General features: G+C 50.3%; 1 protein-coding gene, 1 long non-coding RNA gene and 1 other non-coding gene across 19 annotated transcripts; 2 read left to right on the forward strand and 1 right to left on the reverse strand.

The window, feature by feature from the left end:
* Window positions 1-3825: 3825 nt before the first annotated feature.
* Cbx7 (chromobox 7) lies at window positions 3826-21136 on the reverse strand. Of its 17 annotated transcripts, none has more exons than XR_015624247.1 (7): window positions 20852-21136; window positions 19065-19108; window positions 12021-12086; window positions 9435-9501; window positions 6713-6785; window positions 6251-6483; window positions 3826-6060 (listed from the first exon to the last, which is right to left on the reverse strand). XR_015624247.1 is itself a non-coding variant. In XM_087558234.1 (7 exons), exons 1-6 carry the CDS (start codon window positions 20918-20920, stop codon window positions 6329-6331), a joined length of 474 nt encoding a protein of 157 aa, XP_087414360.1. In that variant the 5' UTR covers window positions 20921-21136; the 3' UTR covers window positions 3826-6060; window positions 6288-6328.
* Window positions 6725-10862, forward strand: LOC120093692 (uncharacterized). Its single transcript, XR_015625773.1, has 3 exons — window positions 6725-6866; window positions 9506-9563; window positions 10659-10862. It is a non-coding gene; the product is annotated as an uncharacterized LOC120093692 (long non-coding RNA).
* Window positions 21137-70337: 49201 nt separating the features above from the next.
* LOC120094022 (small nucleolar RNA U109) lies at window positions 70338-70472 on the forward strand. Its single transcript, XR_015626199.1, has one exon. It is a non-coding gene; the product is annotated as a small nucleolar RNA U109 (small nucleolar RNA).
* Window positions 70473-71068: the final 596 nt, after the last annotated feature.

Here is a 71068-nt window from a genome sequence, read left to right on the forward strand (position 1 = left end):
AGAGGGAGGAGGAAGAACGAGTCTTGGTTTTTCTATCACTGTGATAAACAACGTGACGAAAAGCAATTTGGGAGGAAAGGGTTGATGTGGTTTATACATCCCAATCACAGTCCGTCAAAGAAGGGAAGGAAGTCAAGGCTGAAACTGAAAGCAGAGGCCTCGGAAGACTGCTTACTGGTTTGCTCCCCATGGCTTGCTCCGTCTGCTTTCTAATTCACTCCAGGAACACCTGCTCAGTGGAGGCACCGCCCACAGTGGGCGGAGCCCTCACATGTCAATCATTAACCAAGAAAACTCCTCATGGTCTGTAGGCATGCTCACAGGCCGTTCTGATGGGGGTGAGGGAGTATGTCCGCAGTTGAGGTCCCCTCCTTCTAGATAACCGAAGCTTGTGTCAAGTTGACAAAAACCAATCAGCACGTTGTATCACAGTCTTTACCAGTCATCTGACTACTCCCAGAAGGAGCAGCTGCGTCATGTTTAGTGACTAGAAGAATGTCTCCCAGGGATACATGCCCCACATGCTGACACTTCCTTTCCCCTTTGGCTATCAGCTCAGACTGCACTTGGAATAGACTCCCTCCCAAAGACGCAGTACCTGGAGTGTGCCAAAAGGACACAGACATGGGAACATGGCCTGCTGCCCACGGGATGACACAGGCAGGCCAGAGCATCCAGTACCAGTCCCAACACAGGGATGTGGAGGCTCTAGAAGCTTGTGTGTGAAGACAGCTTCCCCTTTCCCCTCCACTCGGTACCCGTGAGTGCTGATAGGAATATGGAAGTATGCCTTGTTTTTAGTAATATGGACGACTGAGTGTGGCCACCCAGCTGGAAAACACTCTTGGACCTGCTGTTTCTGCAGAGGGCTAATAGCCTGGGAGTCTCTATGGTAGTGGGAAACTTGAGTGGATTTAATGTGAAAGATGCCCTAACCCTCTAAATTTTATCTTCTTCAGTTTTCTCTTATTTTTCATTTTTTGATAAAAAGTCTCACATAACCCAGGCAATTCTCAAAGTCCCTACATAGCTTGGGCCAGGAAGTGGTGGCACACGCCTTTGATCCCAGCACTCGGGAGGCAGAGGCAGGCAGATCTCTGACATGGAGCCCACCCCAGGGTTCCAGGACAGGAGCCAGGGGTGACTTTGAGCTTCTTGATTCTTCTGCATCCAAGATTGCAGTTATAACAAGCATGGGTGGGCACCGCACTTGGCTTCTTGTTTGACCTTTGAGACAGGGTCTACATCGTCCCGACTGACTGCTATTCCCTATGTACATCAGGTTAGCATAAACTTATAGACAACTGCAGCCTCTACTTCCAGATTGCTGGAAAATACTCTATTTTTTTTTAAGATTTCTTTCTTTCATGTATGTTTATCCTTTTTTGGTAGAGAATAGAGTTTATTTAGGGCACTGGGAGGGGAGTTGAGGGGGTAGTAGAGACAGAGAAAGGCAGAGAGACAGGGTAGAAGCTGGCCATGAGCACTTGGAGAGAGAGAGGGAAGAGGGGAATGGCAGAGAGGGTAAGGAGCAGGAGCAAGAGGGAAAGAGCTCTTTATTTATTCTTAAAACAAACAGAGTCTCACTATATAGACCAGGTTGGTTTTCTTCACATAACATCTCGTCTTGGCTGCCTCTTGCTTCAGTCTCCCCAACACTGAGACCGCAGGTTTACATAAATTTCTCTTAAGGTTGTGATTTTTTTTTGAAGATTATTTATCTTATGTATGTGAATACACTGTCACTGTCTTCAGACACACCAGAAGAGGGCATCTGATCCCATTACAGATGGTTGTGAGCCACCATGTGGTTGCTGGGAATTGAACTCAGGACCTCTGGAAGAGCAGTCAGTGCTCTAACCACTGAGCCATCTCTCCAGCCCCTTAAATTTGTGCTCTTAAGGAGCAAGTACCACAGAGGACTCCCAGGAAACATGAGGGAGATGGGCTCATTGTCCCTCCATCTATTGACTGTGGGTGATGCCAGCCTCAGTCCTCACCAAAGCATCTGCCCAATGACACAGTCACTGGGGCAGGGCAGGAAGACAAGCAGGGGAGAGGCAATGCAAGAGCCCAGCATAGATATCCCCTCTCAAAGCTGCCTCGAAGCTACTTAGGGTGATGACTCTCATCTGTCAAAGGTGGGAACTGATGGTGAGCCCTGAGTGGTGCAGAGCCTTGTGGAGGTGGCTTGCTAATGTAGTAGCTGGTTGGTCACCTTGAGATTCCTGTTCCTTTAGAGCCATGGTTCTCAACCTGTGGGTCACAATCCCTTGATGAGTCAGTCAAAAATCAAATATTTGCATTACAATTCGCAACAGTAGCAAAATTACAGCTATGAGGTAGTGACAAAATAATTTTATGGTTGGGGGTCAGCACCACATGAGGAACTGTATTAAAGGGTTGCAGCATTAGGAAGGTTAAGAACAGTGATTTCATATATGTTTGTTCCAACACCTACTCAGACACTCAAGACTTGGGTGCACATCACCTAGGTCCTTGCTGCCATCTATAGGTGACAAGACACTAGATTTACCCCATAAGCATTTCCCTGCAGCAGCTTCCAGTCAGCAACAATCTCCTGGGGGGGGGGCGGGGAGGGGGGCGTGGTCCTAAGACCCAATGCCCCGCCCCATGCAATACTATTGGCTGGTGGGAACAATGTGTGGTGGTGTGTCTATGCAGCTGCCATCTCTGTAAGATCTAGTGCAGGTGCCCAGTGAATGCTGCCAGAGCCAGGAAACGGAAAGGGTTGGGGGCTACATAGGGCCTTCGTGCAGACTTACAGACTCTGCTCCTCCTGTGGAACAGACGCCTTTGTTGCCAGGGGAGCAATCCAGGGGAGCTCTCAGAATCTGCCGCTGAAACTGGGTACTTGTCTCCCACAGCCAGAGGACCAACAAGAGCCAGAGGAAGAAACAAGGCTAACATATTGTCTGCTCACCCCAAGGCTGCTGTCCTGAGGTTGACTGCCTCCTATCCCGAAGAGAGAGGAGCTTGTGGGAAGCTGGTGCTGTCCCTGGGTAATCTGACTGTTCCTGTTCCCAGTGGGGACTAAGACAGCATCAGAGGCATGGCCTGGCAAGGTGACGGAAGGTAGACAACAGGGCCCTGGACCCCTCAGATGAATGCTGGCCTGTGGAAATACCAGCCGAGCCGAGAGGACTGAGAGAGATGAATACTGTCCACTGCAAACTTGGGGCCAGTACCAGCTCCAAGGACCAGTGGCCATCCTACCAAGAAGCTCGAGTCTTCTGTTAGATTGTCATGGGCCACCTCTTTGGAAAGTCCTGGAGACTGAGGGCTCCCTGTGGGGTTGAGCTCAGTAGAGCAGTGGACACACCTTCAGTGGCTCTCTTGACATCACATCTCGTCTTGGCTGTAGATGGACAAATGGAAGGTTCCTTTGCAGGTATCAAGTCCTTCCTGTCCTGCTTCATCCCACGGGCCATGGAGGGAAGTAAGGACAGGTGTGCTCACACCAGTCCATGCTCTCTGCGTTGCCTGCCTGCGTTGGGGTTGTCAGGTGTGCCGTCTGTAGGCATGACTTAGCCTCATGATTGACCTGGATTCTCCAGCCTGAGACTGGAGAGATTCAAGCTGACACTCAGACTTCAAGGTCCACAGCAGGAGCCCCGCCCTGACACACTAGGCTCACTTCTGTCTTCAGTTGATTGTAACTGGGTTCAGCAGGCTGGATGACTTGTCCCAGACCACGGACTATAGTTGGGAGGCGTGGGGTCCTGGGCTACAGTTTGGGGTGTGTGTGTGTGTATGTGTGTAATCATATGGTTGTGATACCATCAAGAGAGACAACCAGACACATAAGTTTCTAAAGTCATTTTAATGTATTTTTTTGATAATTTTTTGCCTCACCTACCAGATAAATCACCTAAATAAATAGATGATATAGTCTCTCACCAATATCAGTACAAAAATAAAACTGCGGTCTACACCTGCTGACCCTTCCCAGCACATACCCCCCAGGGGAAGGTCTATGCCCGATTCCTCCCAATACATTCAGGTAGTCTGAACAAAGCTCGTAGCTCATTCTGTGCAAAGGAAGCGGTCTTGTGCTGAGACCTGGTGGCCAGGTCGGGCCCGCCGTTTATAAAGCAAAGTCGACCCCACCTCACCGACACTGAGCTCCTCCCTCAGTGGGCAGGAGGCGAGAGGAGCTTGGCAATAAGATCACCGTCTTAACAGACGAGAACCACATGGCCTGGATGGGCTCAACTGTGGCACTGCAAGAGTCCACACCAGAGGCTGAGGCGTGTCTTCACCCCAACCCAGTGAGGGAGAACAACCCAATCTCTACATTCAGATGAGTGGAGCCAGGGAAAACACAGGCTGGTGGCCACCACTCATTGCTCTGTACTGGCCCTGTAAGGGGTTAGTGTATGTGGGTGGAGGAGGTCACTGTCCACTTGGGTAGCTTTGGGCTGGGAGAAGCCTGTGTAGCCACTCGAAGCCTTCAGCCATTCTCCCTAGGTGGCCAGTTTCCAGCAGTCCAGAGTGACATGGTCACCCTGAGGGATACCCAGCTTAGGCCATACTCTCCAGGAACTGGTGGGTTGCACAAAGGGCCCCGTGAGAGAAAAGGACACTGCCTACTGCTAAAGACAGAAGACAGCTGCCTGGAAAGCCTCCTGGAGCTTCAGGATGGAACTGTACAGGTATTTAGTCTCATGCCCCTAGGGATGGGGAGCATGACATCAACAGGATGCTGTCCCCCAGTATTGTGGGCCATCAAATCCAACAGCAAAGAAAAGCTTCAGCCACCCACCCTCACCTTCTCTCCAGGAGCTCAAGAACACCCAGCTTCTCCCCACTCCCAGGCTCCTGGAGGCCACTGACTAAGGCTCCTCCTGTCCCAGGCCCACCCAGAAACCCTCCAGATTCAGGTCACCCACAGAAGACTGCCCTCAATGGAAGCACTGAGTTAGCCCTGGACAACTGAGAATTAAGGAGAGGGAGACCAGGGACTAGAGAAGGTAGAGGACAGAATCCCAGACAGACACAGGGTACAGGATCTTTGGTTTGGGAACGGGAGTGTCTAAAAGTAAGTCATCCTACCCTTGCTCATACAGACCCTGCTGGCGCCCTAAAGACACAGCAGAACTGGTAGCTGCTATGACCCCACCACATAGGTTCCTATGGTAGCAGGGCTGAGAGAGCAGTGTGCCCTCAACAAGGGAGGGGCCCTTCCCCTGGCAGGAAGGTGTCAGCCTATAGGGCACCTGTGCAAACTAGCAAACCGCCCCCCACCACCAGGACCACACACCTGACTCATATGACTCAATCCCCACGAGATGTGAGGGGTCGTCCTAAGCTGTGCCATTCAGGTTGGGTGGGGGTGGGGGTGACAGAGAAGATAAGGACTGCCCTGAGAAAGTGGTGGGACACCCCCTCCCTGACTGCCCACACACCAGGGGAGGGGAGAGGAAGGGGTGGGGCTGGAAAGTCACCTGAGTCAGAAAGAACGTGAACTCCTGTGGGAGGCAGGGTGGGCCAGGTGTCTGTGAGCCTGTGTGGAAGCTTCTGCACACCAAGCCCGGTCCTGACCGAGGCTCGGAGATTACATGCTGACAGCTGCAAACCAACAGAGACCGATCCTGTCATGTGACGTACATGCGAGGTGGAGCAAGGGTGCCACGGCAAGTTCGTTTGTGCTGTGAATGACGCCGTGTTCACCTGGTCAGTTTCTAAAGGTGTGCAAGGTCCACATGGACAGGTCTATAGACACAGGGCAGGTGTGAACACACACGCCGTGTGTGCACATTGGGGCGGCTGGATGTGCTCCAGCCATCTAGAGATTGTGCACAGGCCAATGTCGGGGAGACAGCACATTCAGAGGCTTGGTGAGCAGCCTCTTCCCTGGTCCGGCCCACTGTCCTGATCTTGTCCTTGGTAGCCAAGGCCAATCTCCATGTCCCACCACAAAGCTGGAGTGGAAAGTTCATAGTAAAGGAACAGGGAGGGACACCACCAGAAAGCTGGGGTGACTGCTTGAGGCAAGGTCTGGACCTCCTGGGCTCCTCCAACTCCAAGGATCAGCCTCTGAAAGATAACGACAGAGGAATACTGGGAAGGGTAGCCTGTCCCCATCTGCCCTGGAGATGAGACCCAAACAGCACTGGCCTTCCCACCCTGTCCCAGAGGCCTCTTTGTAAACAACCCTCATGAAGCAAGGGCAGGGTGGTGGGGTCTTCCCCATGTTTCTGCTTTTTTAAAAAAATAAAATATTTACCCTGCTCCCAGCCCCTCCTGTCTCTGGAATTCCTCACCCAAGCCCCAAGAAACACAGTTTAAGAGGGAAAGCTGCTGTTCACAGCTTCCCACTGCGGTCTCGGAAGAAGCCCTCGGCGGCTTGAGCCTCGCGGAAGGTGACTGTGACGGAGTTGGCGGTGATGTCAGTCACGGTAACTTCACTTGAGGGGAGCATGGGCGTCCAGGGAGGCGGCCCATTGGTCAGGTCTGCTTCTGCTGCGGCCATGGAACAAAGACACAGATGAGGCACAGGTTGGCACCAAATGGGCAGTCAGAAGTAAGTGGCAGCACGCAGCCCATCCCCCATCGCTTGAAGCTGGCTGCCTAGGAGGGCGCACATGCACCGGCCCAGCTAATAGTGGGATTTGGCAGGGGTCAGGACCAAATCAGTCCTGACTGCTCCACAGTTTCAGGCCTTGATATCCCAGGATGACTGCCTTACCCTCCTCTTCAGGGGGCTGCTCCACAGGCTCCCAGTCTCCAGCGGCCTGCAGGACATCTGGCGCTGCTGATTCCTGCAGGGAGAGCTCCCGTCGATGGCTGTGACTCTCCAGGTAGGACCCGCATGGCGGGAACTTCTTGTGTGAGAGCCGCAGGTACTTGTGGGCCTTGTGTGGCTTGCGGAGCGGGAAAGGCAGGGTGGGCCCCAAGGGGCCCTTCTCCACCAGCTCAGCTGCCCCTGCCTTGACCACCCCCTTGGGGCTCCCGTTGCCGAGTGGGCACGCCAGAGAGAAGCAGAGCTTCTCCTTGCCCTTGGCTTTGTGGGAGCTCCGCAGGTCCATGCTGTACAGTCGCTGCAGGGGCAAGCCAGGGCGTGGCGGATCAGCCCGCCCCCCACTGCAGCACCTTTGCTCAGGTATTCCCCAGTATACCCAGCTTCATTTACATCTCTTCCACCTGCCCCTCCCCTGTCCATGGGCCAGGGACCACATTAGGTATTGCCTACCCTCAAACCCGCTGAGGTCAGCCATCCCTCTTGGACTCAAACCTGGGCCTTGTCTCCCCAGGGCTGAGGGTCAAGGCTGGGGGGGCTTACTCTTCCTTTGATCCACAGCAGAACGGCACCAAGTATACATTGAAAATCAACGCAACAGGGTAGGGGCACAGCTCCGTGGCACAGCGTTTGCTTAGCAATTGCCTGGTCTTGGGTTCACTATCAAGTGCTATGCAAAACTAGATTTCTGAAGTAGACACATTATGGAGATTTTCTGCCTTTTAGGAGAGAATTTTGCTTCCCGGGGGGCCTTGAAAGCTCCTTGAAACAGTAGCTCTTTAAGGAGACTGTAGGCGTGAAGGGAGAGGCCCTGCTGGAGTCGGGGCAGCCCAGCCTGCACAAACAGCATCCCACCTGCTGCTTGCAGACAGGACATTCCTGGGCTCTGGAGCTACCCTCTGCTCACTCTAGGGGCCAGGTCTCTTCTGCCAGCTCAGCCCTGGTAAAGGAGAAGGAGAGGGCGCATTCACACACCTAAGGGCTGGAACTCTAGAATGGGGAGTCTGTCTTTCCAACTTTAGGTAAAAATTGTACAGATCCAAAAAAAACAAAACAAAACAAAAAAAAACCCTAGTGTCAGGAAGATCCCACATTACTCCAAATTTCCTGCCACATGCCACCAGAGGCCAAAGAGTTCCCAGGACAAGAGACCATCAAATGGGGCCACGAGATCACAAAGTGTCAAGGTGGCCCGAGGCAGTGGTGACACATGGCAGTCCCACACTCAATAATGCCTGTTGATCATCTGGCATGTAGCATGGGTCGCTGGCAGGAACAGAAAGCTGACACAGGGGACCTCAAGGCTCTCCCTGGGCCCAGCCCAGCCCTTACCCTACCCTGACAGCTCCAGATCACAGCTTGGTTCTACTTGCTGTAGGACCCCAGGTAAACCCCAAGCCTCAACGAGACCTAAGTACCTCATCAAAGGCTGTGTCCAGCAACACCACCTTCTAGACTTTTCTGTGGAGTGTGACTTCAGGCGAAGACATATGGACAGTGTGGTTCCTCCCTTACTCTTTGACCACCCACTTGACTCAGAAACTCATGGACACACTGTGGGTCACCTACAGGGCAGGAGCTGTCAATCTTCAGCACTGCTTCACTGACCATGAGGAGCAACCAGGCAGCTAAGTTTCCTGTCCTAGCCCCAAGATGCCGTGACTGGATCTGAGACCAAGATCACTCCACAAGCAGCTGAGGCAGCACCACCTTGTGGATCCACCGAGGCCATGGGACACAACAGCAGTTCCCATTTTCAAGCTGCTGCATTGGAAGAGTTTGTCCCACAGCAGCAGAAGGCCTGACACATCTGCCCTGTTCTGATAAACAGACGGAACGTGTCTGCTTGTGATGTCCACTGTGTTCGTGTCTAGCAAAGGTCGCTTCCTTCCTAGGGCCTGTTTATGACAAACCTCACAGGTCATCCTCAAGACCAGCCATTCTGTCCAATAAGGAGAGTCCAAGAAAATCCAGCACCAGGAGAGGTTAAACATATAAGAACCAAAGATGGTCAAAAGTACAGGCGGCCCTTACAGAATCAAGAACACATACTCGTGTCCACTCCCTCCTCCCCCAACACACACATAGGTGAGAAAACACTCAAGGCCTGCACACAATCACTGAATTGTGTGGTGGCTTCCATACTCTTTTGGCTTCTTTGCCAAGACTTACGGCATCATGGGAATGGACAGAAACATTTGCAAGGCCCATATGGAAAAACAGCCTTCACTGCAGGTTCCTCTCCAGAGAGAACATGGCTGCCGCCCCAAGGTCATGCTCAGGCTGCCAAGGGTCTCCAGTTCTTGGAGTTTGCAATCCTACTCTGCCATGTTTCCTTAATACTAAGATCCTCAGATATTTTGTGTCTATAGAGTTTTGGAGGATCAAAAGAGGCTTACTCAGACATTTTAAGCTCTCACAGATTGGCCATATGTCTACCCTCAGGCCCACCGGAGTCCCCTACCCAGGCTGACTACCTTGGCTTCAGCTCCACACGAGGCCTTTACAAACTCCCTTCTATGGAACTGTATCCACTGCGTGTCTCACTCTACTGTACCCAGGGGCGCTGGGTAGGGCAAGAGAGTGGGCCCAAGGGCAGTGCACATGCAGGTGGTGGGGGCAAGGCAGGGTTGGGCAGGGTGAGGGGAGAAGGCTCAGAGGCAGTGGTTACCTGCAGCAGAAGCCGCTTGGGTTTCGGACCTCTCTTCCTATACCCTGATGCTCGGTCTTTCTCCTCCCTAGGAGTGCGAGGAAGGTGGCAGAAGAGAAAGAGATACTGGTGACATCTAAGAGGAGCAAGGTGTCTGCTTCACCCCCTCCTCCATCATGCGTTTGGGTTGGGGACATCATAGGCCACCCCACACCCCTCCCCACTACTCTGGGGGACATAACAGTGGGGTTGACATCCAATGTCTAGGGTCTGGGTTTCACTTTGAAATCATACAGCTCCTTGCTACACTAGGGCCAGCCATACAGGGCTCTGCTGTTCATGCTCAACTAGAGCGGGGAAGCCTGGAGACCCAGTCTGCCCTGAGCATCTGGGGCACTAATGGGTAGGTCAAGCTCCTTGGTGAGGGGAGCTCCGCCCAGCCGCCCTACTTGGGACTTACTGGAATCTGCAGAGAAAGGAAGGAAACTGTGTCGTCTAAGTACATAGGGAAAAACGCACCCCTCACAAAGCCAACCTCAGCCTGTATGACACAACTCAAGATCGTACCTGGCAATGCCAAGGTCACAGGACACTAGGTACTCTTACTCTGCCTGTCACAGTCCACCCCACCCGTGCCTCCTTCCTGTAGCCCACAAAACCTCAGGACACCAGAAAGAAGGTAGGGGTTGGGAGCTCGCTCAGTTTCTATAAGGGTTTGAGTGACCTTAGGCCCCCTCCCCACCTGGGCTCTCTATAAACGAGTCCTCCTCAAATGTCTTAAAGTGGCAGGAGCCAAGCAAACATCTCCCGAGACAAGGAATGAACACCTGGCCTTGACACTTCCTGTGCTTTCTCTGTCACAGTCAAAAGACAGTCCACACACCCGTATGGCATACGCCTATAGTTCCAGCACAGGGGAGGTAGAGGCAAGAGGTTTGCCACATGTGTAAGGCCAGTTAGGACCGCATAGTGAGACCTTGTCTTGGAAAACCAAGACCGTCTGTGAGAATTCTCTCGGGCTGGAGAGATGGCTCAGCTGTTAAAGGCTAGGCTCACAACCAAAAATATAAGAGAATCCTCTCAGTGACACAGCCCTAGTGGCTCAGCCTTCCTAACCGTGACCCTTTAATACAGTTCCCCATGTCGCAGAGAGCTCCAACCATAAATGTATCTTAGTTGCTACTTCATAACTGTCATTTTGTACTGTTTATGAATTGTAATATAAATAAATATCTATGTTTTTAGGTGAGCCCTGTGAAAGGGTTGTTTGACCCCCAGGTTGAGAACCGTTGCTTGTAAGAACTGAGAGAGCAGAAAGAAACCGTGGGACAGGACCACCACCATGACCTGACACCCTCTTGTGGCCTCCAGAGGCATTGCATGCAGTAGTACATACACATGCACTCAGGCATTCACACATACGCATAAAATAAATACTAAAAAGAACAACAGCCCTAGTCGGTGGTGGCAGCGGCGGCGCATGCCTTTAATTCCAGCACTTGGAAGGCAGAAGCAGCATCTCTGTTAGTTCAAAGCTAGCCTGGTCTACACAGCGAGTTCCAGGACAGCCGGGGCTACACGGAGAGACTGTCTTGAAAAAAAAAAAAAAAAAACAAAACAAGGACAAAAAAGGACTAACGACGACACATCCTTTGATGTGCTTCCAGAAGTCTCTGGGGAGAAGCAGGTGTGTAGCAATGATGACCCACCCAGGTCACCTGACACAGGTGCTGTCTGCAAAGCTCTGGATAAGCCCCCAACTGCCCAGATGGGCTTCAGTCTCCTCATCTGTCCAAAGACACTTATTCCTGTGTCTGAAGATTCCCAGAAGGAGCCAAATAAAAACAGTTTGGAGAACTACACTTAGTAGCACACACCCTATGTCCAGCACGTAGGAGACATAGGAAAGTGTAGCAGTCACAATTCTGGGTGGGCCAGGGCTACAGGGCCATAGCAAGACTGTCTAAAAGCTGGCGTTAGGGGTGAGGGTGGGGAAACTGTTGAGATCGCTGCTCAGCTAGTAAAGGGGCTTCCTGACCCTGGGACCCACATGACAGAAGGAAGGAACCAATGCAAAGTGTCCTTTAACCCTCATGCGTGCACTGTGGTATGCCAACACACACATACACCCATGCACACAAAGAAATGGAATTTTAAAAATGGTGACATGTTGTGGCACACCTCATGGTCCTATGACCAAAGGGGCAGTGAGGCCTATGGGACGGTGGGGTCATGACTCTCATCAGGGGGCCGAGGAGGCCAGAAGTCAAGCCTTCCTCATATCCCTGGCCTGCCTGACAGCATCAGACTCCTTCTTTGACAGGGGAAGTCGTCAGATGCTGTCATTCCCACACGGGGCTCATCTGTTGGTGCTTCTGAATAAATCCTCAGCCTGGGACTAGGAGGCCATGGGAGGGCAGGCGCTGGCAGATAGGGAGACACCAAGCCCATAGGGACTGGTCCTAGGTGTCACTACCTTTCCTTGCCATGCACACCCCCAACCCACCCTGCCCTAAAGACTCTTGCCCGGGGCCAGGACCCTGGCAGGCTTCCTGAGAAGTCCTGGAGCTGGCCTCAGGCCAGGCCCAGAACAGGCAGGGCCCTTACTTCTCCTCGTAGGCCATGACAAGGCGAGGGTCCAGAATGTGCTCCTCTGGTTCCCATGTGCTGTATCTGCGGAAAAGAACAAAGGGTCAGAGCTGGGCCTGCCTAGCCCTTAGCCTAGGCCTCCGGGAGCTGCACAACATCACAACGCCTCATTCATGCCACACGCAATCACAACGGCTCTAGGAGACTCCCATTAGATCCCACATCCAACTGAGGCCTGAGGATGCCTCTCTTCCCCACCCAACAGCTCAGCAGAGGCTCTGGGGCTAGCTGATCTGGGTTCAAGTCCCAGTTCTGAGGGTAGCTGACTATGCAGTCCTGAGTTATGTGCCCAGCAGCTCTGGGTGTCCCTGCCCCTCTCTGTGAGGTGGGGACTAAAGGTCTCAGGGCTGCTCACAGTCGTGCCCGGCAGGGAGGAGGGCTTTTGCTGCTTGTGTTTTTATGGTGCTTAGCCTCAGCCCCCTCTCACCAGCATCTCCACCATCAAGCAAGGCCTGCAGCCCCTTCTCTCTGAGCCTGGCTCATGACAGGTGTCTGGCTGCCCTGGACCTCACTCTCTAGACCAGGCTGGCCTTCAATTCACAAGAGATCTGCCTGCCTCTGCCTGGAATGCTAGGATTAAAGGTGTGTGCCAACACTGCCCAGCTGTCGGGCACCTTAAAGAACAAAAATGGATACAAATTTAAAGCAATAGGAGGGAGAATTGTATCAATTACGGTTCCAAGTTTAAAATTGTAACTAAAAATGGGTGAATGGATGCCTGGGTCTGCTGCTCTAGACTTCCACGCAAACCAGAACTACACAGCGAGTCCCTGTCTCAACAACAACAACAACAACAACAAATAAATCACGGCCTCAACTGTACCACTCCCGGACATGTACTAAAAGACCACTCACTGAAGAGACCTTTGCACATCTGTGTCCTCTACTGCTCTATACATTGAGGCTGGGAACCGGAACCTGCCTAAATGTTCACAGGCAATGAGGAGACAATGAACTGTGGCACACAACACAGTGGAACGGACAGGAACAGACGGGAAGAAAAACAAGTGACAAAATTCACAGTAATATGGATGGGAGTGAACAATGTTGAACTAAATGAAGTGATCCAGGCTGGGAAAGACAGACAGACAGCACGTGCGTTCTCAGAGATGCAGCCTAGCTTCAGTTGCTTGGACCTGTGTTAATCTGCAGCATCTGTAGAGGTCAGGAAACTAACAGGTCCCATGAGACACAGGGGAAAAGACTCTGAAGGGGAGGGGAGGGGATGGCCAGGACACACGTGGCCTTAGAGTAGACCAGAATGCCAGGGGTGAAAGGCTTAAGTGGGGATGAGAGCAGGGAATGGGGTGAGGGGTCAGTCAAAACTATGAATGTATGAAAAGTCTTATGAAAAAAATCCACTAATCAGAAAGGTAGTTTTCAAAAGGTAGAGGTTGGGAAGATGTCTCAAGCAACCAAGAGCACACGCTGTTCTTGCAGAGAGCAGGAGTTCAGTTCCAAGCACCAGGTCAGGTAGCTCACAGGTATCGGCTAGATCCAGAGGGTGCAGCGCCCTCTTCTGGTCTTCTAGGCACTGACACTCATGTGTACATAACCACATACATACAGATAAATAGTAATAAAAAATAATAATACATGTATCTTATTATTAATATTTATTATTTTATGTGCATTTGTGTTTTGCCTACATGTATGTCTGTGAAAGGTGCCAGATCCTCTGGAACTGAAGTTAGCTGCCATGTGGGTGCTGGGAATTGAACTCAGGACCTCTGGATGAGCAGCCAGTGCTCTTAATCATGCCTCCCACCCCAAATCATATTTTTTAAAAGGAGCTGAGGATTGGCTGTGTGGCTCAGGAGGTAAAGGTGGTTGCTGCCCAGTGTGACAATCTGACTTTGATCTCTGGTACCTGCTAAGCAGACAGAGAACCAAGTTATCCTTTAACTTCCACAGTGAGATACACGTGCACCTTCATACATGTACACACACACACACCTTTAATTCCAGGACTCAGGGGTAGAGGCAGGTGGATCTCTGAGTTTGAGGTCAGCCCAGATTATAGAGTGAGTTTCAGGACAGACAGGGTTACACAGAGAAACCTTGTCATGAAAATACAACAAACAACAAAAGAAAAAGGGGAAATGGGGTAAATATGGCCACATTTAAGGGCTGGAGAGATGGCTCAACAACTACAAGCACTTATGATCTTGCAGAGGACCCGAGTCCATTCCCAGCAACCACATGGTGGGTAACTCACTACCATCTATAACGTCACTGCCTTCCCCTGGCCTCTGAGGCACTCGGGTGGCGCACACACATACATGCAAGCAAGAAGATTCATAACAAGTTGTAAAAATTCACGTCTTTTAAAAATGCATTATACATGGGCTAGACATGGCTCAAGAGTTAAGAGCACTGCCTGCTCTTCCAGAGGTCCTGAGCTCAATTCCCCACAACCACATGGTGGCTCACAACCATCTGTATTGGGACCTGACGCCCTCTTTTGGTGTCTGAAGACGGCGGCAGTGTACTCATTTAGAAAAATTTAAGACACCATTATCAGGGGCTGGAGAGATGGCTCAGAGGTTAAGAGCACTGTCTGCTCTTCCAGAGGTCCTGAGTTCAATTCCCAGCAACCACATGGTGGCTCACAACCACCTATAATCAGGTCTGGTGCCCTCTTCTGGCCTGCAAGGCGCATACATGCAGGCAGAAAGCTGTATGATGTATATATACATAATAAATAAATGTTAAAAAAGACACCATTATCAGAAAAAATATATACATACATGAAACTATCAAAGAATAAAGTAAAATACGAACACATACATGAAGGCTAACATAAGGTATAAATTCATATATGAAATATAAAGACAGTACACATATGAAGTATGTCACACACACACACACACACACACACACACACACACACACACACAGACTTGTTTTTTTCAAGACAGGCTTTTCTCTGTGTAGCCCTGGCTATCCTGGAACTCACTCTATAGACCAGGCTAGCCTTAAACTCAGAAATCCACCTGTCGGGGCTGGGGATTTAGCTCAGTGGTAGACTGCTTGCCTAGAAAGCGCAAGGCCCTGGGTTCGGTCCTCGGCTCCAGAAAAAAAAGAAAAAAAGAAATCCACCTGTCCAGTGCTACACGAATCTTTTTGAACCCAAATAAAACCAGCCATGCTCTGCGAATCAGGCCAAGGTCCTCCTGGAAAAAGCAGATCACTGGGTGGGGTGGGAGGGCTCTGAGCAAGGAGAAAGGAGGCAGAGAGACACCCTAAGAGCTCTGGGACATTGGACCTGGGAGAGGGCAGGCCGCCCAGGCTCGGAACTCTTCCTTCCTCCCTCGTGGGATCTTGGGCTGCCTCTAGGCAGTCAGCAATAAACATCACCAGCCCAACATACAAACTCTTCTCCTGGTCCAGCAGCCGTCCCCTAGCTGTCCCTAAGAGCCAGGTTTTTGTGGTTTCCTTTCTCAATGTGGTACAATGTAAGGGCCACCGCCTCTCAGAGCCCCAGGCTCCAGGAAAGCTACTACTGAGCTGACTACCACCAGGACAGGTGAACTCATGCTTTCTGCTCACTCTCTCCTCACTACCTGCGCAGCCTCTCTGGCCTGCTCTCCCCACCTCCAGACACATTTCTTACTGTTGTTTCCTGGCAAGTCCCCACCCATCTCTACACCTCAGTTCATTCATCTAAACACAACTGACTCCACAGTCTGTCACACCAAGTGCACCAGGCTACCCTGCCTCCAATATACTTCACCAAGACAGGTACCTAAATAACCACTCCAGTTTAGAGATGAAAAAAGAGGCACAGAGGTTAAGCAACTTGCACAAGGTCACCTCCTGGGCTAGGATCACTCCCTAGATTTAGAGTCTTTAAGCCCTGAAAGCTGTGAAACCACAGAAAAGGGGGGCTAGGGTACTAGAACCAAGTCCCCTGGCAGAGAAAGGAAGCAGCAGGATGGAAGGAGGTGAGAGGATCATCAGCTCCTGAGGCAAAGTGAAACTGCATGGTCTTGGAAAGGTCCAAAACTTGATGCAAAAGGCCGCTGCAAATATCTGACGTACGGAGAGCACTGCGCTTGCGCACTCAAACAGAGGGTGCGAGCCCAGATCACTGGAAGCCTATCTGGGCGGAGCACGCCTGCCTGCTGGAGATAAACATGGCCACGTGACTGTTGCCCCGCCCCCTCACTGCCCCAGCCCGGTAAACAAGCTCTACTACTGCACCCGACCGGCTATGCAGTACCCGCGAGCTGGAGTCAGGCGATTGGGGTGGGTCGCAACACCCCAGCAAGACAGGTCACTGGGTCCTAGCCGGCCGTTGCAGGATGGGGGAGGGGGCTGCCGTGATGTATACAGAAACCAGGCAAGCTGGGGCCTCGCGGAGCAAGGCCAGCGGCAGCAACATGACTCCCGTTTCAACCGCCCCAACTGCTGGCCCTGATTCTAGAGCGAGCCTCCCTGCAATCCCTTCGCTTTGGGTTGTGGAGAAGATTCGATGTGTTAAGCTGGGACTACCATACTTGAGTGTGGCATGGCTACCAGGGCTAAATCAGGCTTCTAGGCCTGGAGAGGAAGCACTGTGCTCTCTGTACCTGGCTGCCTATACCTGGGTGCATTAGTGACTCCTAGCGGCCTTCATTTAAATATGAGGAAATGGATGAAAAGTTAGGGCTTTGCCTTGGGTCATAGCTTGTCAATCATAACCAAAGTTCATAAGGAAGCATGATAATCTGGTACCAGAAAAGCTAACATCAAGACACACTAGGGCCCCTTTGGTGGCGCTGGCCGTTTATCCCAGGGGGTAGGTCAGAATCTCATTTGAGTTTCTGTACCCCATCTGAAAAGTGGTGACCCCCTGGCTCATGCCAGGGGTCTCCCATTGGCAGCTTGGTAACTGATGTAGATACTCAAGCTCCAATGAGCAGTCATTCTGAAAAGTTGGAGCTATGTGTATGCATGATAAGAACGAGATGGGGGAGCAGCAGGGTGCTGGGCAGGAAGAGGCAAAAATGGAAGATTCAAGGGTCTCTGAGGCAAACAGAGCACCTGTAGTTAACACCCTCTGCCTAATGTCCCACGAGTACCCCTCTACCACATTCTCTTAGGAAGGGGAGGCTGTTGTTGCCTTTTGCGGAGGAGAAAATGGGCAGGAACAAGATGGCTCTTGCAGTGGCCAGGGAAGGGAACCTTCCTGTCACTAGAACTTCCTCAACTAGCCATGAGGAGAGTCGCTACAACACTCTCACCCTGGCCCAAGACTAGGCTAGACAACACCCACTCCCCACACTCTCTCAGCCTCAGGTCCAAGTCAGTTCTGAAAACCAGCTTATCAGAGGCCCTGGCCTTATCCCCCAAGCTCAACCTCTCTATGTGAGGTGGGGCTGCCTGGCGGTTGTTGGACCTGCCTCACAGGCCTCTTGGACATTGTGCTGTGGGTGCTGGGGGGTGGGTTGGCAGTTATGTTCCTGTAATGACCTCTCTCTCTGAGCCTCAGTTTCTCCCTCTGAAAAGACAGTGATTTTCTAAGGGCAACAGGGCTTATGGGCCCTCACTGTACTCTCAGCCCAACGCACAGAGAAATTGGTTCTAGGAGAGGCTTTGGGGGTTCAGTATTTAAAGACCAGCAAATAAAGGCGGAGAACTTGCCCAAGGGCTCACAGGTAGGCATGGGGCAGCCAGGCCTTAAGTTCTGCAGCAAAGTAGGGAGAAGGTATCATTCTCAGATGATCTAGTCAAATGGCTCTGAGCAGAACCAGGAGAGCTGTCAAGGTGCTAACTCCCCTTCTCCTCAGGGAAGCTGTTGATACAGTCAGTTAGGGTAGCACAGCTGAGCCCTGTTGAGGACACTGACCACTAGTGCCCAATGGAGGGGCATTTGGGAATGGAAGATGGGGTAGAGGGAAAGGTAGACAATGTGTGATGTGCACAGCAGTCATCGGGTACAGCACCTAGAGGCCTGAGGCCCACCTTTCTTGGCTAAGCAGCCTGGGAGAGAAGTGAAGGCCTGGGCCGCCGAACCCCCTTTATGGAGGGGAAAGTTGCACTTGAGGGCTGGCTTCCCCTCTTCCCATCATCCCTCTGTGATATCTCAGGACCCAATTACAGGTTAGCCCTCTACCTCCACCCCTCACCCCACCCCCCACTCTCCCATAGGAGAAGAAAAGTCCAGTCCAGAGGTTGTCAGAGCCATCGGGAAAACAGAGAGGTTTTCCCGGCGGCAGAGCAGGTCATTCACAAGCCAACAGAGAGGTCCTATATCTTGCTTGTTCTCACCAGCACCAAGTCTGTGCTGCGAGGGACTGGTGAAAAGGTTCTTGATTAGGCTTCAGCACCAGAGGCCCACAGGCTGTGCTAGGTGTCAAAGCTAGCTCTCTACCCCACAGCCTTAGGAAAGAACACTGGGGATTCCAAGAAACCTGGAAATGACCAGGCTTCGCTCTGCCTCCCCTCGCTGTGCAACCCAAGGAAAGTTGCCTATTGTCTCCAACTCTGTTTCCTCACCTGAAAAGCTCTGACTCACAGCTACTTAAAAAAGAATGCCTGGTAACTTGTTCTATAGGCAAGGGAGTAGCTTGCAGATCCAAGATGACCCAGGATCTGCCTCTCCCTACACTGAATGCAGTAAGGACTGGGGAGCCACTGCCCAAGGTTCCCCTCTCACCTAGCACTGTACCTGTCCCACATGGGGACCTCTTCACCTGGCCAGCAGCCATTTTGGAAGCCAAGATGCTGGGGCCTTAACTTCATGGCCAGCAGGGGGGCAGGATGCAGGGACATGCTGGACACACCTTACCAGAGGGGAATTAAGGCCTAGAAAAGCTGATGATTTAGCAATGCTTGCTACAAAAGCAACAGGACCTAAAGCCAGCTTGTTAAGAGGACAACAGGGGCTGGGGATTTAGCTCAGTGGTAGAGCGCTTACCTAGGAAGCGCAAGGCCCTGGGTTCGGTCCCCAGCTCCGGGGGGGGGGGGGGGGGGGGAAAGAGGACAACAGACGGGGGACACACAAAGGAGTCTTACTTGGGGGGCCATCCTTTCCACTTCACCAGATATTCAACTTTGCCCTGTGAAAAGAACAGAGGAGACAGGGTGAGACCCACACACTCTACAACCACCTGCAGGACCTTCTGCAACAATACAGTATCACCAACCTGTGAGCCTCAAGACTGTCAACCTGGAGTCAACGCCCCCCGAACTCGGGCTACTACTCGACATCCCCACAGACCTCCTTGCTGTCCCATGGGAGTGTATCTGGTCCCAGACATCCCTGGAATCCCAAGATAGGGGTTCATGTCACAGAGGGAAACAGGCCATGTGGGAACGTGCATGCAGAATGCGGCTCACACCGTGGCTTAAGTCCCATGCCAAGACCATGATTCCTCACTTTCAAAAACGAAGCCTCAGGTACAGGTTGCCTAGCAGGACCCCATCAAAAGGCGGCAGGCCCTCCACTTGTTAGGAACTGGAGTCTCAAAGGAAAAGGGTCTTTAAATGTCCAGTCCAGCACCGTGCACTGGATGAAACATCAACATAGGAGAACTTTGAGTACCTCATCTCTGATCACCTTGCTGAAGGTTCCCTCCCTAGCACCACACAGTGGACAGCTCTCTATGAGAAGCACCTGGTCTGCCTAAGGCGTCCGACTTTACACATTCATCCTTCGTTCATGCTCCACCCTATTCCTCCAGCTCTGAGAGCGAAAAGGGAGCCCTGGGCTTCAGAGTATCTAGAATACACTGCAACCCCGGCAGGGATTCGGGAGTGCTGACTGAAGGAAGGAGTTCCCTGTTTGACCTACCCCGTGCCCTGCTGGAAGAGACATGTCTATACCGGCTTCTGTCTAGTACCATGGAAAGGCAAGGAAAGAAAGCAGCCCTAACCAACAGATAAGCCACCTACCTTGGGTCCAAACCCCTGCTGAGGATGCTACAGCAGGTGCCCCCCTACCTGCACTTCCGTCAAATGAAAAAGGAGCCTCCCAAAGAGATGCGGGGAGAAAAGGAAAGGGGATCCTTCTGTAGATCCAGGACATAACTCTTTTCGTTCACTCTGGGATGAGCCCCTTAGCAAGCACGTGCACAAAAATCGTAGACTTGAGGTCTGGACCGGAAACTGCAGGCTGAGGTATGTGGTCCTGAGCGCGGCAAAACCGCCTCCTTAAATCTCAGGGTGTGTGTGTGTGTGTGTGTGTGTGTGTGTAAGGCCTTGGCAGAGGTGGGAGGAGCTTCGAGGATGCCCCAACAACAGTGGCCCAGGCTTCGGAGCAGCACCCGGCTGGAAGGTTGGGGGAGGGGAGGAATGGGAGAAGAGAAGAAAGGTGTGCCCTGGGGGGTTGGGATCGGGAAGGTCAAAGTCCAACGCGAAAACTTCAGAGGCCACAGGAGACTTTCCCAAAGGTCTGCTGCCAACTTCAAAGGACTTGGTACTAAATATCCAGAGAGCCGAGTTCGAGACTCACTTTGACTCTAACGCACGGGCAAGTTGCTTCTTCAACTTGAGCTTTAGTCTCCTCGGAAGTGAGCGTAAAGGGGACGGGACAGAATGGAGTTCAGGATCTCTAGTCCCATCCTCATCTCCATCCCAGGTGGCCTCGGATGCACCGGCATCTGAGGGCAACAACTTTAACTCTACTGGCCCTACACAGTGGCGGGGAAAGTGGGGAACAGGATGTGGAGACCGGCCAGGCAGCCCAGGGTTCCTAGGTGAACCCCGCACCACTTTCTGCTCTGCCCAACCTGGAGTGGGCGGTGCTGGGGAGCGGGAGGCGACCTCGCCCCGTCCCGGGAGCCGCCCCCGAGCAGCCTCACCTTCCGCACGCGCTTCTTCCGGATGCTCTCCACCGCAAACACCTGCTCGCCTATGGCTGACAGCTCCATGCGGGGCGGCGGGCGAGTGGGCCCCGGACCGGACCGGGCCGGGCCGGGGGTGGAGCTGCGGGGCCGCGGCTGCTGCGCGCGATGCTCGGGACGGCGGGGACCCCGTCAGGCTCGTCCGGGCGCGCACGCGCACGCGCGCACACCTTCTAGTGCTCCCTCACGCCGCCGACGTTCCATTTTTGAACCTGCGCAACGTTTTCCCCAGCGCCAGAGAGCGGGTGCGCGCGCGCGCGCGCGTGCTTCTGAGAGCGCCCAGAGGGTCAGCTCCGCCCCCTCGCTGCCGGAGCCACGCCCCTCTCCTTAACCCCGCCTGCTGGCCAAATTGGGCAGCTGGCAGCAGGTCTGATGCTTCTAGCTTATTTGGGTCTTAGGGTCTAAATGGAGTTGTCTTCTGGACTGGACGCGATCAGTCTCCCCAAGTCTCCCTAATGACTAGGACGGTCGGAACTGATGTGGTCCTGAAGTCGAAAGTAGCAGGCCTGTAATCTCAGCGTTTGGGCAGCTGAGGCAGGAGGATCAAGGCCAGCCTTAGCTATGTAAGACCCTGTCTCAAATAAATACATTGGAATAAGGATTGAAGAGATGGCGCTGCGTTTAAGAGAACTTCTGTTCTGTTAGAGGACCTGGGTTGGTTCCCAACTCACACATTATATATAGTTCACAACCTGGTTCCATGGAATTCCATACTATCCTCTGATACACTCGGTATGCACAATATGCACATACATACATGCAGGCGAGCAACCATTCATCCACGTAAAACATTCAAGAATAAAACAAAACCTTAAAGTTGGAGATAGTACCTCACGCCTTTAATTTCAGCACTCGGGAGGCAAAGCCAGGCGTATCACTATGAGTTCGAGGTCACCTTGGTCTACACAGTGAATTCCAGGGCAGCCAGAAGAACTATGTAGAGATCCTGTCTTAAATAATAAATCTTCTTAAAAATGAAACAAAATGAAAATTGAAAAAAAAAAAAAAACAACCCGTTGTAGGGCCGTATTGCGCAGATAGGAAATAGTCACAGAGTAAAAAAGGTCATTTGTTTCCTTCCATACAAAGGAGACCAGGCAGGGCCGAGACCGTAGCGCGGCAGGAGGGACAGACGCCACAGGTTTTCCACCAGGAGTGCGTAGTCTAGGCAGGCCCGAACAGGTGCCTCTGCGTCCACCGTTCCATGCTTCCACCCATCAACCGGAGCCAGTCTTAGCGGGCGATGCCAAAACGCACGGGTCACACAATCGAGCGCGCTACCCAGAGGCCCCAGGCTAGGCGCAGGTGGAGACCGGCTTGGCCCGCAGCAGATCCCGCCACAGCCTGGACTTCGATGGTTTTCCGCCGCGCCCTTTGGTTTGCTGCACCTTTGCCGGAACTAAGTGTGGAAGGAACGAAGAATTCCTCCCTCCGGACCCAGCACTAAGCCTTTTCAGTTTTCGGCACCCTGGAGGGCAGGTCCGACTCGCCCTTCCCCGCCTCCCTCCCATTTCCTCCTCATTCCTGCGGCTCTGACCTCCTGGATGGTTCTGACCTCCTGGAGGTGACTCAGGTCTTCCCCTTCAACATCACCACCCCCACTGCCTGGATTCTTAGCAACAACCCTCTCCCCAACCAGGCCCTGTGACCCAGTGCGCTTTCTACTACCAGAGCGGACCGAGTCACCCAGTGCACAGAAACATTCCGGGGTTCCCTACTCCTAGAATAAACTCTTAAAACACCTATGGCTGGGGAAGAGAAAAGAAGAGAGAATAGCGCATGGACATCAAGCAAAGGAAGAAGGCAGGGGCTGTGTCCTGTCCCGAGAGAGAATTACCATCATCCGAGAACTGTACATTCCGTGGAAATATCTACTAAGAACAAAGGTACAATGAAGACATTTGCGAATACAGACACTAGAAATTTCCCTATCCCTGAGGGGAATTCCAACCCAAGAACAGGGTAAGGGGGGCGCGGGGAGGGGGCAGGCGGCCGACAGAGAGGTCTGAGGTCTGATGCAATGAGGAAGAGACAATGAAAACACTGAGGGCGAAAATAGCAGAAACCGCGTTTCCCAGAGAAAAACAGACGGGAAATTAACAAGAGGCACGGTAACTGGGGCGAGCGGAGTTCAAGAGCGCTAATATCCTTACACACCCCGGAGCAAAAAAAAAAAAAAAAAAAAAAAAGCAAGAAAAATAAATCAGATAAGTTAAGAATACAAGTTGCCAAGGTTCGAGTAAACACCAAAAGAAGGCAAACTCAGAGGTCGGTGCGGTGCACCAGCGTGGAGGAAAAACACCGAGAAAAGCAACCAAGCAAGAAAAGAGAAAAATGAGCACAGACGATTTAAGTTCAAATGTCCTGTGATTCAGTAAACGTAGGGAACTAATACTAGGGCCAGTTTAAAAAAAAAAATCAGACTGCATGACATTCCCCAACGGATGCAGTTTGCAGAGATGTTTGAAAAGGAGGGACTGTAAACGCATGGAGGGCAAACAAGAGGGGAAGAAGCTAGCAGAGCTATTTAAATATGAGGGTGAAAAGCATCGCAAAGACAAAGGAAGCCCCTTCTACTAAAGGGCCCACTTTACCAGGAGAATGGTTTCTAATTGGCATGCAAAACACCACAGCTGAAGGGGTGGGGGAAAGGAAGACACCAAAAAAAAAAAAAAAAAAAAAAAAGAAAAAGAAAAAAGAAACTGGAATCCACAAATTAGAATGAGAGGTTTTCTGTCTTGTCTTTGTTTTTTTCGTGTCAGGCTTTCTCTGTGTAGCCCTGGTTGTCCTGGAACTTACTCTGTGGACCAGGCTGGTCTCAAACTTCACAGAGTCTGCCAGCCTCCGCCTCCAGAGTGCTGGGATTTTTATTTTACTTATTTAGGAAAGTCATAACAGTTTTGACAACCCTCCTGGGGAGGGAGGGAATAACCACGAAAAAAAGAGACAAGATGCAACCAGCTGACACCAGCGGTAAGAACGTGAAGAACCTGCAGAGTTGGTGGAAGTCTATACTATGTGGGGAAGCCATTTACAAAAAAGAAAAGAAAAAGAAATCACCCCAATGAGGAACAAAACTTACTGGGCCCCCATCCCTGGTGAGCTAAGTGTGGAATGTGGCGGTCACTGGTTTCCAGTCCCAGGATTACCACCAAGCCCAACTTACGTTTTTAACATCAAAGTAAATTAGGTCTACAAGGGAAGGTACTGAGGGAAAAAACTCTACCACAAATTTCCTCTTTAGTACGGAGCTTCTGGAGCCATATGCTGGAGGTGGATGGCCAGGTGAGTGCAGCCCACTTCCTCAGCACACTGAGCCAGCCAGGAAAAGCAAACACAGAAACCTCCGGCCTCACAATTCCAGTCTGGCTGGTTCAAATCCCTTTGGCTAAAGGACCACCCCTAGGAAGGCGGGCTCACTCTAGGCCAGGCTAAAAGAGACCCACCTTGGTGCAGTAGTTTCCAGACTGTTTGAAACTTTTCCTTGTATTTATGTTTTTTTAAATCTATTTATGTAAATGAGTGCTCTGTTTGCACGTGTGCCTGCAGGACAGAAGAGGGCATTGGATCCCATTACAGATGGTTGTGAGCCACCATGCGGTTGCTGGGATTTGAACTCAGAATCTCTGGAAGAGAAGTCAATGCTCTTAACCGCTGAGCTATCTCTCCAGAACCTCATTTGATACTATTCTTAAGTTTTTATTAATGAAACTAAGAACCCCAAGAAGGGACCCCACTTCCTCCTGTATCAGTATAGCCTGCGTTGGTGACCAGAAGCCACAGTGACTATGGAACACTTGAAAAGTGTGTACCCCAAGAGAGACCTAAAGAGTATCAAATACAGATTTCACAGATGGTACCAAAGCTAGCCACGTACACATCTACTTCCAGCACTGAGAAGACTGGTAGTCAGCTCTCAGGGAGTTCAGGGACAGCCTGGCATATATAGTGAGACCCTATCTCAAACAAAGAAAATCTACAACAATGAAAACCCAGCACTCCAAATCCTATGGTAATATAGTAATTTTCTAGTGGGTGTGGCGGCTCCTGCCTGTAATCTACTTGGGAGGAAGAAGCAGCAGGGTCACTGTGGGTTTGAGCCCAGCCTAGGCTACAATTCGAGACCATGTTTGAAAAAGCAAAACCAAGCCCTTGCTACTTAATTTGATGCTATTCTGGGAGGATAGTATTTTGATACATTAAGCTAAACAAAATATTAAAAAATTATTTTCACTTGTTTTAAATTTTTAAATGTAGCTATCATTAAATTTCAAATTATGGGGCTGGAGAAATGGTTTTGTGAAGTAAAAACTTAAGGGTTCTCTGAAAGTCAGTTAGATGATGTTTTGTTCGGGCAAACACATAAAAGAACATATCATTAAAGCTGACATAGATGTAGAAGGCTAAGAGAGACTCATGAAAGAATAGTTTGTTGAAGTAGACACAGAGAAAAGATGTTCTATTAAAACAAACATATAAAAGGAAACGTGATAAAAGATTTTTTTTATTAACAATGCACATGTATTGGCCCACATTACATTAAGTTGAACTATGTTTGTTAGGACTCTATGGTGGTGTGCTATAGTTTCTTGTTGTTTCTGTGGACTTGGGCTGATTGACAAAATAATGTCAACTAAGACAGATGCATGTGTTAAGACAAGACAGGGCAAGACGCATGCTAAGACAAAACAAGACATGTAGAGACAAGATGGATAGATGGGGGTGGGCACTGAGCTTGTTTATACAATGCTTGAGGGTCCCCTGTCTTTGTTGATCTTCGCTTCCCTGAGAGACACAGCCAAAAGCTTTTCCTGAAGTTCTTTCCGGCCCCGCTGACTCAAGCCCAGGCTGAGGCCTTGCTGTCTCTGCTTCGTAGTGCCACCGCTGCTGATTCCTGTTTCTCATCCCGACTATACTGAGCTGAGCTACTGATAGATCCATAAAGTGTCTGCGAGTGGATGGACCTGCTAGTGGTAACCTGTGAACTGAACTGTTGACTTTCATACAACACAGACACGAGTTGCTCCAAGGGCTGGAAAGATGGCTCAGTGGTTAAGAGCACTGACTGCTCTTCCAGAGGTCCTGAGTTCAAATCCCAGCAACCACATGATGGCTCACAACCATCTGTAATGGGATCCAATGCCCTCTTCTGGTGTGGCTGAAGACAGCAACAGTGAGCTCACATACATAACACAAATAAATCTTTTTTAAAAAGTTGCTCTAGGACAGTGTACTCACAGACATGAAATAAATAAAAATTTAAAAAAAAAAAAAAGTTGCTCCAGGGGTTGGGGATTTAGCTCAGTGGTAGAGCGCTTGCCTAGCAAGCGCAAGGCCCTGGTTTCGGTCCCCAGCTCTGAAAAATAGAAAAAAAAAGTTGCTCCAAAGAACCTTTCTAAACAGGTCGACTTCTTACCCACCTCCTATACGTTATCTTTTCTTTCCCACTACCTCTGGTGGGTGGAAGAGTGCAAGGAAATTTAAGCGTTTAAAAACCAGCTCGGCAGTCAAGAACACTGGCTGCTCTTGCAGAAGATCCAGATTCAATTCCCAGCACCCACATGGCAGCTCACGACAGTCTATAACTCTAATTCCAGGGGGTCCAACACCCTCAGACATACATGCAGGCATTACACCAATGCACGTAAAATAAAAGTAAATCTTATTTTTTTAAAAAATTTCAAAGTATGCCTGCAACTTGTATGTATGGCTTGCATTAGATTTTTTATCTGATACTGCTGTCCCAAACAGTAGGGCAACAAAAACAAGGGGGGAGGGACCTGAGAGATAGCTCAACAGGTAAAAGAGCCGCCCAGCCCAAGACCAAAAAGTCTTAGCCACAGGACTCACACAGTGAAAGGGGGGAACCAACTCTGGCCATTTGTCTTTTGACCTGCATGTTCACCACGGTGTGTGCATGCCCAACCCTCCTACAGGGTAGCAGGACATAAAGCGTTTGATTGACATGAGAAGGGACAAATGGGGTAACAGGATGGCAAGAAGAGTCTCCCTGTCCCGATATCTGCAAAGACAGAGGGAAGAAGGGGAAAGAGCTGATCGCAGGAAGTACATCTATAGATTTGTGTGGAAACAGAGAGAGAAGGGGGAAACTCATCGGTCAGTCGGTCAAAGATAATATTTCTAGCAAACGGTGCTAAAATTACTGGTTATCCTTGTGGGAATGGTTCAGTTCGACCTCCTGCTTGACACTATGGGCTCTGTGTGGCTTAAAACCTAATGTAAATGATAAACTCTGAAATTTAAGAGCTGGCTCAGTGGTTAAGAGCACTGACTGCTCTTCCAGAGGTCCTGAGTTCAAATCCCAGCAACCACATGGTGGCTCACACCCATCTGTTATGAGATCTGATGCCCTCTTCTGGTGTGTCTGAAGACAGCAACAGTGTACTCATGCGTTAAAATAAACAAACAAACCTTTAAAAGAAATATAATTATGGGAGTGGGAGAGGTAGCTCGGAAGCTAAGAGCACTTGCTGTTCCTATGAAGGAGCTCGGTTCACCCCAGCACTATGTGGTGACTCCCAGTGGTCTGTAATTACAGTTCCAGAGGAACAATCGCTGACAAATGCACTCAGCGACGGGCCACATCTAATTCCCACTGCACTGAGGGTCACTGTAAGTAAAGGCAAAGCCTAGCATTCTCTGCGCTCCTGTCTCAAACAAAGAACCCACGTTCGATTCTTTTGAAATACGAAAACGGTTCACACTACTTCAGGAAAGCTGAATTCACACATCAGCCATAAAGATGAAAATACACTGGCAGTGGTAGTGAATGCCATTAGTCCCAGCTGAGGCAAGCAGACCTCAGAGTTCAGCCAACCTAATCTATAGGAGTTCCAGGGCAACCAGGCTACATGGAGAAATTCGGTCTTGGGGAAAGAAGGTGGACGAGGGGGAGGAGGAGGAAGAGGAGGAGGAGGAGGAGGAGGAGGAGGAGGAGGAGGAGGAGGAGGAGGAGGAACAATGGGGAGAAGGGGATACTATGGTAGAGGTGAAACTAGGAAGGAAACCACCAACACGCTGTTTGCTGTCCTCTTCATAGCTCACATCATTTTGCTCTCCGTCCTTCTTCATCTACTAGTATTACCCTCTCCTGGTCTTGTCCCTAAACGTTCTACTTCACCCACACTTACAGCTGTCTACACAAACACATGTATACATCATACGCCAGGATCTGCCGCATCTGAGGGAGAACGTGCATTTTTTTTCTTTCAAAGTTTGGGTCACACTGCTTAACATTACACTTTTTGGGTCCATCCATTTTCTTTTTTCTTTTCTTTTCTTTTTTTCTCCATTTTCTTCTTCTTTCAGGTTTCATGGCTCCCTTTCCCTTTACAGCTAATCCACACGTCTCATTTTATGTACGCACCACACTGTGATCATCCACTCACCTGTTGACAGTCATCTAAGCTCCTTCAAGCTGTCTGCTTCGTGAATAGAGCAGCACTAAGTATCCATGTGCAAGTGTCACTGTCCGGACATAGAGTTCTTTGGGTATAGGCCCAGGAGTGCAATAGCTGAGAATCACCCCCCCCCCTAAGATTTATTAGTGTTCTGCCTGCACATATGCCTCCAGGCCAGAAGAGGGCGCCAGCTTTCACTACGGATGGTTGTGAGCCACCATGTGGTTGCTGGGAATGAACTAAGGACCTCGGGAAGAGCAGTCAGTGCTCTCAACCGCTGAGACATCTCTAACCCGGGGAAATCATTTAAAGAAAAACAGAGCAGCCAAATGGCGGCACATGTCTGTAATCACAGAGAATCAAAAGGTGGAGGCAGGACCAATAGGAGCTCAGAGTCATCTTCAGCCACAAAGCAAGTTTAAAGCCTGCCTGGACCATATGCAAACTCATTGAAAAAAAATACCAAGCGTGGGGCTGGAGACATGACTCTCTTGCAGAGGATCCAGGTTGTTTCCAGCGTCCATATGACTGCTAACAACCATCTGTAGCTCCCAATGTACATGTGCCTTGGCACGTGGTTGCCCACAAACATGAACACACAACACATAAAACAAATAAATGCACAATTTTAAAAGATGATTGACAGAGGAAGACACAGGGAATCGATCTCCGTCTCTGTGCATACACACGCTCACACACACACACACACACACACACACACACACACACACATGAACATGTACACATACACAACGCAAACAAGAACCCCACGACAAGCTATAACTTCACCCCTACTGACTGGCCTCTGATAGGACACTTTCTGCAAGTGCTGACGTGCACGTAGGGCAAGGCGAGCTGACACGGCTGGCTGAGGCAAAGGCGGACTGACCATAGAGCTTGGGAAATCTTGGCACGCCGGAACACACTCAAGCCCCGTTTGTCTCCAGGGACATTCCTTACAGTGACTCTTCCAAAAACACTCAACAAAGAACACATTTCAAAATAGTCATAGCAGCAGTATTTATACAACCCCCAACTGGAAACGGCCCCCAAATCCAGGAGTTCGGGCCAGTGAAGTCCAAGTTATCCACATACTGGGTCACGACGCAGACTTGAAACTGAATAAACTACAGGGTATGCAAAAAGCTAAACAAATCCATTAAAATACTGAACGGATGAAGGCACGAAGCCGCTTCACCTCCAAAACCATGCAGAGGGCTGTTCGTGAATGGTGCCCTCAGCACACACCGAGCCGTAGGTGGCTTACTAACCCTGTCCTCAGGGTAGTGGCAGGAAGATGAAACACTCAAGGCCATTCTCAACCATTTAGAGAGCTCCAGGGCAGACTAAGATTCATAAGACCTATGGCAAAACCACAAGAACCAACAAACCCCCAAACCCAGAACTAACCAGCGATGGTAAAATGAACCAGCAAGGAGAAGTCGCCAAGGTGAGACCAGTGACCTTCTCCTGGGCAGGGAGGTGAGGGCAAGGGATGTGCTGGGAGTCAAGCCCACTTATGCCCTCTGAGAAACCTAGCCTGCTATCTGTTCTTATCAATGTACCTGCAATTTACGGTTTAGGGCTATAGGGAGGGTGGCGACGATAGTGAAATTGGTCTTGGGCCCTGTTTGGTCTTCCCGATTGCTTGTCTTTATAAGCCACTGTATCAAAATAAAGTTTGAGAGCTTCATCAAACCATAGACTTGCTCTCCTCCTTCGTACCTCCTGTCCCCCATTCTTTCTCCACTCCCAGGTCTCCACTGAACCCCCGCAGGCTGGGACAGGGATGCATAGCTTACGAAGGAAGCTGATGTTACACAGTGGTAAACTGTGTGGGTGGTAGAATGACTGTGGGTGTATCATATCATAATGCAAAAATAAAATTCTAATGAAACGGTTTTAAGGGCTGGAGAGATGGCTCAGTAGTTATGAGCACTGACTGCTCTTCCACAGGTCCTGAGTTCAATTCCCAGCAACCACATGGTGGCTCACAACCATCTTAATAGGATCTGACACCCTCTTCTGGTGTGTCTGAAGACAATGACAGTTTACTCGTATAATTAAATAAATCTTTTTAAAAAATGGTTTTAAAACTTGGGGCTAGGCTGGGACAAGATTTGAGTGGAGGCCAAGATCTTAAGGAAAAGGTTGACAGAAAACCAAAGTTAGGCTCTAGAACGTTCTAAAGCCCGATCAACCGTTCAGTGAAGGTATAAATGATTGGACAGAGAGATGGAGAAAATTAACCTTCGCCAGGGGTGGGTAGTCACCCCTAGAGTAAGCCAAGCACACTCCTCTCCTACAAGAAAATACACTGGAAGTGACTGCTGCTCACCTGTCTCCCAGCCCTCCCAGTAGCCAGGGATGGCTGAGGACGAAGAGACAATTCAGGCACAGCACCAACCCAGATCCCACCAGACAGACTCAGGGAGCCAGCTGGGAAGGCAAGCAGGGCTCCTTGTCAGCCCTGGGTTGGGCTGAACAACATGAGGCAGCCTCGATTAGCCTGCTGGGAGAAGGAAGATGCAGCTCTCTGGGTAGCACTCCAGGATGAAGATGGACTGCTCGTGGGGAATGGCTGTTAATTGTGGGAAGCTGAGTAAGGTGCTTTCTATCTACAACACTAACCCAACATTTATCTTTTGAGGAAATAACTGTACAAGCAAAGAGCCCCTTTATGCTTGGCTCTTGCTAACTTCTCAGTATCTCCTTAGCTGCTGAGACCTGAGAATAACTGGCACTGTCTTGGAATGAGGCGCAGCGGGACTCCAGAAGGCTGATGACCCTTTGCAAAAAGGCTTCATTGCGTAGACCGTGTAATGTTAATCTCTGAGCATTTTACAGATTAAAAAAAAAATCTAAAAGGTGTGTGCACATGGGGTGTGTGTGCATGCGTTTGCATGCGTGCATTTGCACGCACACTTGCATGTATGTGTGTATATTGTTTATATTTGTGTGCATGTGTGTGTATATTGTTTATATTTGTGTGTGCATGTGTGTGCATGTGTGTCTGTGTCTGTCTGTCTCTGTGTGTGTCTGTCTGTGTGTGTATGTGTGTGGTGTGTCTGTGTGTGTGTGTGTCTGTGTGTGTGTGTCTGTGTGTCTGTGCGTGGTGTGTATGTGTGTCTTTGTGTGTGTGTCTGTCTGTGTGTATATGTGTGTCTGTGTCTGTGTGTGTGTCTGCGTGTATGTATGTGTGTGTGTCTGTGTGTCTGTCTCTGTGTGTGTGTACATGTGTGGTGTGTATGTGTGTCTCTGTATGTGTATGTGTGTGTCTATGTGTGTGTGTATGTGTGTTGTTTATTCCAGCAGGCATGCATATATGTATGTGAAGTACAACTCCATTGCTGTTTTTCAGGTGTCGAATTTTTGTTGTCACAGGGTCTCTCACTGGCCCGGAACTCACCAAGTAGGCTAGGCTGTGCTAGCCAGTGAACTACAGACAGTAGCCAGTGCCCATCTCCCCATGCTGGCATTGCAGCCTATACCACCATGCCCAGCTTTCTCATGTTGAGTGAGTCCTAGGAACTAAACAAGGTGCTGAGTCCTTGAGTGGCCTCAGGGACTTGACCTAGCTGGAAAATTACTTTCCCATTGCTGTGGTATGACACCATGACCAAGGCAACTCATAAAAGAAGTATGTGATTAGGCTTAAGGTCCCAGAGTGTTAAATTCTATGGTGGCAAAGCATGGCATGGGTTGCAGGAAGAGCAGCTGAGAGCCTATGTCTTAATCCAAAAGTAGGAGGCAGAGAGCACACTGGGAACAGCATGAGTCTTTTGAATCCTCAAAGCCCACCCCAGTGACACACCTCCTCTAACAAGGCCACACCCCCTAATCCCTCTTAAATAGTTCCACCAACTGGGACCCAAGTATTCAAATGTATGAGCATGGGGTTAGGGGGAGGATTCAAACTACCACACTAACAGACAAAAACCCCTCCAAGAAAAATAAAGATAACTTCAAGAAGCTGAGCCCTCTTCAGTATATCAGCACATCCTAGCCCACAGCTGCACGAAACATTCAGTGATCTCATTGCCAGAAGACTGAATATTGTTCTGAGCACAGGTATATCATTGTCCTGGGGGGTGGGGGTGGGGTTCAGGGTGAAAGAGACCCATGCCCTCCCTTTCTATCTGCCGTGAACCATCAGGAAGGTGTCCATGTGTTAGCATTGTCTAAACTCTACCCCCAGTTACCTGGCAACAGCCATGTATGCCTGACACTCACTATAAAAGGCTCTGCTTGCCCCCTACCTCTCTCTCTTGCTCTTACCCTCTTCTCCTTGTCCCTTCTCTCCTCATTCCCCTCCGCCTCCCCATGTCCTGAATAAACTCTATTTTAATACTATACCATAGTGTTGCTGGTCCCTCAGGAAAGGATGTCTCAGCGTGGCCCCGCAGAGACACCCCCTTCCCCATAGCGCACCACACCTCCATAGAACATACCCCCCACCTTTATCTTTTTATAAACACATCCCATGGGCATGTATTTTTCACTTAGAGATTCGCAGAGTGGAAGCCAGAGGATTGACATGGTGGCCCTGGCAAAGAATAGGGAGACGGTGGGGGATTCAGAAGGGAAGAAAGGGTTAGCTTAGGGTTTTCCTCAAAGAGACTTGCCGAGCTGTATTACACCCGTGTGTTTAGGAACTGTATATCTACGGTAAAAATGTAAAAGTACAGACCCCGAAAAGGATATAATCTATAATCGAAGGCAGCGGGGGTTGGGGAGGACCCTGGTAGCTGACTGCCTTTGGGCAGTTGTGTGGAGACACCTCTCTGGACAGATAGCTTAGGAGTCTCCTAGGATCACTGTGGGCGGAGGAGAGCTGGGTGCACCGCAGAAGCGCAGCGGAATGAGGGAGGTGACCAGGTGGAAGGAGGGTAGGAGGTGGAGTTGGATGCTGGGTCTGAGGGTACCGGAGAGGGTTCCCCTGCCTCCCTGTCCAGCCCCCAGGGCCAGCTTCCTGGTGTGTGGTGCCATTGTGCAGGCTGCACCTACACAGGTCTGGCAGCTGATTCCCTGCTCTGATGCCGGAGCACTTACACCAGCTGTGTTTTCATCTTCTGCTGGACCCCATCCTGCATCCCCCGTGTCACAGCCAGGTCCCCTTCTCTTCTGCCTGGACCGTCACAAACTCAGCTTCCTGGGCTGCTCCTTCTGCAACTAGTATCATCACCCTGTAAGTGTCGGGCCCCTCCCTTTTCTGTGGTGGAGCTCACAGTTGGATCCCGGCAGCCCTGTGTAGATCTGTTGGTGAGCGGCACCTGTCTACACGCTAACAGAACAGACCACCAGGAGCAGTGACCTCTACCCCAAAACCTTTTACATCACTGGTCCCTGGTAGATCCACCTGGAATCCCCAACCTCAAGGGGGCACCCTCCTTTTCCCAGGCCGCAGCCCCTCCCCTCCTGCCCTTCCTGACCTCTTCCTCTCTCTAACCTTTCTCAGGTATCTGGTCCGGGCAACTGAACCAGACAAGCCTGATGCTCAAGAGGTGTCCCTGCCCCGTCTGGCATTTCCTTCTCCTTGACTCTGTAGCTACTGCCACCATCCTCTCCACTCATAATCCCCAGCACGTTTCCCTCCATGAGGTCCCAAAGGCTAGGGTGGTTTCATCATATCCCGATGACAGTCCTCCAGTCCTATGGGGCCCCTCCCACCCAGTCCTTGGCTCACTGAGGGCTGTGGATGATGCGAAACCTCCAGCATCCCTCCATCACGCCTTTGACTTGCTGTCATCTGTGAGCTTCTTTGCTCGACAGTCTGGGGCTTCTCCTGAGAGAGAGCCGGTCTGGTTGATAACCTCCACGCTGGTGTTCAGCCTGAGACTGGTCCTCAAAAGGCGTATGGGGAAGCTGCATTGCTGCCAGAAGCGAGGGCCAGACTCCCTACCCCCACTATCGGTTGGAAAACTAAAGTAAATATCTTCAGTAAAAACAAAGGTCTCTGGAACAAGGCAGACGCCCACAGTGTATCCCAGGAGTCTTCCAGGATAGCAGAACTCATACTGACCACAAGGTGGCGTTAAGATCCCAGGTATCCACGCTCCTCCATTCTCTGAGCTTCACTCACTACTGGATAAAGCTGGAGCTCGCAACTACCAGAACTTGTCAGAATGTAGAGGTAACACAAAAGGCGGATGGATCCTTCCTGTCTCCTCTGGCCCTCTAGGTGCTTTCCTGTGAGTACACCAGTGGACTTTACGCTTTCCCTACAGGTCAGCTCTTCCCCAAGGGACAGAGAGAGGCCGTGAATGAAGCAGTGTTAGGAAAACACTAGAGAACTGGACTCAGCCAAGAGACCCCTCCCCACCATGCCCTCAGCATTTGCTAAAGGCAGGTTTATGTACGAATTGCTTTTAGCCCCATTTCACAGATGAGGGAGCTGAGGCACAGATAGCCCATGCATGCTGAGCTCTCTGGAACCTCAGGAGAGATAAGGTACAGGAGAGATAGCCTCTTTTTGAGTAGCAGAGGTTCAGAGCCTGTGAGTTTGCTTCCTCCTCCTCTTCTACTTTTTTTTTTAAATTGGTTATTTATTTACATTTTAAATGTTATCCCCTTTCCCAGTTTCTCCTCTGCAAAAACCCCTATCTCCTCCCTCCTCCCGTTGCTTCTGAGGATGGTCACCCACGCACCTACCACCCACCCCCACCTCCTCTTCTTTTTCAATTTTATTTCAAGACAGGGTTTCTCTGAGTAGCCTTGGCTGTCTTTTTTTTTTTTTTTTTGATTTATTTATTTATTTTATGTATATAAGTACACTGTTGCTGTCTCCAGGCACACCAGAAGAGGGCATCAGATCCCATTGCGTTGTGAGAGCCACCATGTGGTTGTTGGGAACTGAACTCAGGACCTCTGGGAGATCAGTCAGTGCTCTAACCACTGAGCCATCTCTCCAGCCCCCTGGATTTTTTTTTTTTTTGTTCTTTTTTTTGGAGCTGGGGACTGAACCCAGGGCCTGGATTTTTTTTTTAAGATTTATTTATTTTATGGATATGGATATTTTGTCTGCATGTATGCCTACATACCAGAAGACAGCAAGGGATCCTGTGGGACCAGAGTTCGGCTGTGAGCCACCATGTAGGTGTTGGGAGCTGAACCCAGGACCTCTGTAAAGAGCAGGCCGTGCTGGTAACCACAGAGACATCCCTCCAGCCCCTCACTCTGGATCTTCTGAGGTCAGAAGAGCCACCTTTAATCTGGGCCACACCTGCCTGCTTACTCACTTGCTGGCCAGTCTAATCCTTCACTGGCATTAGAGCTACTTCTTCAGGAGTCCAGCATATACCGAAGACCAGCTGAACATCCAGCTTCAAGGACTACCGAATTCTTGAACTTTCCACTGGTGGTCGGCTATTTGGACCACTCAGCTGGACCGCGCAGTCTATAAACCATCCTACCAATTGTCCTTTCGTTCCTTTCTGTTTATCTGTCCCTTCACTCTATTCTGATACTCCAGAACCCGACTAACACCTGTGGGGTGTCAGATTCTCATTTCTAATTGCCCCTAGGACAAGATGGGGCCAGAGGACAAGGTGGGAGGCAATTCCTCTCTGCAAACCCACCTGAGAAGATCCAGTGTGAGACCCAAGGTCAAGGTCTGGGTTAAAATTCATCTCTGCTGCTGCTGTCCCCCACACCGACCCTCCATAGCCATACGCTGAACCCTGCCCTCTTGCTTCTCCTCCTGAGGGGCATCCTGTGGTTGCTTGCTCTGTTTGTCACACCTTCCCTTCTCTGTTTCAGCCTTGGCCTCAGCCACCTGAGCTGCTGGGCCACCTTCTCCTCCACCTCTCTCTTCCATCTGGATTGCTAGGTCAATCTCACCTGTGTGGCCTAGGGTTCAGCACTGAGTTTGCTCTGTGTGGGGGGAAGGCTAGAATCTAGCTCTATCATTCTGTGCTGTGTGGCCTCCGACGAATTCCTCAACCTATCTGAGCTCTGTGTTCTTCACTTGCAAGCCAAGGTGTAGAAAGCAAGCGGTGCAGTGTGAGGTGGTTATTATTCAGTGAAGTTGATTGAGCACCCAAATGTATGCCTTTAAAAATATGTGGGGTTGGGGATTTAGCTCAGTGGTAGAGCACTTGCCTAGCAAGCACAAGGCCCTGGGTTCGGTCCCCAGCTCCGAAAAAAAGAAAAAAGAAAAAAAGAAAAAAAATATGTATGTATGGGCTGGAGGGATGGCTCAGAGGTTAAGGGCACTGACTGCTCTTCCAGACGTCCTGAGTTCAAATCCCAGCAACCACATGGTGGCTCGCACCCATCTGGAATGGGATCCGATGCCCTCTTGTGGTGTGTCTGAAGATAGCTACAGTGTACTCACATACATGAAATAAATCTTAAAAAACAAATACTGCTCTAATTTATCTGCCCTGAAAATTCCTTTAAAAATGTATGTATGCATGTATAGATGTATGTATGTATTTATTGTTTTTGTTTTGTTCCCTAAACAGGACCTTACTATGTCACCCTGGCTGTCCTGGAACTCACTCTGTAGACCAGGCTAGCCTCAAACTCAGAGATCTGCCTGTTTCTGCCTCCCAAGAGCTGGGATTAAAGACTTAATACCATTCCTGGCTTTTTTTTTAATTAAAAGAAAAGGGGACCCTGACCTCCTGACCTCTACTCTGTGATATCCAGAGGGGTCACCCAAAACAGCCTGACTTGACACACATTACCACCTGCTCAAAAGCCACCTGTGAGCCAGGCACACATCTGCAATCCCAGCACTCAGGAAGGAGAATCAAGTGGATCTCTGAGAGTTCAAGGCCAGCCTGGTCTACATAGATGGTTCCAGGCCAGCCAGTAACATTGTGAGACCCTGTCAAAAGAGAGGAAGAGGGGCTGGAGAGATGGCTCAGTGGTTAAGAGCATCGACTGCTCTTCCAGAGGTCCTCAGTTCAATTCCCAGCAACCACATGATGGCTCACAACCATCTGTGATGGGATCTGATGCCCTCTTCTGGTGTGCCTGAAGACAGTGATAGTGTACTCACATTAATAAATAAGCCTTTTTAAAAAGGAAGGGAAGAAGGAAGAAAGAAAGGCCACCAGGAGCTCCCTGGTACCTGGACAATCAGTGGACAGCCCCCTCTCTTCACCAATGCCTCTCAGGCCCTTTCCTCTGCTTCTTCCCTGTGTCCTTTCTCCTTAACTTAGACTCCACTGCAATCCTGTGTCTGTGTCTCTCTTCCAGGACATCCAGGGTTTTCTTGCCAGCGCCTGAGCTCATGTTGTACACGAGTCGAACAAATACACTTTTGTTGCCCAAACAAATGCCTGTGTGTTACTTCTGGTCTCTTTTCTGCAGTGACTCTTGTCTAAGCATGCCTGCCACTCTCCATCCTGGCTCTGAGCAGCCTCCCATTGCTGCTCATTGGCAGGGGCACTGGGCCCACCCACCTCAGGTGCCTGCTGGTGCCTCATCGCAGGGGATGGCTTGAATGTCACGCGTCCAGAGTCCAGCTCTACTATAGTTCCAGCTGAGGTCATTCACACTCTGCAGTTCCTAAGGAGGGAACTGAATGGATTTGTCAACGGCAGTTTTCCTTGCCCAGGGCTTACTCCGTTTTCAGCTAAAGGGTTCCTAGGCTTCTTATGGTTTCCCTCGAGCTGCAGGCTCTCCGCCAGTCACATCACAGAGCTAGGGGGAGATCCTACCACTAGAGACAATCATGGGAGATAGGGAGAAAGTCAGGCGTGAGCATGCCTTTATAAGGCCCCACCAAGTCTTCCCAGCTCCCACAACTGAGCGCCTGGTTCCTGAGGACGCTCTTTTACCTGTCTCTGGTGCTAGTCAGTTCGTGGTGAACTGATTCCGGCCTCGAGCGAGCGCTAACTCATTAGGTGCGCTAACTGCACCTCCTGCACTCACAGAGATGAGTTGGGAAGATGGTGAGGATGCTGAAGATACTTGATGAGGAGACTGACAAAAAGAAAAGTCTCAAGAGAATGTCACTCGCAATGATTTCACACCAGGGGCCATTGATTGGTCCGTCTGCGAGCACTCACTGGCTAAGACCTTCTCTACTGAGCTGGATGCCCCTTCCGCAAAGGGCAGGTCGTGCCCACGGCCCGCCAGTGCTGCACCTGGGGCAGCAGGGGGAGCCACCGGGAAGAACTCTCGCGCCCAAAGAGCCTCTTCTGAGAAGGAAATATTATTTAACCTACATTGTGTGGGAGGGAAAACACGGGGTCCTTGGAGCCTAGCCAGCCCCTGTCTTCAGGCTGTTTGGCTTTGTTTGTTTTTTTGGCCTTTTTTTTTTTCCTCTTTCTTTGGGCTAATTGTTCTCATTAAATCTTTTTGTCCTGTTTTGTTTTTTACGGGCTGACAATGCTGCCCAGCGCTCAGCGCAGCTTCCTGTGTTTCTGCCCAGTGCAGGCCTCGTTTCCTGTTGTGAGCCGTCGTCATGGCAACTGGAGCCATCGGTGGGCTCCACGGGGGGCAGGCAGGGGGGCGACATGACATCACCCGGTGGGAAGGCGAAGGGCTGGGGTCCGTCGGAGAGGGCTGCTGGAGGCCGCCTGCGGGCACATTGCTGCGGGGTGACTCAGCCCGAGACAGGGCAGAATGCTTCGCATTCTTTCGGGAGGTAAGCAAGGTCAGGCAGCTAGGCTGGGATCCTGTTTACCTGACCCTAGCCCCCCGGGGGACCCAGAGCCGGTGCCGGACAGCTCACTAGGACAGAACCCCTGGAGTTCAGACGCTGAGCCTGGAGTGGAGGAGGGGCGGGATCCAGGCTCCAGGCCCAGGCTCCGTGTGAATTCTGGTGGGTGTCTGGGACCAGCTTCAGATCACAGCTGCACCAGGTGACAGCTGTCACTTTGAACAAATCACCAGGCCTCCTGATTTCTGATGGAGGGATCCCATGGGAATGACTCCTTGTTCTCCAGTCAGCTGACATGCCACACTTCTCCCTGCCTGTCACCTGCTCCTTCATTCGTCTAAGGCTGGATAGGAATGAAAAGCTGGTGGAGAAGGGCTGGGGGCTCCACTTGAATCCCTTGGTGAAGCCCCAATTACACAGCCTAGTATGGAGAAAGCTAGCCTTGGAAGGCAGGGCCTGCACCCTGAAAATCCCAGAGCTCACCTGCCTCACCTCTCATACTCCCATTTCCATGGCTTCCCTCAGCCACCAACATGAGAAGTCTGGAAGAGCCTTCCATGCCTATTGGTTCCTGACCAAACTGAATCCCACAGCCCTGGGGACCAGCCAGGACCACTTCAGGGTAGGGGTGCCAGGCCCCTTCTAAAGACAGACTCCCCACATTCATCTTTGGCCAGCTTCAAAACAGATCAGTTGCCAATGGCAGGTCCCATGTAGCAGGAGCCCCAGGGCCCCAGTTGTCACAGATAAATGGAGACCACCTGGCTCAGCAGCCAACCTTAAGAACATCAGTCAGGGTTGGGGATTTGGCTCAGTGGTAGAGCGCTTGCCTAGGCCCTGGGTTCGGTCCCCAACTCCGGAAAAAAAAAAAAGAACATCAGTCAGGGGCTGGAGAGATGGCTCCGTGGTTAGAGCACTGACTGCTCTTCCAGAGGACCTGAGTTCAAATCCCAGCAACCACATGGTGGCTCACAACCATCTGTAATGAGATCTGACGCCCTCTTCTGGTGTTTCTGAAGACAGTGACAGTGTACTCATATATAATAAATAAATCTTAAAAAAAAAAAAATCAGTCAATTGATCCTTGCTAGCCAGTGCCTTTGGATAATGTCTTAGTTCTCCAAGCCCCAATTCACCTTTTGTTGCACCACACAGGGCCTCACTCTTTAGTTCTGGCTGTCCTGGAACACTGTAGACAAGGCTAACCTTGAATTCAGAGCTCCTCCTGCTTCTGCCTTCTGAGTGCTGGGATTAAACATGTACCCCCATGCTTGGAGAAGTTTTCAGCTTCCAGGGTTGCTATGAGATGAAGCATCTAGTGCACAGTAGGCCCACAGATGATGCCACTGCCCTATCATCACCCACCCAGCAGTGCTGGAAGACCCTGACTCTGAGTGCCCATCCCCATTTACCCATGCAAACACAGGGACAATGCCACCAGCTACCCTGAGGTTTTCCCATAAAGGGACCGGGTTTCCCTCGATAGGAAATATCCGGTTCTGGCTAGAGGGGGAGGAAGAGGAGCGGGAAGGACACAGCCGCCTACATTCCTGGCATTCTTGGCAGCTGTCCTGTCCAGCTGCCTGGCTGTGGCTGGGGGCACTGGCTCGGTGCCAGACTGGCCCCACAGAGATGAATTCCTCTTTGGGTGCCCTTGGACTTGGGAGTAACGGGATCCCCTCTTATTTTCAACCCTCCACTCAATTCTGTTGTACAAAAAGCTGAAGTTGAGTGCCAGAAGTTGGGGTGGGGGGGTGGGGATGGGGGTCTGAGGACAGCTGTTGAACAAGGAAGGGCTTCTGTTTTCAGTCCTTGCCCAACTCATGGTCCCTGAGGAGGTACAGCAGAGTGGCTAGGGCACAGTTGGAAGAGCAGAGGGACCTCCTTGACTCTCTAGCTGCAGAATGATGGGCTTTGAATGCCCAGCACCACATACTGTAATTTGGAACCCCTCCCTAATCAAGGGCAGGAAGCCAGCCCTTCCCCACACAGGGCTGGCATCGTGCCTTACGGTGGTGTCCCTTTTGCTTTACTTATTCTGAGACAGCCTTGCTATGTAGTACAGGTTGGCCTTGAACTCTTGGTCCTTCTGTTCTGGCTTCCTGACTACCAGGATTATGAACACACACCACGCCCACCCAGTTTCTTACTGTTACTGAGGGTCAGCTCTGGCCTGATCCTCATGGACAAGGGCCTGGAAGCAGTGAGGGACATGGGGCTCTGGAATCAACCCCTGGAGCACCTCAGGGGTCCTGGGAGGAACTAGACTAAGATCCCACAGTTAGCCAGGACCAGCTGCCTGCAGCCTTCTGCAGAGCTGTGTTGATTCTTTCCCATGTCCTCTGTGATCCGGGAGAGCTAGAGCAGTGTGGGAAGAAGCTGCTGGCTCGCTGGGATCTGCCTCAGAGGTACATTCTGCCAGGTGGCCCCAGGCACTCCCGGAGCAGGAGAGGCAGCTCGACAGCAAGTCTCAGTATCCAGACCCAGACTCTCCTGCTTAGAGATCTTTGAGACCTTTGCATTAGAATTTCCCGTTTTCCACCTCAAGAGCTCATGGGGTTGTGGTATGGGCGACATCAAGACTTGACTTCTCTGTGCCCAGCTAGGAAAGGCCCCGGGCCATCCCATCCCATTTCCACTTGACCGTCACGCACCTGGGGCACTGTGATCCATCGCCCTGCCCTACTGTCTGTGTCCCAGGTTTCTAGATTTAAGTCTTTGGTTCTCTGGCTATCTGTCTACCTATGCACACCCTTGAGAATATTCAGAAGAGGGAGCCCCACTTTGTCACCTGTCCTGGCCTCAAGCCAGAGTGGCACATCTGCCCACAGTAACACCCCACCCCCCATCTCCATTTTATCTGTCCCAGAAGGGTCAGTCACTCTCAAAACCCATCCCTCCACCTTCCCCTGGTGCCTCTCAGCCGCCTGTCCTGTCTGTCTGACTCTCTGTCTGTCTGTTGGAGAGACAGTAGGAGGAAGAGCCTGGAGCCACACCCTGCTGGATGCACGTGTCCAGTACATTGTTCTCTCTCCTCAGGGAAATCTCAGTTACAAAGCTCAAGAGTCCCAGGGCATGTGCCGGGAGTCCCTGAGGGCTGGGAATGCGTGTTTGGAAATGTATTTATAAAGGACAGAGCCAGAGAACGTCAGAATAGAGCGAGGAATGTCTGCTGGAATATACCAAGATAAAAACAATACAACAGAATTGGGCGTGGTGGCACACACCTGTGATCCCAGCACCTGAGAGCAGAGGCAGGTGAATCTCTGAGTACGAGGCCAGCTCAGACTACTCTCCAGGACAATTCTAGTTTTGGTCCCAGGACAGCGAGGACTACATAGAGAATAAACGCAGCTAAGAGTGTGGCTAACTGGCAGAACACCCAACAAGGACCTGGATTCTATTCCTAACAGAGAGACAGAAACAGAAACCAAGGGCTAGAGAGATGGCTCAGTGGTTAAGAGCACTGACTGTTCTTCCAGAGGTCCTGGGTTCAAATCCCAGCACCCACATGGTGGCTCACAACCATCTGTAATGAGATCTGGTGCCCTTTTCTGGTGTGTCTGAAGACAGTGACAGTGTACTCATATACATTAAATGAACACATCTTAAAAAAAAAAAAAAGAACAACCCATAAGTCCAGTTCCAGGGATCCCGTGACCTTTGTTAACCTTTACAGAAACCAGGTTTACATATGGTGCACATAAACAAGCCGGCAAATCACTCACAGATGTTGTAAGTTACAAAATAGATAAATCTAAAAATTATACATAATGATATAAAAATTATATATATGCAGAAAGATGGTGGGGGAAAGGGAGCAAACAGAGGAAAATCTAATAGAACAAAGGAAAGAGAAACGGAACATTAAACATGACCTAGAATAAATTAAGACCTAATGGAAAACAAACAGAAAGCTGAACCAAATGTTTAACTCAACTTTGCAAACATTGCCTGTACAGCTGCTGTGTGCAGAGGCTCCGAGGGGCAAAGTGACACCCGCTGTCAGAAGGATGGGGCGGCCACCAGCCACAGGCAAGCAGCCGTAGGTGAGATGGGTTCTTCTCAGAAGGGCACCCAACAAGAGTCAGGGTGGATGAATGGGGGAACTTGATGTGACTGCTTACAGAGAGTGAAGGAGAAGCCTCTAGAGTGTGGGTGGTGGTGGGAGTCCTCACTAGCCAGGTCAGGAATGACAAGCAGGCTCCAGTTCTCCAGAGGAGTCTGAAGTGCTGGGCTGAGAGATGTTTAGAAGTCAAGTGGGCATTCTTGCCTTCGGAAAGAATTCAAGGACAGGGTCATTCGCTCATTCATTGAACAAATATTTCTAGATACCTGTCCAGGCCCTGCATACCTCTGGTAGTGTAGGGAAGACTGTAGGCAGTACCTCAGTCGCTGGAGAGAAGGCGTACACACAGATGAGGCAGGGTGGGGGTGGGTTGTCCGGGAGGATCTGGAGGGAGGAGCCACTAGGTAGCACTTTGGGGAGAGGGGACTCACAGGCAGAGCTCTAGGGAGACCTAGCCCAGGTAAGGTCAGGGCAGGACTCTCTTGGCCCTTGGTGCTGAAGGGGGGGCGGCAGAGGCTAGTGAGGCACTGAGGTTGGGGCCTCTTGTGAGCATTAGGAGCCAGGGTTTGAAGGTGGCCTGAGAGACAGACAGTGTCATTTGATGAAACAGAGGGGGGTTGGGGATTTAGCTCAGCGGAAGAGCGCTTGCCTAGCGAGTGCAAGGCCCTGGGTTCAGTCCCCAGCTCCGGAAAAAAAAAAAAAAAAGGAAAGAGAGGGATGATCCAAAATTCAAAGCCAGGCCAGAGGCTTGGAGGCTCCAGACAGCTGAATGGGGCCAGCTTGAAAGGGGCAGGTTTGGAATGGGGTCAGGAAGGAGTAGGCACTGAGGGCAGACAGGATAAGGGTGATGTAATGGATGCTAAGCCGAGTCACCTCCCAGGAGTTATCGAGTAGACACCGAATACCGAATACCGAAGTTGAGGTCCCAGTCAGGACACAACCTGGGCAGCACTGGCCTGTGAATGGCCATTACCCTATGATACAGGCTGAGTTCACCTTGGCAGGGCGTGCAGTGGAAATGCCCAAGGCTAGCTCAGACACCCTTCCCAACCCCGAGAGCTGAAGAAGGGCCCAAGGAGCAGCCGGACCACAGTGCAGTGCACACTAATGTCTGGGGGGTCCAGGAAGGTAGCAAGTGGGTTTCTGAAGAACAGTGACTAGAGAAAGAGTTTCTGGGAAAGAGCAGGACGGAGGAGCTCAGAAGATGAGACAGATCCTGAGAAGGATGTGCTGCAACACACGGGGCAGCACTGAAAGACAGGAAGAGACAAGGCAGCCCACACTGGGATCCGCAGTCCTTCCCAGGTCTCCCGGGACAGCTGTCTGCCCTGGAGTGAGGAACGATGGACAAGGCCTGTCCAGGTGTGAGTCTACACATTGAGACTCTCCCACATCCATGTAGCACCAGAAGAGGATGGGCAGAGGTCAAGACAAAGACCAAGGGCACCTATGGTATCCCTTCCTATCTCTGCCATGCTCCAAGAGTCAGAGAATTCCCAGGGAAAACTCTCACTGTGGTGACCTGTCCACCAGGCACCAGCCTGTAGTCCAGTTACTTAAAAAGTCCAAGCACGGGTTGGGGATTTAGCTCAGTGGTAGAGCGCTTGCCTAGCAAGCGCAAGGCCCTGGGTTTGGTCCTCAGCTCCAAAAAAAAAAAAAGTCCAAGCAGCTAGATAACTGGAACCCAGGAAGTGGGGCCATTATCTCAAACCTGCCATTCTCCGTCAAAGAGTGGGGCCCAATTTCCCAGCTCTTGAGTGCAGGCAGTCTCAGGAACCACGATGCTACACTGGAATGTGGCGGAAATGACAACCCTCAGCCTGCTGGAGCTATGTGCTGTCATATGGTGAGGAAGCCTGCAGCGGCCTGGCTGCACAGGGCCACTCTGAGTGTGGGAGCAAAGAGACACCATCTGACCCAGCTCGCCGAGCCTTCTCCAGTCCATACTCCATGAGATTGTGATCTCAAGTCTTCAAGGCTTTAGTTAGTTTACTAAGCTCTGCTGCTCATTGGAGGAACACCAAAGGCCAAGTTGACTGTGAGTTCATTTTCTACGGCACTGGGAATGGAGCTCGGGGTCTCCCAGCCGGTCTGTATCTCCAGCCTCTGTGTATATGTGTATGTATGTATATATATAATATATATTATACATATAATATAATATATATATATATGTTTTATGAGACAGGGTTTCTCTGTGTAGCCCTGGCTGTCCTAGAATTTACTCTAGACCAGGCTGGCCTCGAACTCAGAGATCCCTCTGCCTCTGCCTCCTGAGTGCTGAGATTAAAAGGATGAGCCAACACCAGCCAGCTAAGGTTAAAGTGACTCTCTCTTGCCAGACATGGTGACTTATGTCTGTTATCCCAGCACTCAGGAGATTGAGGCAAGAAGACCCAGAGTTTGAAGCTATCCTGGGCTACATAGTGACACTCTGTCATAATCAATCAACAAACTCTTGGTGATATCTAACATTTTATAGAGATAAGAGGTTGTACGGCCCCTGTCCCTGGGAATACAGAATGAGGAGATAGAGGGGATCACCTTGTACCGGGGACTGTAGGTAACTGGGAGCCATAGAAGGTGACTCACTCACAGGCTAACTCACTCCAGGAGTCCAGGATGTAGCCTCAGGCGAGCTCCGGTGTGGGCAGGAAAGGAGCATTCCCTCAAAGCCTGAGGGACTCCAATACAGCCAATGGATTGGGAAACAAGCATTGTGTTCCCATCTGGAAAAATGCAGGCAAAAGGCTTAGATCTCTGAGAAGCTTGGTGGTTCAAAGCCTGAAGACAGGAAACAGACATTTGTGGTGTGGTATATCTCCTCACCAGCATGGCCTGTTATCAGAACTGAGTGGTATCCTCCTGCTGGAGGTACAGAAGCGGGCTTCTAGGCTTGTCCCTAATTATGCAATAGGTTCCAGGAGTCACAGAAAGCCAACTTGGGTGGTTTCAACAGCAGAAGTGCTTGGGCTCTGTATCAGTGACAGTCCCCAGGTTTCTGCGTTCACCTCTCAGCCATGTGTCCTTGGACTCTTACTGCAGGCTGGCCCCTCCTATGAGGTCTCAGGATGGCCACCTGCTAGGTCTGAATCTAAGGCTTTCCTTCATGTTCGGTAGACACAGGGAATCTGCTTTTTAGAGTGCAAACAGAGATCTTTGCTTGGATTGGCCAGGCATGGGTGATGTGTCCACTCATGAGCCACATAGTGGCCAAAGGATAGTAAGATAGTAATTGGCCTAAGCCAATCAGGGTCCTTCTTGGAATCGGCTGGCATCTGCTAGACAGGAATCTTCTCAAAGGGGAGGGGAGGGGGAGATGATGCAGGCAAGGCTGTACCTCGTGACAGTCTGTGGCTTCCAGACACCAGGCAAGGACTCAAGACATGTCCCTGGTTACTTCTACCCCCAGAGCCAACTAGAGTCTGTGCTCTATGTGACAGGAAGTGGTTGAACACCAGAAAGAAGAGATCTCCGGTCAGGGTTAATTCCAGCCAGCAGAGCCAGCTGCTCTTCTGCCCCCTCATCCCCACAGCCATCCTTGGTGGGAGCCTGGGGCCTGCCTGGACCACTTGGGTGCAGCTGGCTACTGACTGAGTGGAGAAAAACCCCATCCAAGAAGGCCAGGGTGGGGAAGTGACCTGATTCCCCTCTAACACCACATCCAATCAACAAAAAGCAAACAAAACCCGAACAAAACGAAGGGGACAAAAAAGGGTGTACTCAGGTGCCAGGAGAGACAGCCCAGCCTTTGGCAGTGGAAGGAGCTCTGCCCAGGTGGGTAGGTAGGGAGGAAGGAAAGAGACTGCCAGGGTGAGGCTACAGGCCAGAGTAGAAACCCTAGCACTGTCTCAAAATTTCCCCCTTTCACGGGCACAACTGTCCCTGCCTCTAATCCTAGCCAGGGCTGCATAGTGAGACCCTGTATATATAACATAGCTGGTTCTGGTGGTGCACATGGTAAGACTTACTGAAGGTGATAACTGCAGGAGGATCACAAGTTCAAGGCCGCTCTAGGCTACACATTTTGCCCATTATCAGTGGTGCATGGCACCTGGGAAGGAGAGGAAGGCAAAGCTCAAGAGTTCGAGGCTAGCTTGGGTCTTGAGCAAGTTCCAGAACAGCCAGGTCTGCTACACAAAGAAACTCTGTCTTTAAAAAAAACAAACAAACACAAAACAAAACAAAACAAACACACAAGCAAACAAAAAAACTCTCCTTCCTTCCAGCACTGAGCCAGGCCCATCCCTATACAAAGACCTGTGAGGCCAGAGCCACCATCACTCTGAAGTAGGAGGTCTTTAAAATCCCCCTCAAGCAGTTAGTTTCCTACCTAATAAATCCTGCTCCAACCAGCTTTCCTGATCTTGGGGAAAATAAGTATCTTCATTTTCAAAGTGAAGGAAGGAAGGGTACTCTCCTAGGTCATGCCTACCCCAGCCAACCCCTGCAAGAGTGGAGGACTAGTCTGGAGTGCAGAGGGGGTGTTGCTCAGAGTGAATGGACTTGTGCAGCGTGGAAGGTTGGGTGTGTGGTTGAGTGCAGGAGAGAACCTCAGGCAAGGGCACCTTAGTGGCTGGGGGGCCAGTTGTGCCACGGATAAAACTAGCAATAGGGCTGGGGACGTGGCTCAGCTGGGTGAGAATTTGGCTAGCATTCTGGAAGCCCTGGTGTGACCAGTCCTGCATAAACTGGGTCAGACAGGGTCTCCTCACCATGAAGCAGCCCCGAAAACACACAACTGACCCATGTCCCAGAAGCACAGGGTGTGGTATCAGTTTGAGCCGTGTTTATTAAAACCTTAACAGAGGGCTGGCAAAATGGCTCTGTGGGTAAAGGAGGTCACCACGTTGAACTGAAGATCTGGTTTGATGCCTGGAATCTTTGTCAGGGTGGAGGGAGAGGACAGGCTCTACAACAAATTCATATACAACAACATCCCATAATATCTCAGTTCAGGTGCCCACACGAGGGCCCTGTTCCTGGGAGGAGCTCGGATCTCCTTGCCGACATTGTCTCCGTGACTCCCCAGGACCAGATCCTCCCGGGCCTGTCTCCACACTTGTCCAGCAGGACCTTATCCCCCAGGACTGGGCTCAAAGGGGCAAGGAAACTGCAGACAGGGGGGTCATTGTCTAGCCCAGCCAAGTCCAGATCCCCAGCTGCCAACCCATCTGGGCCGCAAGGTCTTCTTGAGACCAGCCTGCTCTGTGTGGGGACATTTGTGTCCCGGTTGCCCTGGGAGACTCAGATTCTCCATGAGCTCTCTCTGAAGTGTCCTGATGGTGACCCCAGAGCATCTCTGACCAGCAGGCCTGGGAAGGGCCCGGAGGGACAAAGCCACTTTTGGCTGCAGGGGCGGCTGCCAGCTGAATGTTCGTCAGTTTGCCGGCCTGGCTGCCCCGGGTGGCACCATGTACATCTTGTTTCTTGTCCTGACAGGCATGGCAGAGCAGATGTTTCTCATCAATTCTGACTGAAGTATCTCTAGACACCCGCCCTACTGTCCACCCCACGGCACTGCTCTGTCACCTCCAATAGCTCTGTCACAGTCTGTCCTGCAGCTGGAGGGAGCCTTTAGAGCCTCACTTGATTTAACTACATCCCTCCTGGGCCAGGGCCCAGTTAGCGCAGGGCCCGCATCCAGCACTGGACAGTTAGTGACACCGAGTTTGCTTTTGCTCCCAACCCTTTTCTCCCCCCACCCCCCTTGTCACCATTCCTTGAACAGGGCAGTGTCAGGAGCATTTACTGGTGTTTATGTCGCATTGGATTGGGGGGCTTTGTTTTCTTGAGACAGGGTACCCCAGACTGACCTCAAACTCATAAGCAGGCCAGCGACGACTTTGAACTTCTGATCCTCCTGACTCTACCGTCCTCACGCTAGGACTGCAGGTATATGCTACCACCTTATTGAATTGGCAAGGACTGAGGACCTACTGTGTGCTGGGCCAGTACTGGGGCCCGCCTCCCCTCATACCAAATCCCCCAGTGGGTTGCTTCTCTCCTGGGACCTCAGAGACTCTCTCTGCTCCTGGGTGTGTCCCCACCACACACCTCAGCCCTCTAACCACAGGGCCGAACCAAACACTTTCCTGTCGCCAGGGGGAACTCAGCGCACTAATCACTTTCCTGGTTGCTGGAGCAAAAAATCTAACCGAAAGCAACTGAAGGCAGGTGGGCCGGCTTCACTGTGGCTCACAGTTGCAGTGTACAGTCCGTCGTGCTGAGAAAGGTACGGGAGTGGCGACTTGAGGAGGCAGCTGTTCGTCTTTTGTCCATAGTCAGGAGGCAGAGACGGTGCTGCCCGAGGTAGGTGCTGCCCAAGGTAGGGTGCCCCCCCCCCAATTTAACCTAATCAAGATAAATCCTTATAAGCAGGCCCAGAGGTTTGTCTCCTGGGTGACTCTAAATCCTGTCAAGTTGATGACCAGCAATAATGTCACATGTCGAGGTGCGCAAGCCCAGACATGATCTTAGGAGCAGTGGTCACTTTGCCAGAATAATCTCCTCTGTACCAAAGGACTCCTAAGGTGATTTTAATTAGTTTCTCATCAGGATTCTGCATATGCAGTGGGCAGGCATGCACGGGCTGTCGCCTCCCAGAAAGCAAGATGCTAAAACACTGGCAAATTGTGACAGCCAGCGCCCGGGATTCAGCAACCCGCTCCTGGGCACGAGCCCAAACATGTGGCACCCAGGTCCAGGGGGGCCTCTGGGGCTCTCCTGAAGTAGCTGAGAGCCGCAGTGGCCCAGGTGCTTCCCAGGAGGGAACACAAAGAAACAGCTGGGCCGAGAGAGGACTCAGTCGGTAAGGGCACCTAGTGCCAATCTCACAGCCAGAACTCCATCTCCAGGACCGACCTAGTGGAAGGAGAACCGACTCACACAAGCTGACCTTCACACTTGTGCCCTCACGTGCATCCCACATACACACACCCTGAATACACAATAAGTAAATACATATTAATAAAAAGGAACAGGCAAATTATGTGAAGAAAGGTAATGGTCAAGCATGGTGGCTGTGCTGGATTGTTTTATGTCAACTTGATGCTAATTTAAGTCACTGCCATGGTAGAGGGAACACCAATTAAGAAAAAGCCTCTGTAAGATTGGGCTGTATATAAGCCTGTGGGGCATTTTCTTAACTAGTGATTGGTGGGGGAGGGCTCTGCCCACTGTGGGTGGTGCCATACCTAGGCTGGTAGTCCTGAGTTCTATAAGAAAGCAAGCTGAGCAAACCATGGGGAGCAAGCCAGCATGCAGCATCCCTCCAAGGCCTCTGCATCAGCTCCTGCCTCTAGGTTCCTGCCCTTGTGAGTTCCAGTGCTGACTTCCTTTGATGAGCTGTGATATGGAAGTGGAAGCCGATTGAGCCCTTAGCATAGTGTTTCATTTCAGCAATATAAACCCTGACTAGGACCGTGGTACACAAAAACAAAGGTAGAAGGACCTCTCTGCAAGATCAAGGCCAACCTACTCTGTACAGCGAGTTTCCGGTCAGCCATCTGGGCGACAGAGTGAGACCCTGTCGGGAAAAATACTAACAAAACAAACCAAAGAAGAAAGGAAGACAAGGGTGGCAGGTAGAGACAGCGTGGCCATCTTGCATCTACAGAAAGGCATGCTGCAAACCAAACAGTCCAGATTTTAATAAGAAGACAAGGAAGTGGGGTTGGGGATTTAGCTCAGTGGTAGAGCGCTTGCCTAGCAAGCGCAAGGCCCTGGGTTCAGTCCCCAGCTCCGAAAAATAGAAAAGAAAAAAAAAAAAGAAGAAGAAAAGGAAGTGAAGCAGAGGCAGGCATGATGGCTTGTGGATGTAATCCTAGCATCTGGAAGACTGAGGCAGAGCATGGCTGGAGCCTGGGAATTCAGTCTGCCAGGTTAATAACAAAACACTCCAAAAACCTTACCGTTTCTGGGAGACAAAAAGCATATATTCTCTTTCCGGCTCTCCCACTAAGCACTGAAAAACTGCAGACACAAAGGGTAAACGTAGTGAGGGGCTGTGGGGAGGGAGTGAGCCAACCAGAGCTCTTGGGACTGAGGAACAACGTGGTGGTGAGCATGTTTGCTTCCAGGCCTCTGGATGTCCCCGGTGTAGAGTTGGAAAAACCAGCAGCCAGAATGCTAATAGACCCAGACAGAAAGAACCCTAGGGAGAAGAGCCTGCTCTCCACAGAAAGAACAGAAAAGCAGCCACCTAGCAGAAGACAAAAAACTCCAGGCAGTAACACCCTGCTCCTGTCACTCTGTTCAAATAGGGTTTGTCCCACAAAGTCACTCTGAGGCTGGATCCCAGAGTGACACAGTGTCTGGCGTGGAGAGGTTGTGGAGCCTTTAGTAGGCGTTTGGGATCATGAAGGATACTCTCATAGAATGATTAGTGTAGTAGCAGTAAGACTTTGTCACAGGAGTGGGTTCTTTTAAAACTAGCTGCTTTCCCTTGGCCTCTTCTACACACCTATACAGTGTCTGTCTCCTTTTACTTCCCTACTTTGCTGTGATAGATCACCAGGCTTTCACCAAAAAGGTTCTTGAACTTTCTTTCCTTGAAAATCATGAATCAATGGGAGGCCTTTTTCCTTTGTAAAGCCTGTAGCCTCTGGTGTTTTGTTACAACAGCACAAAACACAGTAAGACACCAGCCAAATATCTCGGAGAATTTTTGTGGATCCACCCATGCCAGCAGAGGCTAAGAAGGGATCCTCAACAGGCTAAAATGTGGTAATAACAAGGCCAATAGCCAGTGACCTGTCAGAGAAATCTGTCCAAGGGGCTGGGACTTTCATGCCCTCTTAACGCTGGATGGGTCAACAATAGCCAAGCGGGGAGCCTGACTTCGAAATCCACCAGATGGGAACGAGGTAGCACTAGCCACCTAAAGCAGGTATGGGTGCACGCCAGCATTTGGGAAGATGAGGCAGGAGGATGGTAAGTTTGAAGTTAGTGAGACACTGCAGGGCAGAGCCATGAACCAGAAACCTGTATCTAGGGAAGATATCCCTCAGAAATGCAGGAGAAATCATGACGTATTCAGATCTAAGAAAACTGAGCTGATCGTAAACAAACTGCCTCTTTAGAAAGCTGAAGAAAGTTCTGTGAAGAGGAAGGAAAGGAGGGAAGGACTCTAGGGACATCAGGAAGGCAGCAAAACCTGTGGTATGTACCACAGGCTTTCCTTCTGGTGTGTTTGACCACTGACGCAAAAAATATTACAGACAGATGCAGCTCTCTGTGCATGGAGGGGGAACGGTTAAGTCACCTATTGTATGAAAGACACAGTGAAAGGCTTAAAGAGAGTGAAGGTGTCTACATTGGAAATAGATGAAATGATAACACCAATACAAAGGGATCCTAAATAGATGATGAAATGGTCACAAAACCTGGGGTGAGCAAAGCTATTCAGAGGACTAGCAACATGGCCCAGCATGATATGACAACCTGACAACCTGAGATCAACCCTCCACTCACCTGGTGGAAGGAAAGAACTGCCTCCCGCTAGCTGCCCTTCAACCTATGTACACGAGTACAACTACACAAAAAATTAATAAAAATGGATTTATAAAGAATGTTCAGGCTATATCTAAAGCAGATACCCCTCAGAAATGCAGGGGAAATCATGGTGGCACACACATTTATTCCTAACATTCAGCAGGCAGGAGCAGGCACATCAATCTGAATATGAGGCCAGCCTGGTCTACACAGTGAGTTTCAGGACTGTCAGAGCTAAATAGTAAAACCCTGTCTCAAAAAAGTTCAAGTATTCCAATGGAAGGCAAGAGAAAGAAAACAGAAAAACAAACAAACAAACAAACATAAAAACCCAGATTTAACTCCCGATGTACATTAAATGTTAATGGTCTAAATTCAGTAATTCAGACAGAAATTGGCATAGCAGACTCACAAACATCTCGACTATATGCTGTCTACAAGAAATTCATTTCAAGTCTTAATAGTACAGGCAGATTAAAACCAAACATATAAAAAAGGATATATTATGGGATTTAAAAAAAAAGAAAGAAAGTGGGGTTGGGAAGACAGCTCAGTGGTTAAGAGCACTGACTGTTTATCCAGAGGCCCTGGGTTTGATTCTTAGCATGTACATGGCAGCTCATAACTATAATTCCAGTTCTAGAGGTTCTGATTCCCTCTTTTGGCTTCTGAAGGGACCAAGCACACACAGTGTGCTTCATAAAAGAGCCAAACACATAAAGAAAGAAACAGAGACACATATGAGATTTAAGCCTAGCATACTGGCACGTGTCTATAATTCTAGCACTTGAGAAGCTGGAGGACTATGCCTGAACTACTCACTGCCCTTGGGGGTTGGAGGTGAGGGGGCACAGAGTCAACGACACAGTCTCTGGGGAGCAGGTGAGAAATGTCACAGCAAGCTCTCTGAACACTACTGCAAGCTCCTTTAGTACCCTCCACCCACACCCCATTGGTTCCAAGAAAGCATCTCTTTTAAACAGCGGGTCCCGTTTGACTGGCATCATCTGCATTAGCAATCCTTGGTCTCTCAGCCAGTCTTCAATTAGGTCCTCCTGTAGGAGCTGTCTTTGTAGATGCACGGCCCCCAGCACTTACATAGAGGTGGTCCATGCTGTTCCTCCTACTTTCCATCTGTTTGTTTTCAGATTTTGACAGCCTAGTGGGAGTTGGGGTGCCACTGCCTCAACATTGTTGACCCTACCTTGGAGGATTCCCAGTACACTGAACTGTGCCTGTCTTAGGTTGTCCTGTCTTCTAGGTCTTACCTGCCATTGACTACCAGCCCTCAAAGAGTTATCACTCCGGAGGGACGTCATACAAGGGGGAGATGAGGAACAGCCTACATGGTGGTCTCACGGATCTCTGCCATCCATGCTTTGATCACTTCCTTATGGGGACCGAAATCAGGATTTTCAAGAGCCACCAGCACCTGAAGTGTTGCCTTATTTATGGAGCACTGCCTGGAGATTTGCTGTGTGAGACACTTAAACAAAATAATTACTAGTATGACAGTTCCTTCCATCATAGCATAAGTGGCTATCCACGAGGGGTCAAACTGCCTCTTAATATTGTCCCACAGTCGGGGTTGGGGATTTAGCTCAGTGGTAGAGCGCTTGCCTAGGAAGCGCAAGGCCCTGGGTTCGGTCCCCAGCTCCGAAAAAAAGAACCAAAAAAAAAAAAATTGTCCCACAGTCTTCCAAAGAATCCAGCATCTCAGGAGAGCACGGATACCCTAGTCTCACTGACGTTGGCCATGTTCTCCCTTAACAGCACAGAATAGTTAAGGAACGTGTCTGACCAGGTACCTTCAAGATATTAAGCCAACTGTTGTCAGGCTTTGGTGGTGTTATGTATCTGGTAAGGGGTTAGGCAAACTGAGTGAAACCTGGGGTCACAAGCCAATAGAGACATGTCCCTAGCAAGGGCCACCAACTCTTCTGCTGTAAGTCAATCTGTTGTTGTAAAGTGTGGATGGCTTGATAAAGATGTTGATTTGGGGTCTCCTGGCACAGCTGACTGAGAGACTCTACAGCATGGACAGTCTCCACTGTGGTGGTTGTCTGGGCCAAGGCAACAATGGCTGCTGTCGCCGTGGCGATGCCAAATCCCTCTTTCTCTGGTGTAGGGGTAGTGAGTATGGGCCATGAAAGTGGGTGGTATTTGCCAGAGGCATCCAAATGGCAGCTGGTTCCCTCATCAGGATGGCTGTTGTTGAATAGCCCATCCAGCAAGCTGTCAGAAGACATTTCTCATGAGAGCAGTTAAGGCTGTCTCTGATAATGGAGGTATTGGTGACCAGAAAGAAAGAGGGAGGTCTGACACAGACTGGGGTGGCTTTCAAGCCAGTCTGGCAGCCAATGGTCACATTCACGGGGGGTCTCCCCAGTCCATATTTTCACCAATGGGTTTATACGGAAATATGTCCCATTAAAGAGATGGCTACTGTCTTAGTCAAGGTTTCTATTCCTGCACAAACATCATGACCAAGAAGCATGTTGGGGAGGAAAGGGTTTCTTCAGCTTACACTTCCACATGGCTGTTCATATCACCAAAGGAAGTCAGGACTGGAACTCACACAGGTCAGGAAGCAGGAGCTGATGCGGAGGCCATGGAGGGATGTTACTTACTGGTCTGCTCCCCCTGGCTTGCTCAGCTTGCTTTCTTATAGAACCCAAGACTTTAGCTCAGGGATGGCACCACCCACTAGGGACCCTCCCCTTCTTGATCACTAATTAAGAAAATGCCTTATAGCTGGATCTCATGAAGGCATTTCCTCAAGGGAGGCTCCTTTATCTATAATAACTCCATCTGTGTCAAGCTGACACACAAAACCAGCCAGTATATCCACCTTTTCGGAGAGTAAGGGTATGTATATCAAGACAATTACAGGGACCACATAAATCTGTCACAATGGGGCCATATTGGAATCTATTGGCTCCCTGTTAACATAGGGAGTGATGTTGGAAGCATCCTGTGAGGTGAACTCCACATGCCAAGTGAGGTTAGATGACAATATCAGGTAGTCCCTGCCATGTCTTACACCTAGTGCAGGCTGGCAGTGATCCCAAGGGGGGCATTTGAGGGACTCTTGGACAGCAAGGCAGGGGAGGATGTGATATGCTTGGGGAATCTGTTGGGGATTTGTAATTCGTAAGGGGAACGTGACGTTCCATGCCTAACATGGTACCACAGGTTAGATTACCACGTAAATGGTAATATTGTGGACACATTGTGTAGTTGGATACAAGGGCCGATGGAGGAGACCTTGGTTGTAAGGCAGAGAATTTCCTCTGTGTGCCAGGTGCCTTCTAACTGTCATGTAGTAGTGACTAAGTCCAAGAAGGGCAAACCCAAACTCACATTGGAGGAGAAAAAATAGGGTAGGCAAAAGAGTGGAGGGCAGGGGCACCAAAGCCCAGAGCTCATCGGCCCTCTCAGGCTGAAGAAAAATTAATAAACACAGTGTGTCTATTACACTTCCATGACCTGGTCTTCTTCTGGCTCCTTCACTGCCCCCTGGTACATGGCAGTAAGCGTGTTAAAAGTAACATTAAGGGTATATTCCAGGGGTTAGGAATTTAGCTCAGTGGTAGAGCACTTGCCTAGCAAGCGCAAGGCCCTGGGTTCGGTCCCCAGCTCCCAAAAAAAGAAAAGAAAAAAAAGGTATATTCCAAATTAACCCTAGCCTGATTCTCAGCCAAGTCATGATATGCAGTCCTCCAATTAAGAAACACAGCAGGGTTGAGCACCTCCCTCAGGAGATTATACCAATTGCAATAGGTCAGGAGGTGCATGGCCCATCGCTTCAGTACTTGCTCAAAAGAAGGGGAATCTGGGTTAGAATCATTGGGAGCTTTTCTGATTAGTGCCAAGTCTGCCAGGAGTGGGAATCCAGGGCCTAGTTGCCACATCAGGGCCAAGATTGACAGAGAAAGCCTCACGATATACCTGAGGAGAATGAAGCCCCCTAGAGGAGAGGCAATCCAGGGTGGGGGACGGACATCACAACCACAGGAGTGACCACTGGAAGGCAAGGTCCCCCTAAATCACACCAGGGGTAAGCTGGGGGTACTCGGATGGGGCAGGAGAAGGGCTAGTGAGTGAGGGACATGGGACAGCAGCACTGGAGGACAGCTTGGAGCCTGACAGCAGGAGGGCTGGAGTAGAGGCGCCCTCATCGTCATTGCTAAAGTCAACCTGTTTGCCCAGAAAAAGTAGGAAGGGGTCAGTGATGGAAAGGTGTATATTAGTGTTTGTTATGGGCAGCCACCACTTCCTCTGGGGAAGAATTCTTAAGACTGGCCATGACTGCAAGGAAGATGGGGACAGAGAACAAGGGAGGGGTAACCCCAGGGTGTACCTCGCACTTGTGAGCAAAGAAGACACGCATCCAGAGGTCAGGGTCCCACATGTCCTCCAGCAATATCCAGGGGACCAAAATAGCAGCCTTCTCTCAAAATTGGTCCAGGTTATGAGTCTTAAACTTGAGACCACGAGTAACCAGAAGGGTTTTCAGTGCCCTAATCCGGGGTTCCTTGATGGTAGAGGAGAGAGAATCCATGACAACAACTACAAAGAAAACAAATGAAGACCGGATATGACAAATATGACAGATGTAGCCTTCAGGTGTAGCTCAAAGGACCTATGCCTTCATAGTGTCCCCGAGACGGAAAAGGCAATCAGCAGTCAATCCTCCCGAGAGACCAGCCCCTATGTCAGGTACCAGGATGAATCCAGACCAAGAGTGAAAATGAGCGGACAAAGACAAAGAAGACAGAAAAGTTGGCAGCCACATGCTCACCATAGAAAATATGGCTGCCGCATGCTCACCCAGACAAAGTAAGAAAAGATGGCTGCCGCCGTTGCTCCCTCACTCTCCAACTGAGACAAAAGTGAGAGTAAGGCAGTCACCAGGAGGAACAAACAAAGATGACAAAATAGACAGAAATGAGGTCCGTGCACTGACATTTGCGGGACACACAACATAAAACACTAAGGGGCCAACTCACTGAAGAAGCAGCAGAGGGGCACAGCAGCAGCACCTCGAGGAGAAGAGCAGATCAGGTCGATCCGCTCTTGCAGCAACAGGCTAAAAACAAAAACAAAAACAAAAACAAAAACAAAAAACAAAAGAACAAGCCCCAGAAAAGGAGTTTCGCAAGCAGCCACAAAATGAGGATGATGTAGTCGGTCCACGTCGGGTGCCAGATGCTGCCTGTGCCTGAACTCACTGCCCTTGGAGGTTGGAGGTGAGGTGGCTTGGAGTCGGTGACACTGACTCCCAGGAGCAGGTGAGAAAAGCCACAGCAAGCTCATCTGAACACTGCTGCAAGCTCCTTTAATACCCTCCACCCACGCCCCACTGGTCCCAAGAAATCATCTCTTCTAAACAGCAGTTTTCTATTGGCTGGCGTTGTGTCAGCAACCCTTGGTCTCTCAGGCAGTTCTCAATTAGGTCCTTCTGCAGAATATGTCATAGCGGCTGCGGGGCCCCAGAGTTTAGCCCCAGTGTTTATGTAGAGGCGACTGCCATAGTACTTCCTACAGAGGACTGAGTTTGAGGCCAGCTTAGAGTCCCTGGTCAGGCCCTGTCTTACCAGACAAAAAGAAAAGAGGGCGGGGTCTACAAGGGGTCTCAGTGTGTTAAAAGGTATTTGCTGCCAAGCCGGATAACCTGAGTTCGAGTCCAGGACCCACATGGTGGAAGCCAAGAATGACTCCTGGGAGTTGCTTTCAAATCTATACATGGAATTGTACATGTACTGAAAACTATAAAATACTGGTGGAAGAAATCAAACATAATAAATGGAGCCTCAGCTCATATATTTGTTGTTCTTTCTGTTTCAAGGCTGGTTCTCAGCCCAGGTTCGGTCTTTTGCTCTCTTTTGTAATGCTAAGTGTGGGCCCCCAAGACCTGGTTATCCCAGCTGAAACACAGTGTTAGCATCAGAACCATCCACGGACAGCCAGAAGCTGTTTACAGCCAGCTTCTGAGTCCAGCTCTGTCATCTCTAGGCGACAGACAGTGACCCTCCTGCATCCGTTGCCATAGCACCCATCGCACACCCCCTGCGCATGCGTTACTTGTGTTGATTACATGCGTCCGTCGCTCGCGTCGCGGTCCAGATACAAGACTCGGACCTTGACCCATAGCCCTCTCTGTCTTCCTCACTTCTTCCCCTCATCATCTCCTCTTCAGAGGCGCGTGAAATCTATGCTGTCTTGGCGTGTTTTGTCCAGGAGTACGCTCCTTCATCTAACGGTAAGTAACTCGGGGTTATCGGTAGGAAAGTAGATGCTAGCAGCATAGCAGGTAGGCAACTGCCCGGCTGTTGTGCTATTTAAGGCTTATTGTAAAAATAAAAATAAATAAAAATAAAACTAAAGGTTGTGTGTTTCTTTTATCCGGGAACTAAATGGTCTAAAGTGGGGTAGAAACCCCAGGTGGGGATTAAATAATTTCTACAACAAGGCTGGCCTCAAACTTGTGTTTCTCCTGCCTCAGCTTCCTAAGCGCTGGGGTTACAGGTGTGTATCACCAGGCTAGGCTAAGACACACCATATTAATGAACAGAAGATTCGATATTGTAATGATGTCAATTCTCCCCAAACTGACATCCACGCCAGGTGATTCCCACAGAAATCTCAGCTTTTTTTTTTTGTAAATGTAAGAAAGCTTATTCCCAAGTATGTATAGAAAAGCAACTGGGGTTATTGAAACAGCCAGTTTGTTTTTGTCTTTGTGTGTGGCCTTTGTGTGTGTAGGCATGCTTGTGTAGGTGGGGGGGGGGGGTAAAGACTGACATTGGGGCATTTTTCTTTATCATCTGCCACTCTTGTCTTCAGACACACCAGAAGAAGGCATTGGATCTCATTACAGATGGTTGTGAGCCACCATGTGGTTGCTGGGAATTGAACTCAGGACCTCTGGAAGAGCAGTTGGTGCTCTTAACCACTGAGCCATCTCTCCAGCCCTCATTTGCTGGATGATGATGATGAGGAGGAGGAGGAGGAGGAAGAGGAGGAGGAGGAGTGTGTGAGAGAGAGTCCAACTTCACTTCAGGAGTCAGTTCTCTCCTTCCACATTGGTTGCAGGGGTCAAACTCAGGTCTTCGGGAAGGCGTTTTTACTTACTGAGCCATGCAGCTGTACCTGAAACCTTTTTTTTTTTTTTTGAGTCAGAGCTAGACCACCTGATTATTAAGCCCTGATTATTGGGATCCACCTGTCGCTGCCCCTCAGCACTGGGGTCATAGGTATACCTATGACCAGACCAGTCCAGACCAGGCTGGACTTGAACTCACAAAGATCTGCTGGCCTCTGTCTCCTGAGTGTTGGGACTAAAGCTGTCTGCCTCTGAGCTCTGCTCTTGAAACATAATGTTAAGTGTAAAAACATAAACCTTTTGGGAGAGGCATGGAGATGGCTCAGATGCTGATCAGACAGCTGAGATTCCCCAGTACCCACATACAAATCAGACAGGGTAGCAGGGTTCCACACACACACACACACACACACACACACACACACACACAAACACACACAGTCTGGAGGAGAAGAAACCAGAAGGAAATCTTTAGAGTCCAGAACTAACCACACAGCTCTTGTACTTGATCTGAAAAGCTTGAGCTTGTGGGGGTGCAGCTCATTTGGGGAAGTTTGCCTAAGACATGCAAAGCCCTGGGTTTCATCCACAGGGCTACACAAACCCAGCATGACAGCTATGGATCCCTGGACTCGGGAGGGGGATCCAGGGGCCTCAGAAAGTCAAGCCTGTGCTACATGGAACCCTGTCTTCAAAAGCCAAAGGAACAACAAGCCACAAAGGAAAGATAACTTTGAATTCATGCAAGTCTGTTTCTCTGCGGAATACCCACTGTTGCAAGGATGAGACAGCGAGAGTCCAGACCGGGGTCGGGTGGCATGGGCTGGGGTGAGGTGGGGTGGGGTGGGGGTGAGGATGCTCATAAGCCTCTTACCAAACCAAGCGCCAGTGTTTAGAATGTGTGAGAACTCTCATAACTTAACAATACAGGAGGGAGATAAAAGAGAGAAAATGGTCACGTGCCGTGAAGAGACTGTATGCATTCAAGAGGATGACAGGTACTGGATCTGCTGGTGCATGCCTGCCTGTGACCCCGGCACTGAGGAGGCTGAGGCAGGAGGATCATGAGTGTCACACCAGTCTGGACTCCACAGGCACCTGCACTTGTGCACACACACACACACACACACACACACACAATTAAAAATAAAAGGTGCTAGGGAGATGGCTCAGTGGTTAGGAGCACTTGGCTGCCCTTGCAGAGGACATGGGTTCAAGTCCCAGCGGCCATGTGATGGCTCGCAACCATCTGTAACTCCAGCTCTAGGGAATGTAATGCCCTCTTCTGGGTCTCCCTGGGCACCAGGCACAGACATATACATGTAGTCAAATACTCTCCTAGATAATAAAATAAAAATAAATGAATTATATCTGTATATAGATATCTTAAAGGGCTAGGGATGTAGCTCAGTTGGTAGCGTACTTGCCTAATGTGTGCAAGGCCCCAGCTTCAAACTGCAGCTCTACAGAGAGGGTTGGGGGTAAAGGCAGAGACAGCGAATCTGCAGATGGCGTTAAGTACACAGCAATGTGTTCAATGTCACTAACCATTAGTGAGTGCTTAGTGAGTGCACATTTCAAACCACAACAAAATGTTGTTACACACCTACCAGAATGGCTATAAAAATCAAGAGTTATAGTGACGCCACAGCCCATTGGCAACACCGCAGAGAAACGGGATCACTCGGACTTTGCTGGCAGGGATGTAAAACGGTCCCGGCGGCTCTGGAAAACAGTCTGGCAATTTCCTTTGAAAATTAAGCACACAAATACCATACGACCCGGCAACTGCACTGCTGGGCACTTCTCCCAGAGAAATGTGAGCCTACGCTCATGAGAAAACCTGTCCGGGAATGTTTACGGCAGTTTCATGCATAACACCCTAAACCTGGAAACTGCCCAGATGTCCTTCAACACATGGGAGTTAAACAAACCATGGAACATCCACACCATGGAAAACTACTTCGCGATAAAGAGGAGCGAGCCATTGATCCACAAGCCCCCGATGACCCTCCAGAGGGTTCCGCCGAGTGGGAAAAGTCAGCCCTCGAAGGTTACATGCCTTGTCATTCCATTTCTGTGGCATTCTTGAAATGCCAGAGATGCAGAGATGAACGAGGCAGCAGAGGCCAGGGGATGAGGAGTGTGGCTTGAATTGGGGACAGCTGGGGTGGGATGACGGGCAGCTCGAGGAGCCTTGGTGGCTGAGCATTTGTAGTCTAGGCTTGACCATCTAGGTTGTGACTCTGTTTTCTAGCTTTGTAACTGGTTGCTACTTGGGGAAACTGGTTAGATTCTCACGGTATTTCCTATGGATCTACAATGAGCTCAACACTAGAGGCTTGCTTTCTTAAAAGGGTAGGGCTGGTGAGATCATTCAGTACGCCATGACACTTGTAGCCAAGCCTGATGACCTGAGTTCAATCTCCAGAGCTCATACAGTGGAAGGAGAAAACTGACCCCTCCAAGTGGTTCTCTGACCTACACACACACACACACACACACACACACACACACACTGGAACAGCAAGCTGCTCTCCTCTGGATGTGGTGAAGCCCTAGGCCACTGACTCCTTCCTCATCTGTCCACTTTCCCTGACCTCCCAGGCCTCCCCTGACTGGTCTTCACTTTCCAGTTATGGTCTTCTAGGAAGGAAAGTGGAGACGCTACCTGCAGTGCAAGGGGCTAAGCCTTAATGCAACCCCGTTAATCGTGTGGCAAATTTGAAGGACATCCTTCCTCTCTGTGGACTCAGTTTCAAAATAAGAGAGCAAGGGGGAGCCTTGAGGGCCCCTTCCACACCATCTCCCACCATCTCCCCTGACTGACTTCCACTCTGTAAGACCAAGGTCTGTGAGCTCCACCTGTCACCCAGATGTACTTAGTAGGCCCTCAGGAGACAGTGCTTCTAAGTCAGTCATCCACCAGGTAGCAGGACCCAGCTTAATAGGCCGATTTATTCTGATCATTCCAGCCATCCTCACAATAGGGGCCAGGTCTCCTGGATCACATGGTTGTCTGGGCAACTGGCTTCTGCAGCTCTGATCCGGAACCAAGAATTACTGCAGCGGGCCTCCTCTCCTGGCGGAGTGCTGGTTGGTGTGAGGTCCCAGGCCCCAGACCTGACCAATCACAGTCTGTATTCCCATAGAGTTTCTATTTCTGCGGTAAAACTTCACAACCCAGACAACTTACAGAAGGAAGGGTATATTTGGCTTACAGTCCCAGAGAGGTAAGGGTCCACCATGGTGGGGAAACATGGCAGCAGACACAGACACAGCCGCTGGGACAGAAGCTGAGAGCTCACATCTTGAACTGTAAACAGGAAGCAGCGAGAGAAAACCTGGAACAACATGAGTCTCTTGAAACCTGGAAGCCCATCCCTGGTGACTGTGTTTCCTCCAGCAAGGCCATGCTTCCCATGCCTCCCCAAACAAGGCCACCAGCTGGGGACCAAGTATCACATTCCTGAGAATATGAGGGACGTCTCATTCACGAAGTCCCAGTGACTCATTTGCTGCTGGATCTTTGAGAAGAGGCTCCTAGAGGTTTCCTCTCTCTAGCCCAACTACGTTTGCTTAATTAACCAATTAAGAAATCCATGGGGTGTTTGTGAAGTAGATCCTAGAGTCTAGAGTTACCCTTGGGGATAAGGGACTGTCCCAGGAATGCCTGGGTCCCCACTTGTGAGATTAGTATCCATGGTCAGCATGGAAACCCACTCAAAATACCTCAGGGCCTTGCACATCAGATCGCTGAGCTACCTTGTCCTGAAAAGCATACAGATTCTCAGTCAGGATCCAGATCCCACCAGCCCATCTACTTTACAGGACAGACAGACAGATACACACACACACATACACACACACACACACACACACACACACACACACACACTTACTTCAGATCTTAATTGGGAATCTAGGGTCCTGCTGGCAATGAGGCCCTGAATTAGGGATTAACTTGGATACCAACCTGGAATCAAAGCGAGTCTGCAGTCATGGAGACGCAAGTCCTCTTCCCCCACAAGCCATGTCCTCTCAAGTTCCCTATCTAGGCCTTATCTAGTGGAGGAAACCACTAGGGTGCAGTGAGGGGAGGTAACAGCCCTTCAAAGGACCCCAAGGTGCCACATCCTGGGACCATCTAGCATCCCTAGATCCCAGATGACCTCTTAGGAGTACCACAGGGACCTAAGTAGGCATCGTGAATGACAACTTAGTCCCTAGCCTGGCTCTGCCCATGAGCTGCCCGTCCCGTTCCCTATGGCCCTCTGGGAGCAGGTATTCTAATTGGCCTGATACCCTGGGAGCCAGGAGTTGGGAATGGGGTCAGGATGGGTCTGGAAGTTTCCCAGGCCTGACAGGTGGCTAGGAGCAGGCCTGGGGGAGGCCCCACTGTGGAGCTTTCTGCCTTCATCAGCGGAACATTCCAGCGTCTGTCATGGGAAGGCGGCGCTCCATGCCATCAGTCACCCAGGAAAGGCAAACAGCTCCAGCTGGGCCCAGCCCTAGTTCCCACAGAGCCCCAGCTTCAGCCCTGCCCTACTCTACCAGACGGGGGAGGGGGGGCAAGTGGGGGAGAACCCCGGACCTCAGCTGCCACTGAGGCCACCAGGGAGGTCTGACTCAAGCTCTTCTTGCCCTGCCTTCCTCTTTACACACACACACACACACACACACACACACACACACACACACACACGGCTGCCAGCAGCATATAAATACACATACAAGTACAGAGGCTTCTACCACACCCACAGACAGCTGTGCACACACACACACCCCTCAACACAGACCCACAGAGAAAGGGTGCCAATACACACCTTTACAGCACCCCCAATAGGTGGGACTCTCTGGGGGCAGAACTGTGAGGGCTGGTATCTGGCACATAGTAGGTCATCTTTGATCCTCCTGCATGCTGCGTTCATTTCTCTGAACCTAACTCCTTCCTGTTCCCTAACTAGGATGCGAAAGTCCCAGCACAGGGTCTTGGTCCCCTGTTAAGGGTGTCCCCTATGCATAGTATGGGTCCTAACACATAGTAGGGAAAGTGAAAGGTTGATGGGTTGAGTGAGAGCAGAGGCAGAATCGGGTATGGTGGCACAGGCTTGCAATTTCAGCAATAGGGTAGCTGTAGCTGGAGTATCATGAGTTTGACGCTAGCCTGGGCTACCCAGCAAGACACTGTCTGAAAAAGAAAAATGAGTACAAGAAATAATGTGGCAGAAGCATGCCTGTAACCTCAGAACTTGGGAGGCAGAAGCAAGTACATCAGAAGTTCAGTATCATCCTCAGCTCCATAGTGAGACTGAGGTTAGCCTAGGCTACATGAGACCTCAACTCAAGGATAGAAAATGGAGGGAGGGCATGACTCTGCTGGTAAAGCACTTGTTGCCCAAGATTAAGGTCCTAAACTTGGACCCCAAGTAAAGAGCAGCACCAGTGAATAACCCCCATGTTGGAAACGGGGAGACAATTGAGGCACTGGTGGTTAACAGCCATCAGCTCTCCGAATTGGTGAGCTCCAGGCTCAGTGAGAGACCCTGACTAAAAACATAAGGTGGAAGGCAATAGGGGAAGACACCATGTCAACTCTGGTCTCTACATGTATGCACACACCCACGTGAACATATACATATACCACACACAGATACATACATACACAGATACATACATACATACATACATACATACATACATACATACCCTCCAAAAAGAAAAAGAAAAGAAGAAAGAGAGGGGTAAGACAGAAAGGAAGAAAAGAGGAAAGAAGGAAGGAAGAAAAATGATGGCCCGATTGTTGGGGCTTACCAAGCATGCACAAAGCCCTGTGCCCCATTCCCAACCACAGAATGCAGGTCCAGTGGCACACAGCTTCAACCCCAGCACTGGAGAGAAGGAAGCAGGAGGGTCAGAAAAGTCAGCCTTCAAAGCTAACCTGTGCTACACTTGTGTGGTGCCTTGTCTCAAAACTAACTTTTTACAAAATGGAGGAGTAGAAAGAGAAGGACTTCAGGGCCAGAGTACGTGGCTAGCCCAAGGCTCTTAGTCTCCATTCTCCTCCCCAAGAATAGAGGTCCATTTACAACACACACCACACACCACACACACACACACACACACACACACATACACACACACACACACACACACCCGGCCATCTAGGACGGGGGGGCTAGACTCAGCTCTGAGGATGCTTTCTGCTTTCTTCCTTCTCTCCCTGCAGCAAACTCCCTTCCCCCAGGGAGTCCTGGTTTCCAGGAGACAAGCCAACAACAGCCCTCCCTCTCAGCGGAAGCCTGAGTCCACAGAGTAATCTCCAAGCCCACGCTTCAGACTCCTCAGCCTCACAACCTATTCCCCCACACTCAGTACCAGGCGGCTTCACCTGCTTGCACGGGGCAGATAGGGCAGGAAGCTCAGAAGTTTCCATTTTAGCCAAGATGTAAAAGAGCTTGAAGTCAGATAAAAGTTAACGCTTGCCAGGTTATAGGACAGTGCAATAGCAGTGAGTCACAGGCTAATGAAATAAAGAAGAAAATATCCCACTAGCAGCAGCGTGGGGGAGAGAGTTGAAGATCTTTCCAGAAATTAGGAGGTAGTGGCAGTTGGCCTCACCCCATCAGAGCAGTCTTTCTGTCAGTCTTTGCTTTATTCATTCCTCCTTTCTTTTTTTCTTTTTGAGACAGTCTTGCTATACAGCTCAAGCTGGCCTTGAACTGGCAGCAATTCTCCTGCCTCAGTTTACTGTGTGGTGAGATTACAGGCAGGTACCATGCCTTGCCCCTCGATATTTTCAGCATCCCTTTGGCCTCATTTCTACAAAATGACTGCTGATCCTTAACATGTCATGTTAAGTCACAGCAGGAAGGTGGCAAAGTGGACCATGGCACCTCCACAGAAGGCTTGGCCTTCTTTGGGAAGGGCCCCCACACTCACCGCCCCTGAACAGCACAAACCTCCTCTCAGATTTCATTAGGCAGAATGAAATCACATGGCCACGCTTAGACCAACCACTATTCCAGGAGAATCAGATGTTCAACGCCCTGGTTAGATCAATCACGATGATCTCTGGGGTTGAGAGCACAGTGTTTCTGCTGACTCAGCATGCAGACGAGGGCTCTCCGCTCAGACAGCCTGCTTAGCAGTTCCTGAGCATCACAGACCCGCCCAGACACTTATCTAGTAGATATGAAGCCAGTACCAGGGCTAGGGAGATGGCTCAGTCAGGAAAGTGCTTGCCAGGCAAGCCTGAGGACCTGAGTTAGGTCACCACTACATAAAGAGCAGGGCCAGATGGAGTACTTATAATCCCAGGGCTGAGGAGATGGAAACAGTCAGATCACTAGAGCTCTGTAGCAGACCAGCTTCTATGAAGCTGTGACCTCTGTGAATCTTTACAAGCATGGGTACACACATGCAAATTCTCTGTCACACACACACACACACACACACACACACACACACACACACACACACACACTTGGCAGGACTGGAGCTTCAATGCTGGGAAGACAGAGCCCTGGGCCATGGACCTTGCTCAGCTCCTACCCGTATCAACACACCCCACGTCTGCCTCCTTCTGCTCTAAGAGTGCGAGCCAGGGACTCAGAGCTCTTCAGCTGATGGGACAATTCCAGTGTTTGGGAAGGGGATGTGGTTACAGAACCCAGTGCCCCTGCTGCAGGTGGGAGCTGGGGTAGGGGCTGGGCTGAGCCACCAATCCTCATTCCCACCACCCACTTACATCTTGGTGACAGCTGCTAGGCTGTCAGGAAGGGGGCAGCAAGGGACCACAGGGTGAGGTGTTGGGTACAGATCCTGACCTCAGAGAGGCATCTTTCCTCGCTGAAGCATCAGAATACCTTGACCAACTCAGAAGAGAAGCCCATGCTGGCCAGGAGGGTCACAGGGCAATCTTTGGTCCCAAATTTTAATGGTAGCATACACTTAACATGGAATTTACAACCTTTGCTGTTTCTGACTTCACCATTCAGGGGCACTGGGGGTATCTCACTAAAACCAGCACCACCGCCCACCTTGAAATCTTCATCTAGTTGCCAGATTCTAGCAAATTCTCTGCCCATTTAGCTGTACTTACCTCTTCTCTCTTCTAGCCTTGCCCCTTGTCTTCACGAATCTGACAGCTCCAGGAACCTCAGGGACATGAGATGAGAAAGTATTTGGGTTTTTGTGCCTGACTATTCACTTAGCACACGCCCTAGAGACCCTTTCATTTGTACATCAGAAGGCCCCTCCTTTTCAGGGCTAAATAGTACTCTGTTGTGCAGATGGACTGCATCCATACGTACTGATGGGCATCTAGACTATCATGATTTAAGACTGTTCAAATCCCTCTTTGAGCGCCTGCTTCCAGTTCTCAGTGGTGCAAACCCAGGGATGGAATCGCTAGATCAAAGCATAAATTCTGTAAATTCTTTTTTGGCAAGGTCTGTCTATGTAGCCCTGATTGGCCTGGAATTAACTACATAGATCATGGTGGCCTTGAACTCACAGACCTGCCAACCTCTGCCTCCTGAGTGCTGGGATTGAAGGCCTGTGCTATCACTCTTAGGTCAGTCAGTTTGGCAGTAACCTTGAGGTTGATTTTGAAGATGTTGGTGTGGTTTAGGTGGGGGGGGGGCACACAGGGCACAACTAGGCTGGTGTAACCAAATATAGGACATGTGGACATGTGGTGGTGAAGAAACTGACAGACCTCAGGGTCTTTTTGCATCTTGGAGGCAGGGATAAGAGTATGGGAACGGCACCTCCAGCCTCTAGGAGACTAAAGCTTGGGTTGAGAATAGGGAGTCTTTAATTGAAATTCTGATAGTTGGGTCCATCATGAGTTTATTTGCATTAAGTAAATTTAAGGGAGGATAAGGAAAATGTTGTTTCATGGGGGTGTAAGGTTGTGTGTATGAATCACAGAAATGGATCTTTTTGGAAAGATGAGGGGGCAGGACTCTGAACACAGTACAGATGAGAGGAGTCACCACATAGGGACAGGGCAGTGAGAAGTAAGGGCAACTTGTAAGGAAATCTGGGAAGGGGAAGACAGAGCAGGCAAATCTCAATGAGTCTCAGGCCAGAGGCCAGCTTCATTGACCTTGCAAGTTCTAGGCCTTCAAGGATGACAGAGAAAGATGAGGGAGGGAGGGAGAGAGAGAGATAGAGCGAGAGAGAGAATTTTACAAGTGTTCTAGGTGCCAGCTGTCCAGGTGCCAAGGGTCCAGTTGGTCCAGTGATGGGAGTGGACACCCACACAGACTGTGTGAGACAACTGGACATGGCTGAGTCCCCAGAAGACAGCATTGCCGTCTTGGCTGAGGAGTGAGCTTGCCGACAGATGTGAGCTTGGCCAAGGAACAGGTGTTCATGAGAGAGGAAGGGATGCTGGCTTCACGCCCACCAGCCACAGGGGTCCCGGATAACAGAAGGAACAATGCACTTTGACCTATAAGAGCTCTCTGTGTCCTCTGCTCTGCCCTTAGCACCTCAGGGGAGCAAGGGGTCTTAAAAACAGACCACACACAAAGGACAGGCCTCCAGCCACCTCTTCACCTGACGCACGCTCTTAGTGTTGCAACTTGCCACCAGTGTCTTCATCTCAGGTGCAGTGGTCACTGTGTAGGCAACTGCCAGAGCCATCCTGAGGCTCCTGATACCCTCTGTGGCCCAAGCCCATGCTCCAAAATGAAGATCACCTCAAAATTTGCTCCTTCTGTGCCCCCAGAATACCAGGCTGTTGTCACTCAATGTCACTGGCTCTCTATGAAGCGTCCCCTGAGTAGTATCCAGGTCCTATCATGCTTGTCAGATCGGGTCCACAGTTGTGTCCTCAGACAAAACCAACGGACTTTGCAGCACCTTCTTGGTGGGCCTCTGGCCTACAGTTCATAATCCCCCTGCCTCAACATCCCAAATGCCATCACATCACATCCAGCTTTGTATATTTAATTTTTCCTCCCCACATTTCTTTTGAGACAGTGTTGCACCCACCTCGGCCAGCAAGGAAGACGCAACACGGTCGGATTCTTCTCAACAGCCTTTATTGCAGGACTACCACATTGCTGATACGGGGGACCTCGAGCGGCAAAGGCACTCGCCTTATATACACAACAGGCTGTGGTCCTGCTACTTGTCCTTCAGGGATTGGCGGAGCATGAATCACCCCACTAGCATGGTACCGCCCCGGCCATATTGACAGCAGGGGCAAACCCGCGCATGCGCAGTACTGTTGTTTACCACAGGAGGGCGCCGGATGTAGGCGCCATCTTTGTCTTACCGCAAAGCTCCCTACATTTTTTGTTTAATAAAATGACTGGTCTAGATCAGGGTGTCACGCCAATATGTCATTGCTCCTGTCTTAGGTCGTTCCTGATGATGACTCGGCCTTACCCGTCGTTAGGTTACCCTATCGCCACCGGGCCCCGTGTCTTAGGTTGGTCCGAGCTCGAGGAAAGTTGCCCGTCTCTGGATACAATGACTCCACATGACAGTGACAAAAATGATCTAGGGCGAACTCTTAATCTTTCAAAGAGGCCAGCCATATGTTGGGAGAAGCACCATTTTCAATGGCGATCATAGCCTGGTAAACAACCGCTTTGTGTCTGGCATGTTCTCTTTTTAAACAGCCAATAAGCCAGAGACATACTCCGCATTCCAGGAGGACAATAGTTCCCCAGGCAAACATGCCAGCCCACTCCTTAAAAAAGGAGAAAGCACTGCATGTGGACATGTCTGCCCCTCTTCTCTTGGGGAGTAGGAATGTATCCATAACATGCTACAGTGATGAAGGAGTTCTCAGGGCTACCAACCTTACAGTAGAGGTTGAGTAGTAGTATATTTCTCCTACATTGAAGGCAAAAAAAAAAAAAAAAGGAGAAAGCATTGGTGATTCATGAGGTAAAATTTTCAACTGTGATGGGGTCCAATCTAGTGCTGTTAAGGACAGCAATCTGCATCAGCAATTGTCTTGATAGTTGCTCTGCTTTCATGGACCAGTTTCCTTTCAGATAATTCGAGATTTCTTTGCTCTGGTGAGAATGCTGAGAAAAGTTAGCTTGCAAAGGAGTAATGCATAAACCTCTAAGGGAGGAAACGCAGGACAGCTGTGTCATATGATACAGTGCTTCAATTTGTTCTTGAATTAAATCTATCCTTTGATTAGCTAATAGAAGGCCAGATGCCAAATGGGTATTAAATTCTTCTTGTATCTCTAGTGCCACTGCAGTTCTTTCTACAATCTGATTGACAGTTTCAGCCGTCTGCATTGTTTAGTCATGGTTATTGCGGCTGTAGTAGCTGCGGCAGCAGACAGCACTGAAATTATAGCTGCCGTAATTCCAAAATCTCTTCTGGCTCTTAGCAAATTAAGGATAGGAAAGCTATCTGGGTTTGCCTCCACTGGGATTGGCACAAAGGAGGGAATCTTAACCATCACTGCGGTGTCGTT

The sequence above is a fragment of the Rattus norvegicus genome, chromosome 7, assembly GCF_021556685.1.
Source record: "Rattus norvegicus strain SHRSP/BbbUtx chromosome 7, alternate assembly SHRSP_T2T, whole genome shotgun sequence".
Classification (NCBI taxonomy): domain Eukaryota; kingdom Metazoa; phylum Chordata; class Mammalia; order Rodentia; family Muridae; genus Rattus; species Rattus norvegicus.

Bases quoted from the DNA above. Each gene is read 5' to 3' on its own strand.
- Cbx7 (XM_087558225.1), bottom strand. From the start codon at position 20,920: ATGGAGCTGTCAGCCATAGGCGAGCAGGTGTTTGCGGTGGAGAGCATC. The intron at 12,087-19,064 runs GTAAGACTCCTT...TCTTTTCCGCAG, and splicing joins TGGAAAGGATGGCCCCCCAA to ATACAGCACATGGGAACCAG. The intron at 9,502-12,020 runs GTAAGGGCCCTG...TCGCACTCCTAG, and splicing joins GTCATGGCCTACGAGGAGAA to GGAGGAGAAAGACCGAGCAT.